The sequence below is a fragment of the Ischnura elegans genome, chromosome 10, assembly GCF_921293095.1.
Source record: "Ischnura elegans chromosome 10, ioIscEleg1.1, whole genome shotgun sequence".
Lineage (NCBI taxonomy): Eukaryota > Metazoa > Arthropoda > Insecta > Odonata > Coenagrionidae > Ischnura > Ischnura elegans.
The window spans coordinates 97,392,775-97,461,331 of NC_060255.1; the positions used below are offsets into that span (position 1 = coordinate 97,392,775).

At 38.5% G+C, this 68,557-nt stretch overlaps 1 protein-coding gene across 1 annotated transcript; it reads right to left on the reverse strand.

Annotated features, from left to right (window-relative positions):
- Nucleotides 1-1,520: 1,520 nt before the first annotated feature.
- Nucleotides 1,521-42,375, reverse strand: LOC124166923. Its single transcript, XM_046544637.1, has 15 exons — nucleotides 42,097-42,375; nucleotides 38,037-38,113; nucleotides 35,571-35,683; nucleotides 30,916-31,084; nucleotides 29,818-29,903; nucleotides 22,358-24,210; nucleotides 21,710-21,849; nucleotides 15,975-16,101; nucleotides 14,173-14,313; nucleotides 13,543-13,719; nucleotides 13,186-13,288; nucleotides 12,254-12,429; nucleotides 9,469-9,677; nucleotides 7,241-7,371; nucleotides 1,521-3,065 (listed from the first exon to the last, which is right to left on the reverse strand). Exons 2-15 carry the CDS (start codon nucleotides 38,066-38,068, stop codon nucleotides 1,717-1,719), a joined length of 4,806 nt encoding a protein of 1,601 aa, XP_046400593.1. The 5' UTR covers nucleotides 38,069-38,113; nucleotides 42,097-42,375; the 3' UTR covers nucleotides 1,521-1,716.
- Nucleotides 42,376-68,557: the final 26,182 nt, after the last annotated feature.

The window sequence follows — 68,557 nt, forward strand, 5'->3', positions numbered from 1 at the left end:
GGTAATAACTGGGGGGGGGAGGGGCAAGCCATGGTCTAGGGTTGAGGGGGGAAGCCAAGTGTGATATTTTAGCATGGAAAAGACGAATGAAACCAACATTTTAAGAAAATTATAACAGTGCTTTATTAGTTTATGAGATTATTTCCTTGAAAAAATAGTTTTATTTTAGTTACTTATCTTATACTAATACATGTAATTTTTCGTTGCTTGGAGAAAATTTGTTGAATACTTTCATTTCAATTCAGTACTTATTTTGCATAAAGACTTTTGCTTCTAGGGGGGGCAGCTGCCCCTCGCTGGGTACGCCCATGTTTACATATGACATTCTTAATCAATGTATTTAATACGATCGCTTCTTGCTTAATCTTGGTTTATGTAACTTTTTGCACACATTCAAGGCTATAAGATGCCTTAGTTCATTGCAAAAATATATTTTTTATGTCTATAATCATTTTGCGTACCCAATATCTTCACTTTTCAGCGGATTAGCGTTAAAATATCTTAAGTGCATATACTGTGTATCCTCTGCATTCCCAACCGTGATGTCACGCTCCCTCATCCCCCTCACTTCCCCACCTTATGACGTTTGCCACAGCGTTCCGGCCCAATGGCGGGTCTAGTTGCTTATATGGTCTAAGAGTTATTATGTTTTCCACGCATAATAGAATTTTCTTCAGATTTCTCTAAATTGGGGTAAGTTTGGTCCAATCTAATAAAAGAATACTAATCAAGTTCTAAACCATTAGTTGGAGGAAAGATACTCCAACCAAAATATGTATCTCTTAGTATATTGTTTTCAAGTTTTCCTTGATTTTAACTTGTAAATTTATTTTAGTAGGGTAAAAGTGAAAAAAACAAGGTTTCTGGTAGGTAAAATCATATTACCGTATTTATCTGAATATAGTCCCCCCCCCCCTAATTTTGAGGCTTCAGTTTCAGGAAAAGTTAAAAAAATGCGTTTGAATATTGCCCCCCCCCCTTTCCTTTTACCTTGGGCATTTTTAGAAAAAAGGGGGGAATATATTCAGACATATACGGTATGTACATATATTGCAATGAGTCGATGTATATTTATATAACCAGTTAATGCTCTAAATTCCTTCCATTGGACCTAAAATCCAAACTGGGTACATAATTCATGTGTGAAGCCAGTTCTGCTACCTGTCGACTGATGCAAGACCTAAGTTGATAACTCAATGCAAATCCTCTTTATCTTTTATCTCCAATCAAGAAAATTAATGGCATCTGAGCCTTAGAGAGACTATTAAATGTTAATCATTCAAGAGCTAATTTTTTTGCACATCCTTATGCAACCCTAAATTTGAAGAGGCTGAAATTGTGAAAGATAAGGCCAAAACCTTCAACTTCAGATTCGATTGCTCAATTTTTATTTGCTCATCTCCCTCACCTTTCTTAATACCACCACAAATTTTATATAAGTATTTAATTTTCAAGTGCCTAAGCCTTTGAACCACTCATTGAACTGGGATTTATAAATAATTGAAAAAGGCACAATAATGTACATGACTTGCACTTTTAATAATAACTGAACTCCTGGTCATTGGTACACAGTACTAATATTATTACATATTTTACTTTGATTGCACATAGCCAGTAATCACAACTGCAAATAGCAGGAACTAAAAATAAAATTCTTAAAAAAATGTATAAAAAGCTGCCATACCATCAATATTCTTAGAGGTGAGCCATAATTATTTAAGCATCACCATTATTTAAAGCAGTTGTGCCCTTTGAATTACGTGACTTCAGCAGGAAAGGTTTGAATCCACTGCTTTGACTTTGGCAGATATGTGTTTGAGATTTAGGTTCAACAACACCTGGTGCTGAATCTTCATGGGTTTCTGAACTCTGAGCAGCTGAATGCTGATCTTTGTTGATCATATCAGTCAACCCACTCGCCTGGCCAGGTTTCCCTCTTTGATCGAAAGGTGAACTCAAGATTTCAATATCGTCCCCACCACAGGTGCTGTTTTGGTTGTCACTGTGTGCAGTAGACTTCTCAATTTCTTGCGGTGTTGAAGAATTCCTATTAATGTCATTGACAGCCTTAAGAACAAACTGAGTGACCTTGTCAATTTCAGGCTTGGAATATGATTTTGCCCCTCCACCCCCCTCTGGGAATGGCATTTGTAGCTGAACTACATTTAAAGTTGTTGATTTAAATAGCCCAGGTATGGATGTATCAGTGGGTAAATCCAGAGACCCACAATTGGATGGCTGTTTTCCTCTCGTGATGGAGTTTAAAATGTTTTCCGTGACACTTAGAGGTGGATTCGCTTCCTCTATCTCACTTAAATCTTTCATCGATGAAGTACTGCTTCCCACAGAACGATTCCTGTTAGTTTTGTCATGTGATTCCCGATTTTGACATAAGGCCATTTGGCTCTTGCCTGCTTTAGTGTTACATTGTTTGTCAGCTATCTTCTTTCTTACTAAATCAGTCAATAATTCTGGTTTATTGCTATGTATGAAAGAATCTACATCCTCTTTTTTTATCTTAATTTTGAAGGATTTCAGTTTCCTGTTCTTGAATTTCTGATACAAAGTTTTTAATTTATCTTGCGAGTCTTTGGAAGACTCACCAATGAGTACAACTGGTTCAATTTTAACGTTTTGTCCTGGGGGAACACCAACCATTGTTTGATTTTTCTGAGTTGTGAAGGAATCCAGTTTTGCATAAGTTTTTACAATGCCAGAGCTATTTTTGGTTATTGAGGAATAATGAGATGTATCTGGTATGCCCAAGGAGGGTTGACGTGCCACGGCAGCGGCTTCATTCTGGATAGCAGCATACCCATGCCAAATGGATTCTTCAACTTCCAAATGCCTTGGCTGATCATCATCCGAGTCATCGTCAGCCCAAAGGGATATGTCCCACTTCATATCCTCCTTGTTCAAATTGCTGCTTCCCAACAGCGCTCTCTCCTCCATTTCTGAGATTATTTCCTTCCGAGAGGGTTGGGTCTCCTCTTCCTGCATCAGGCTTCCTGCTTTTGATTTTGCCTTGCGAGACAGGGAAGGTCTTAAAGGAAGGAGTTGCCGCCCTGAAGTAGAAATAATGACATTATTAATCAAAGGAATTGTCAGAAGTAGGATGCTTGGATGGATTACTCGTGTGAAGCAGATAACAGGAAAATAATCATTCATCAGAATTTGGATTCAAAAGGGAGCGTTCAAGTATGTTTTAAGCACTGATAGTGGTGTGAGGGAGGTCATGAGTTTACGTACATTGGGGGTGGTCAAAAATAGCCAAAAAGCTCCTTAATTATAAAGTAATATTTTTCAAGGGGGAAGGAGAGGTAAAACCCTAAATTCTCAAGCATAATGCAGCATAATAAATTTTTTTATATTATTTAATGAGCATTATATATTAGGTAAACGAGTGCACATTAGTTCAATTGTATTAGGCTCAACTAACGTATATGTCTGAATATAGTCCCCCCTTTTTTTCCAAAAATGCCCATGTTAAAAGTAAAGGGGGGGACTACATATAATGAAATGCATTTTTTTAACTTTTCCCGAAACTGAAGCCTCAAAATTAGGGGGGGGGGGACTATATTCAGAGGGGGACTGTATTCGGAGAAATACGGTATATGGAAGTTAACACTCAAAAATGAAAAGGAGACTTGATTGATTTCCACTACTTAATTTCGTCAATACGACATGTTTCGAACCATAGAGGTCATTATCAAGTACAAAAATTGAATGGTAAGCAAACATATATATACTCTTTGAAGGGGACATATATATACTATTTGAAGGGGATATTTATATATACTCCCCTTCAAAGAGTATCTATATGTTTGCTTACCATTCAATTTTTGTACTTGATAATGACCTCTATGGTTCGAAACATGTCGTACGGGCAAAATAAATTAGTGGAAATCAACGAAGTCTCCTTTTCATTTTCGAGTGCACATTATACAGTGAAACCTGCCTTTAGCGGAACCTGAGTTAAGCGGAAACCTGTCTTGTCCGGAAAATTTTGTTGGTCCTGGCGGTCACATAGGGTTTTACGTGCATTGGTGCCCTCTGTTAAACGGAAACTGTCAAACGCGGAAACGGAATCGATTCTCGGGCACGTGTTTCTTGGTTAAGCGGAATTAAAAAATAATCCATGGACAATTTTTGCCGTAAGGAAATAAAATCCTAAAATGTTTTGTAAAGCCCTCCATAGAAAATAATCCAACGGAACCAGCTAAATGTGTCGTACGTTCACTATGCTCTACGTCATTATTGACTGATATCATGTCGCAGGAGGGACTCAGGACAATATTGCATCAACCTTGACCAAAACACTTCCGCGTCTCCCTAAACCTAGTGCTAATTCTCTTCCAGTGCCTCATGTCCATCGTCCCTAGTGTAAAGTGCAGTTTCGTTTCACGTACATTTTATCAAATGCTCCACAAAAATCTCCACCCCTCTTCCCTCCCGCCACCTCCTTTCTTAACCACTCCGCCAACCAATGCTTGCACACTTACCTCCCCTCCAACTCGTAGAACCCTCTCTCTACATGCTCAATCATTTTGTGCACCCTTACTCGCAACTGAGTAAGAAGGAATCTTTCTCCAACGTGCTGCCGACAGCGTAAGAATACAACGCAGAATGCTAAGAATAAAGGGAACTCTGATTGATTTCCGCCATGCCACGAAACGTATTAACGCTGAAAAATAAACTGGACTTGATTGAGTGCTTTGAACGAGAAAAGCTCTCCGTGAAGTAGATACAAGAGAAGTTTAAGTGCGGAAAGATTCAAGTTTACGAAGCAATTAAGAAGAAGGACGAAATTAAGAGACTTTGAAAGAGGTAGGTTCTAAGAAACATATTTCTTCTTTTCCCATGCCACAATAGTTTTCAAAACGACACACCATAAAATAATTGTTGTTTGCGTCGATTATTTTAGGCCTTAGTTTAAATTCAAAGAGGAAAACACCTCTCTGCGAATATGAAGAAATAAACGAATTAGTTTGGGAATGGTTTGTGCGAGCAAGATTGTCCATTCCATTGTTCCATTGTCAGGTCCAATAGTCCAAGAAAAAGCCCAGGAATTAGCAATTTCTTTGGGAAAATTGGATTTTAAGGCCTCCAATGGATGGCTAGACAGCTTCAGAGCAAGACGCAATGTTGTTTGGAGCAGTGTTGTTGGCGAGTCAAATGACGTTGATATGGAAACCGTAGAGTGGAAATGTATGGTTCAAGTAAAAATTAAAGACTATCAACCATGCGATATCTACAACGGGGATGAAACCGGAATGTATTTTAGGACTCTGCTGTCTAAAACATTGTGCGTAAAAGGAGAAAACTGCAAGGGTTTGTATGCATTTCCGGGTTCTATTTCTAGAAATTAGGGTAAAAATTCTAACAATGATGTCATATTTACACTTATTCTTTATTCTGTAGGAGGGAAGCACTCAAAGGAGCGCTTGACCATTTTCATTTGTGGGAATATGGCAGGGGAGCTTCTAAAGCCTCTTGTCATCGGGAAATCAGCTCTACCACGATGCTTCAAAAACGTTGAAATTGAGAAGCTACCGGCCAAATGGATACATAGTAAAAAGGCATGGAACACGGCATCAATCATGGAAGAGTGGCTTAAAAGTTTCAATGCCGAAATGAAGAGGAAAAATAAGAAAGTCATACTTTTCCTTGACAATGCTACCTGTCACCCTAAAATTCACCTTGCGAATGTGGAGCTAGCCTGGTTTCCGGTAAACACAACAAGCATTATTCAGCCAATGGATCAGGGAGTAATTAGATCGCTGAAGGCACAATATTGGAAGTGCATGATGCGATCATTATTAGCTGCTGCAGATACTGCGAATTCAGTATCGGAGGTGATAAAAAAATATTAGTGCTGGATGCCATTAATTGGATTAATTTGGCAATGAAAGATATTAAACAATGTTTCGCCAAAGCTGGAATTCTGCCAGAACTGATCCCCGAGAAAGGTAAGGAAAATAATTTATATCCTAATGTATCACCAATGTAAATGCATATTTACGCATTTACAGGATTATATATATTGCTATTTTAGAGCCAATGGTGGATCAAAGCGAATTGCAGCAAGTAATAGGCATTGACATGAATGCTGAGACATTTGTGGATTTCGACAACGATCTCCTCACGAGCGATGAAGATGGTTCCTTAATAGCCAATAATAAAGAAGACGAAAGCTGTGACACCGACGAAGTGACCAAAATATGTGAAGAAAATAAAAAATCGTATAGAGAAATGTTGGTTTCATTAAAAGAATTAGAAGAATGCAATCTCAACAATGGTAACACTGATTTGTATAACATCTTACATGGGGCCATTGGCAACGTAGAAAATTGTATTCTACAGGAAAAAAAGGAAAGACAGACAAAAATGACTGATTACTTCAAATAAAAAAATTAAAAATAATGCGATGCTGTTCCTTTATTATTTCGTCTACGTGTAGAATTTGAGTCAAACCAACCTTTTAAGGAACGATTGCAATAGACGTGATATGACTTTCGCGGTCTTTTTTGAATTGTCAGACCCTGAGTTAAGCGGAATACTGTCTTATCCGGAAAAAAGTGAAGGTCCCGAGAGATTCCGCTTAAGACAGGTTTCACTGTACATATAAATTACTAGGTGGGTACTATATGGGAAATATCTTTGATCATTCTGATATAAAATATGATGATATTGATAGAGAATTTCATTGGTTCCAGGGATACGAATGTCAGTGTTCAAGGTTTTGTGGGTGTCCTGCTCTTAATATACTAGTCCGATTTATATTTCAAATTTTTGAGACATGTGGTTGACAGCATAAGGTTGATCTGCGCATCATTCATGGCTGCGCATTATAGTTGAGAATTCACACAAGGGCGTGCCCGGGATCAAACTAGGGGGTTGTTCAATTTGGCCATGTTCAAGGGGGCCAATGGTTGTTCAAGTTTTAGGTAAGATTCAAGCATGGAAAAGGTGAATGAAATTAACATTTTAAGGAAGCTGTAACAGCTCTTTAGTAGTTTTTAAAATTATTTGCTAGAAAAAAATATTATTTTCCTTAAAGACATTAGTGATTTTTGCTCCTAGGTGCAGCTTCCCCCTCCTGCCCCTCGCTGAACGCCCATGAATTTACAGTAAACGTGTTAGCTATTAGCATTAATATGTATAATTTTAATATGACTGGCTAGGGTTTTGGCATTCCCTTCCAGTAATTTTTTGGAGGTCAAGGGTGGCAGAAACGTACCGCACTTAATGTGTGCTGGGCCTTCAAAGTTGTCATCTTGTTGATCTTTTCTCTTCATTTGAAGTCTCTTTTCATTCCTCCTCCTCCGATATTTTTTATCTGAAGCTACAGCCTTTTCTATCACACAAAATCTGTGAATATAAAACATTGACATGCATTGGCATGGAATATTTCCTTAACAGAAACACAATAGTTAAAGAACTTGATTTATGATGCTGTGACAGGTTAAGTAATTGCATACAATGGAAAGTTTAAAAACAAATATATCATCATCACCACCGCTGGTCAACAACCCAAAGATTGGTTTGGCATAGCTCTCCCTTTTCACACTTATGTACCTATGTATTTCTTCTCTTTCACCTCCTTCTTTACCTGTTCCATATATTTAGTTCGAGCGTTTAAATATAACGTAATACATACCAATAGGAAACTTTTCTAGATATTAGCTAACTTGTAATCATGGTCAAAATTAGCACTTTTTTAGAAAAGGAGAATAGGGAACCGAACTATGCAAGTTTCAGCAAATATTTTTAACAAAAAAATGAGAATCTTAAACTAGTCAGTTACACGCATCAATTCTCTTGGCAAAAAAAATTCCCTGGATTGGAAGTGGAACCATGGATCTTTGGCTTGCCAGTGTCACTCTGCATACACTATCTAGGTTGTTACCCAGCTAGCACAGATTTGAACTTATCCTTTGAGAAATCAGATATTGTGGGGATAAGCTTATCCTCCACGTTTATTATCCCTTTTTTCCACGATTTCAAGCGTTTGGGGAGGGGTTGTCACTCGAGAGATGTCTCTGGCATATTTGATGCTATGTGGGATACTGCAGTATAATAGAATGCAATGACAAAATATAATGCATTGAATCTTTCCTCATCGAAAGCCAATTTATGTTATCACATTATTTTCATGTAGTTCTCATGATTCTTGCGTGGCAGCGCAGCGATTGTACACAAAACAGCTGCCACCTAACAGTAATTATATGTAAGGATAGGTTTATCTCCAAAAATGCGGACATTCATCTCCAATAGGGTAGTTTCCTTCATCAAAGAAAACGAAAGGCGTTGATTGCGATTCTTTACCCACCATTAGTGTATTCATAATATAAAAATTATTTGGTTTCAGAAATCCCAGTTCAGACGAATGGCCACGGTCAATTTTATCCTCATTTGAAAAAGGCCAGATTGGCGACCATGCGATGCCACTCCACGTGACGTCACAGGGACCTAGTTTCTATATGAGAAGATAGGAGTTATACATCGTCTGAGGTTACCAATGCATGCATGAGGCTTAGAGCTCAGGGAAACATGTCTTAATAATCACCTATTAAAACTGCCTATGGTAGGAAAGTTTCCTTCGTTTGATAAGGTATTAATAATCCTTATTTAAGCCAAGCGCTACCAGCTAGCAGGGTACTCTGCTACCTGCTAGCATCCTGCGTCGTATCAGCGCTCAAAAGCCTCTCCCCAAGGTCACCTCACTTGCGTTAGCGGGAACCAGAACGACGTCACACGGAATTTTCCCAGCATTCATACTTAGCCGTCGCGTTTTCGTGCGCTTGAAAATTTTCACTTTTCATTTAATCGCAAAAATAGATATCGTCATTTAAAAATCTAAAAGCATGAAATACGCACTCCAGGAGTAATAATCTTTCGATTTAGGCAATAAAAAATATCAATTTATCAAAAATCCACCCTATTTATCCCCTAATACAGCGTGGATTCTTCATACTTTATCTCTGCATCCAGATTGGTTTCGTCACGGGATATATGTATAATATACTCGTATTTGGGGATAAGGCAAAATCTGTGCAACATAGTTGGGTATTATATCTCTGGATATTTTAAATTTAAATTGGCATTAAAGTTAGAAACTTTTGGGATAATTCTCCACAACATTGTATGGGTGGCCCCAATGTTTCATAGCATGTAGAAATATGATTGTAAATTAGTCCTAAATGAATTCCACTAATTTGAAGTATGTACTGCGGTCATTATGAGCGCTTTGGTCATGACCTATGCTTAAACAATTGGTTCTAGTCTCCCATGGATTAAAAAATCCTCTGTGATTTAGTTACTATGTGGCCAATCACTAGAACCGCTGAGGTGGTCTACTTGTTTACTTGGATTTTAGTGTCCTATAAAATATGAAAATGTAATGGTACATATTGTTAAATTTCATATAATCCTTTTGCTGCAGTTGAACTCAGGATACATTCTTACCCGTCTTTATTGAATTCATTCCATTCCATGTATAGCTTCACTAATGCAACATCTCGAGTCTTAAGCAACAAAGTTTCCTTGCAGCTCACAGTTTTTGCTAAAGACTTCAACTTTACTGCTAGCAATAATTGTTCATTTCTTGAGTCAATATTTTCTTTGGAGGATGGCAACTCAACTGATGGATCATTCTCCTCTTGTTTAATAGCTTCCTAGAGAAAAGGGTTGAAAAATTCTTTTAAATATGGAAATGACTATTTAATGCTTTGTCTATTCCTAAGTACTATGATGCATGCACCTATTAGAGTTGTTTCCCACGCACACGTTCCCCTGATACCTATTTTAATAGCCAAATCCACAGTAATTTTTGAAAGAAAAAATCTAATGACCATAAAAGTATACATTTATAATATCACCCCAAGAAATTTCAGGAAAATCTTCCTGCTATGGACTAAGCTATGTAATAACTTATGTTAAATTTCAAATGGATTAATAAATTACACTTTGGAATACTTGAAATCCAACAACTAACCAATATGTATCACTGTTGAGCATAGTATGTACTCAAAATATTTAACTACCCTTTTGCAAAAATAGTCCAAATTAGATATTCTAAGTGACAAATACATAATAATAATAGATTTCTTGGTGCCAACAAATTTTCAACATATTTATAGGTCCAGTCAAAAATATAAAAGGCATGGCACATTGGAAGTCAACATTGGAAGCAATTTGGTTTATTGCAGGAGCGTAGTATACTGAATTATAATGATGACGACAAAACTAATAATAATTATAAGTCTTATAATATTGACCTTAATGATAGCCTAAAATAGCATGTGGAAAAAGTGGTACAGGGCAGGTAAACAAATGAAGGTATGATCAAATAATGGGTTGTAAATTCAGATTACGGTAAAAACTCATTAATAGGTAACTCATTTCCTGGTTGGTAAAAGAAACACACTCTAGTATTGATCCACACTTTCATTAAATAACTACAAATCATAATAACACTCAGGTTTCAACTGTCAAAGAACAGAATAGAACACACAAAAATTTTGACACACCACTTAACTTTGTTCGTATTGTCAAAATTTTTGTGTATTCTATTTTATATATATCTCCACTACCGAAAAGAGAGCACTGAGCAATCTGAGAAAAAATTCTGATATTGTCATTACTTCCTCAGACAAAGGATCTACTATTGTTGTGCTCGACTCCACCGACTATCTAACCGAAGTCCAAAGACAACTCTCTGACACCTCTTCCTACACACCTACCTCGCATGATCTCAACCCTGCCTTTCACCGAAACATCCAATCCTTTTTAAAAAGGAAAGCACCAAAAGAGGGCCTTTCCAGTGGTGACATTTCCTTATTATCTCCACCTCATCTGCGAACCCCTCACTTCTACATTCTACTAAAATTCACAAGACCAACAATTCTGGTCGCCCAATCGTCTCCTCTTTAAATTCCCCCACAGAACGAATCTCTTCCTTTGTTGATCATTACCTTCAGCCTCTTGTACACTCCCTTCCATCCTACATTAAATATACATACGATTTCCTCAATTGCCTCCATTCTACCTCTCTCCCTGTTGATAAAGACATCATTATGGCCACCATCGACGTGACCTCATTATACACTTCTACTTCATGTAGAAGGCCTTGCCTCCCTTCGACACTTTCTTGACAATCAACCTACACCTCAGATACCCAGCACTGACTTTTTAGTCGATCTCTCTCGCCTAATCCTCACTAAAAACGCCTTCTCCTTCAACGATAAACATTATCTGCAGATCAAGTTTCATAGTTTCTGACGTCGCTCAGTGGTTTTGAAGCATTCGTGGAATCCACTTCCCTGAATACATGATCTTGCAGCCAAGTATGCGTGGTTTTCGGAAACCAAGTATGTATGACACTGAGAAAGAGGAATGCAAGTACAATCACGTTTTCGCAGCTAAAAAGATCGCGGTCGGGAAAAGAAAGCTCTTAATGATTCCAGAAAGCAATCTAAAATAACAGACAATGGGCATAAATAATATTTATTCGTGTAAGAGACAGAAACAGCAGACTCTACTTCCGTTCCCATCCTTTCCAAGCCCCCCCCCCACCCATCACCTACACTCTCCTTCCTATTCCTTCCCGAGTCATGAGTTTCTGTCTCTGCGAAGAGTCAGGTCTCGCTTCCTGTGGCCATTCTCCATCCTCCCGTGGGAAACTGCAGAGCTGGGTGAAAGACAGAGACGATGGCTGAGGATGGGGAAGGGGGAGGAGGGTCAGCAGAGGGGGCCGCTGGGAGACGGACGTCGCGGAGTGAGACATGTGACGGCGAATAATGTAAACGGGTGAATAAAGTCATCTCTGCGGAGTCTATGAGTTTCTTTCCAAAAATCCCTGCCAATTGATTAACCACACCCCTTCGAGCATCTTACAATCGTTTGATTTATATGAATTATGAATATAAAATGATATTCAAGTGAAATTTTGGATTATTTGTGTTTTCCGATTATTCATGCCGACTCTCCCCATCATTAGCCCGGATAATCCGGAGTATGCTGTGAATCTAGTTATGCTCTTGACTGCTGGAATCCTCTTTTTTTACTTCTGCAACATCTCTGTTGGAAGTAACATTTTTCCAGGAAGACTAAGATAAATTTTTTGAACTCCTCATATCCGTCAAAAGGTTTTTACATTTTACATCATATCAGGCTTCTTTGCTAAGAATACTCTTACAATATGTATACATCAATGACATTATGTATAAATGTATATGATAATTACATGTACCTGATCTATTATTTCCTCTTTAATTACTACTTTGGAGCCAAGTTTTTTCTCTGCTTCAAGGAGCTCATCTTCTTCAAATGGTGAACTAATGGTTGCCAAAAGTGCATTAAGTTTCTCTGCATTGTCAGCCGCCAGGGAAAATGTTTTATCCATCAGTAAATTCATGTTGCTTAGTCCTAAATGTTAGAAAATTGGTGTTAAACACACTTTTGGATTCTATGCCATACTAATGATAAAAGTGCAGCATAATTTTGTGTTTAAAAATAATAATGGTACATTCTCTCGCAAGTAACTTGAGTGAAGTACCCTTCAAACTATATTGCCCTGCACCAATCCACTGTCTGAACCCCAAAGAAGAAATAAAAGTACCATATGATTTTTTGGGAAATAGTGATGAAACAAAATGTTTAGGACATGGATTTTATAGGTTGCATTAGGCTAATTAATCTATTGCAAAAAAAGTTTTCTAATTAGTTAAATTAGTGGCAATGTGCTTGGATCATTTGAGATAAGCTCCAATCGAATACCTTACTCCACTACTGGCCAAGTCCTTGGTTAAATACAGGAATCAGATTCCAACTATTCATGCAAACTTCCAAATTAACAAATTTTGTAACAAAAGATTTCTCAATTTTTCCTTTATATGCATTTTTACAAAGTTCTTATGGACAAGAAGTCAGAATCTTCATTTAATCACTGTTTTAAATATTGGCTTTCATAAGTTGAATGGTTATTGTTTGTTATTATAACTTTCTGTGAATAAATGTTACTTTTGTATTACCTTCTGAATAAGTGGAAATTGAACGAAAAGCAACAATCTCAAAATCAGCCCACTCAGAGATTAATTACAAAGTGTCATTTAGGCACCATTATTGACTAATCAATGAAAAGAGTACTTTACTAATGTATTACCAAAATTATTAAAATTTTACCTTTTTCTTCTTTTGGTTTGTCATTTTCATCAATTGCCTTACCAGCAGAGCTTGCCAGATCCTGGGGAAGACCAATTGACTCAGTCTCTAAAAATGGTTCTTCCTGCAATAAGTTATTAATCTTTTTAATTTCAGCTATATCTAGATTTTCTTGATATAAGTACTAATGATTCACAATTCAGGAAAAATTAACTTGTGTTCATCAAGAAATTTTAAAAATCAGGCTCAAAAATTATGATTATTGTTAGATCTCCAAAATATTTTTCGTTGTAATTGAAAGTATAACTGTGTATGTTGTATATTAAGTATGTACAATACACCACTTATTCAAGTTTTACGGACAATTTTATTTTCTACCTGTACAAATGTAGAGGACTTATTGGTACGGTATACTCGTAAATTTCCGAAGCAATCTCGTAGAAAAATTGGTATGTAGAGATACTTTTGGCCTTGAATATCTTCACCCAGCCACATTCCTTCACGACCACCTCTTGTCGATGATATCAATGCACTTTGAATCCTTTTGCTCACATGCTGTTGAAATAGGATGAATCAAAAAAGAGATAGATAAACAGGACAGATTCTTCCATTTCAAAGGTAAAATAATCCTTATGTCCTTATATACGTATGAAAATATTTAAGCGACCCATTGTGTAATCATAAGTCTAATATTTTGTAGAATTCCAGACTTTTTCAAGAGTTTCTAACACGAAAAATTTTAAATTTCAGACTTATAAGGGAAGGCTTGTGGTTTGATTTGTAGTCCATAAGAATGCCTTTTGAAAGTTTTCGAAGTTTAATGAAGAAGGATGAGGGAATTTGACCCCAAAAAGTATGGGTAACTCATTTTTTTAGGGTAACATAAAATTCTCACCTTATGGTAAGTAAAGATATTCATTTTTAACTTATCAAGTTGTATGAATTTTCGTAATAATAGCATATTTTAATCATGCACACTTTTAATGAAAAGGTATGTATATGGTTTACCAATAAATGATCACATAGGCCCTTCAGTATCATGACTCGCTCATGAATTGGTAATAGGTGGAAAGGCTTTAAGGTGAGAGGATTTCTCTTGTTGCCAAGAATATACCAAAATATGGGCTCCAATCCTAGAAGATCTTGAACCTGAAATGTTATTGATGATGATAAAGTTAAATCCAATATTATTCAATGTAAATGAATAAGCTTATTAAAATGCATAGATAGATAATAGCAATAATAGAAAAATGTGCAAATTAGGCTTCTTGATGCATGCTTAAGCAAAAAAATTGTTTTTTTTTTTCTGGAGGTAGTGCATGTTATTAGATAATAGTGGAATGAAAAGACACAATTTTCAATGAGCCAAAATTAATAAAAATAATGTTTATTAAGGGTGTAAGCCCATTACAAAATACAATTATCATTGCTATAGAACGATATTGATCAAAATTGAAAAGCAACTTTGGCAAATCTAACCAAGGTTTCAATGATACTGCATCAGGGTGTAGTCAGACGTGATATTACTTTGAATTGTGATACATACATCGATATTTTAATTGTGTAAAAAAAACCCTAGGTTGGGCAGAATCACAGAACACACTAAAAAAAAAAAAAAACACACAGTAAGTACTAAATTTTCGGTGGCATATTACCACCTTCCTCAGAGTTAGGTAGGAGACTTGATATTGTGTTCACCTCCTTTTCATTTCAAAGTATAAAAACTAATTCTTTTAAGGTTAAACACAAAGAAGAAGAAACTATGAGTTTTTATATTTGAAGTGATGGCAGCAGCCATGTATCCTTGAATAGTTGTACTACATAATCATTAAAGTAACTTGTAGGATAAAAAAGAAACAAAGAAATCTTTAGCCTTATGAAAAAATGTTACTGTAGAATCCTGATAACATTGGACCACAGTTTAAGTTGAAAACTTAGTAGAACAGAAAACTTTTTATGAGGGAAAGATGGTAAAACTACTGGGTCCCCAGCTATTGCCATTTGAACTCGAAAGACCCCATATTCTTAACAGAGAAACCATTCTATCAACAGTATTAGATCTACCTGCAGCACTGGATCTATCACAGTTCTGAAATAATCAATAGATTAAGGGATGTGCAGCAGTAAGTGGGTCACGATATCACAAGATGAAATGATTTCAATGAGAACTTTTAAGTACTTTCTAACCTATTATGTACTAAGAGGGTAGAAAAAAGTTAGAGCTATGCACTTCAAAAGATATTAGGCTTAATAAAAATCAAAATATAAATATGTGAAAACCCTCCAAGACTTTTCATGTGGGTAGAATTTAAAAGAAATAATTATGTTGTTTTGGTATTGATAGTTAGACTTCTTAGCCAGGAGAACTTATTAAGGGGGAACATATTTTCCATGAAAAAATAGCATATGTACAACTAATGGGCTTTAATTAGTGGTATAAAAATCTAACTTCTCAGGTAGGAAATTTTCTTATTTGGGAATTTCTCATCTAGTATCTACTGTATTTGCCAAGGATGGATGGTTGCCTAACCTCTGTACAATGTAGTATTATCAGATGGAGAGTTAAATTGTACATGCTATTGCTCTACTACACTACAATAAAAACTTAGGAGAAATTCAAGGTTGCAGGCAAAAATATTGTTATTCCTGCTAGGTTTAAGTGAGAACTAAATCAAAACGGAAAAGTTATGAATGAAAATCCAGATTGGTTTCCAGTTAGAAATCCTCAGAGTATTGCTACATTACTTCTTATAATGATAACTGAGGAGGAAAAAAACTTGTCTACTGAATGTTTACTTATCAAACTTAACCTTTGTGCTATCCTTTAGTCTTTTGTAGATTAGGAACCAGAAAGAAAGCCTGGCTGTAAGCTTCCGATTCCACTGCAGGTATGGAAGCGGATAGCATGTTTTTGTTTCTTTACTGCTAGGAGCACCACTGAAAGGGAAAATAACCATTAATGTCTTCACATGTATTTTACATTCAACAATAAAGTGTAAAGTTTAAATAAGCATACAAATTAAAGGCACAGTCTGTATCATTTGAATTCTTATTTTGCGGTCCAGTGTCAATGACAGGTATAAGAATTGAATGAGAGGTTGAGGGTCGGGTTGCCTCGTCAGAATTGAAAATACCCATGTGAAAGAAGAATAGTGAGATAGAAGAAAGAGTGCAAAATATATGAAATTAGAGATGGGTCGTTTCCGGTACTCGGTTCTCGGTACTGCCGGTTCTTGCCTGTGGAACCGGTATCAAGAACGGATTGTATGAAGTAAGTACTTTGGAACCAGCTTGGAACAGTGGCAAGGATTTGAATTTAGGGCCCAAAGCAGAAATGTTCTGCAGTGCATTCAAGTCCAAAAAATAAAAAAAAAGATTAAAAATGCATATATTACTTTCCGATCACATTTATTTTCATTATCTCCAAATTTTAATTCAGTTACCATCAACGTTCCTTGTTATCTTTTCCTTTTTACATGAAGCTGAGCATTCAAAATAGAATATTCGCAAGGGGATTGAAAAAAATGAGAACACGTTGGAGCATGCATTGCTGTATTGCCTAGTTCAAGAATTACCAAACTCGACTTGACTCGATACTCGACTTGAGGTCAAAAAGCACGACTCGCACATCCCCAATCACGAGATTTGGCTCGACCCCTCCCTCTTATCCCACGTGAGATTGTTCAAAATGCATATTTTCAGTGCGAATATGTTAATCTATGATTCATTGAGTTGGATGAATTTTTTAAATTATTTTTATCTAAGATTATATCCTATTCACTTTATGTCTGCTGGTGAGCTTTCGTGAGAGCCTGAACACTCTCGAAGGGCTTCACTGATGAGTGATGGGGTAGGATTAATACCGAGAGATAGAGAGAGAGGAGGATCGAACTTAATGTTGCCAAATGTACATTGCCACCCAACTTTGTCACTGTAAACGTGTGAGTCGTATGTGGCCATAGGTACCTCGGTCCCCGCGGCAAGACAATATACTTACTCATTAGGAAGTTATTGAGGATAATCCTCTCATAAAAGACCATGACACTGAATGAGGCACCGCTGGTGAAAGGCATACCTACTTAGTCATATGCAAGGAGAACACGTGAATTTGGCAACACTGCTCATGGAGCAGATTCACAATGTTCACTCGACGGAAGTCTGAGAGCAACTGACTGAGGCCACGCCTACTGTGTGCTGATTGGCCAAGGGAAAGTCACATATGGAGAAACTTTCCCTCCCCTCACCTCCACTTGCTTTAGCCACACCAGCTCACCCGCAGGGATAAAATGACCGGAGAATAGTTAAAACTAGTATTTAAGACTACTAAGATCATAGTCAAGAATCACAGTGGTGCGGTAATAAATTACACCATACTTGTCACGACCCTCCCTATCCCCCACGTGAGATTGGGTGATAACCGGCTTGACCCCCTCCCCAACGTAAATGCCCCATGTAATTAAGAATGCTCCCTTGTCTGCATTACAAGTTACACATAGGCCATACTGTTCCAACTAGCAGTAGTGATAACATAAATGGGTCATTCCACGTAAATTCAATGCAAAAATTACTCCAGTAACTTCAAAATTTAGTGACCCTTGTAAGATATAAAAATAGCAGTTTGTAAAGTTTTACAGCAAATTAAGGAAGAAAATTTACAATGCACCAAAGTCGGTAAATTTTGTAAAATTGGAATCCAAAAGGATTTTGAAAAGGTTCCATTTGCCCAATCTGCTCTTCGTAGAGGTATTGGTGGAATATTTTTCCCTTTTGCACTGGACGTCGGTTGGAGCTGACAGGCATTTTCATATGCAGAACACTGACGTCAGGTATAGCTATCGCAAATTTTTCAAAGACCAGATGTTGGCTCAGGGCAATGCAAGGGAAGGGAAGTGACCACTGATGTAGCAATAGGATAGTTTCCTTCATCAAAGAAAACGAAAGGCATTGATTGCGATTCCTTACCAACCATTAGAGTAGTATAAAAATTATTTGGTTTTAGAAATACCGGTTTAGACGAATGGCAATGGTCAATTTTATCCTCATTTGAAAAAGATTGGTGCCCATGCGATGCCACTCCACGTGACGCCACAGGGACGTAGTTTCTATATGAGTAGATAGGAGTTTTACATTGTCTGAGATTACCAATGCATGCATGAGGCACAGAGCTCATGGAAACATGTCTTAATAATCACCTATTAAAACTGCCTATGGTAGGAAAGTTTCCTTTGTTTGATAAGGTATTAATAATCCTTATTTAAGCCAAGCGCTACCAGCTAGCAAGGTACTCTGCTACCTGCTAGCATCCTGCGTCGAATCAGCACTCAAAAGCCTCTCCCCAAGGTCACCTCACTTGCAGCAGCGGGAACCAGAACGACGTCACATGGAGTTTCCCCAGCATTCATACTTAGCCATCGCGTTTTCACGCTCTTGAAAATTTTCACTTTTCATTTAATCACGAAAAATGATATCGTCATTTAAAAATCAAGAAGCGCGAAATACGTACTCCAGGAGTAATAATCTTTCGATTTAGGCAATAAAAAAATAATAGGAAGCCACCCTATTGTCAGATGCATTCAGGCTCGGCCTGAGACCCAGCTTAGCGAGTCCTTATGGCCACCAACTAAGCCTGACCCTCCCACTCATTTATGACCATCCTCACCACAGGAATCCGCTGCAAAGTGGTTATATTGTCAATAGTTTTTTTCGATGATATATTTTGTTGCGTACTAAAATTTTTTTTATACTGTGAAATGCATTCTTCGTATTGTTCTGTAAATGAGCAATTTTTAAACGAAATTTTAGCATTAAAAATAACGAACTTCTGGACTTATAACCTTAATATGTACCTTGTTTTTACTAACTTTGTTGTTATTAATGCTAGAAACCTGTTTAAAATTCCACAGTGCTTAAAAAAAAGCAACTAATTCTTTAAGAAGAGAAAATTATTGAAAACCAAGTACAATGTTTGAATGAAAAATATACTGGTAACGCAAGTAAGTTGACCGTGGATTCGTGCTAAGATAGGGTTAGAGGGCCTAGCCCAGTGGCCAGCATGAGGGACAGGCACCCAGTTGAGTTATCTGAGGGACGGAAATACCACAATACCTCCACCCCAAAACTAAGCTCCGTGCAGAGAGGTTTGAAATATTCTCATGCTACTCCTAGCACGGAAAACGTTTTCCAGTTGCAGGGGCTGACAGGAATGGGTTAACATGTCCATTTCTTAAGGTAAACTGCTATTCTTCAATAGGGTGGTTTCCTATTATTTTTTAATCGCCTAAATCGAAAGATTATTACTCCTGGAGTACGTATTTCATGCTTTCAGATTTTTTAATAACGATATCTATTTTTAGAGATTAAATGAAAAGCGAAAATTTTCAAGCGTGCGAAAACGTGACGGCTAAGCATGAATGCTGGGAAAACTCCGTGTGACTTCATTCTGCTTCCTGCTGTTGGCGTGTGAGGTGACCTTGGGGCGAGGCTGTGAGCGCTGATACGATACAGGCTGCTAGCAGGTAGCAGAGTACCCTGCTAGCAGATAGCGCTTGACTTAAATATGGATTATTAAGACCCTATCAATGGAAGGAAACTTTCCGACCTTAGGCAGTTTTAATAGGTGATTATTAAGGCATGTTTCCCTGAGCTCTGTTCCTCATGCATGCATTGGTAATCTCAGACGATGTAAAACTCCAATCTACTCGTACAGAAACTAGGTCCCTGTGACGTCATGTGGAGTGGCATCGCATGTGCGCCAATCTGGCCTTTTTCTAATGAGGATAAAATTGACCATTGCCATTCGTCTAAACCGGTATTTCTAAAACCACATAATTTTTATATTATGAATACACTAATGGTGGGTAACGAATCGCAATCAATGCCTTTCGTTTTCTTTGATGAAGGAAACTACCCTATTGGTAATGTAGTTAAAGCGTTGAAATATACATTTTTGAAAAGGGAATAAATGTAACTTAAAAATTGCTGTGCAACAACAAGGCCTGTTTGGAATAAAATGAACTCTTTTACTGCCAGCCATTTCAGGTGGGATGTACGAAGACTGCCAAGGATATTTTCCGGAATTAGCAACATTTCAGATTTAAAAAATTTTCAACTACTTAATTTTATTTAGTACGTCTAGATTTTTTCCCAATTCTTAAGATATATTTACATCTTATAACCATAGATAGATTATGGGGGTTTACATAAATTACAGCCGTTGAAAAGGCCACAACCATGAAAAAAAGTGAAATAATTTGGGCCGATAAATCGGCCCCTGGCAGCTTCTGCTCAATCAGCGAGGGAGGGCCGATATATCGACCCTGTGGCAGTAAAAGAGTTAAAACCCTATATAGTTTATTTTTTTCCCCTTCAATAAAAAAATAATGTTTATAGCCCTCATGTGTATGGGGAAATATTTACAGATTTAACCCATTTATGCCAAAGTTTTAAATTTTGTCTTGTTGTTACATTCATCAGATGTTGGCCATCTGTAGCCATGCTATTTAAGCAGAGCTATGCACCCTAAATGCTTAATGATTTTGATTATTTTAATACCTTAGATAATTATAGAACCTATTAAAAGATTATTACTTAAAGGTAAGACATATATTACTCATAATCAGGGGAGAATTAAGGGGGGAGAGGTCACAGGGGTGACAAGTCCGCTTCCCCCCCCCCCAAATTTTATCAAATTTCTTTTTTTTTATAAGTTTAATTGGTTTTGTATCATCAAATGTATACCATTGTTCAATTTAATCTGTTTTTAAGAATAAAAATGGAATTTTAGACTCCAAAATGCATTAAAAAATTCACATTTAAAAAAGTTTACATGGGAGAACTCCCTTCTCTCCTATATTCGCCAGTATTTTGGAGATTCCATACTCCTAGCGCCCAGGTTATGACCCAAATTTGATGCTGAATCAGCCTCTGCTCATCATTACATAAAAATATTGATGAAGATAAGTATCTTCTCACATTAAAAAAAACTAGTATTAAAAAACTCAATAGATACTATGCATTGGCAAAGTGACTAACTCTACTAATTTTCTTCATTAAAAACCTATATCTCTACCATAGAGATACGTGAGTAAGTACATATTCCACTTGAATTTATCTGAATGTAATAGTACCCTTAACTCCCAAGGATAATGCGCAGGTCAATCTTTGGCTGTTATCCACATTTTCTAAAGATTTCAAGAATAGCACACACTAATATATTACACGCTGGACAACCTCAGAATCTTGGCTCCTGAAATTCATACTCAAGGAATCAATGACATTCACAAGAAGTATCATAGTTTTACTGATCTAATCCGTGAATGCGTATAGATATTTTTTATGTAGTACTCGCATAGTAATTCTTATGCATAATGGCCAGTCATACACCCACCTTATGTACAACATCAAATGGCTTTTTTAAAAATTTGAAAAATATGCAACCCTATAGAACGCACACCTTTTACTTGAGAATTTAGGGTACATAAAACAGTAATGTTGTAAAGACACCCAAAAATGAAAAACTAGGCATAAATGGGTTAATTTCACTAACCTTAGAAGGGCAGTTACCACTGTTGCCATTAGACACGATGCATGTGGAATGATTAGAGAGAGCTCAAACTCAAAGTGAGTGAAAAAGGGAAGACGCAGAGCTTTTTGGCATGCGTGAAGGAAGCAACTTATTTCTGGAATCTGTGGATTCAAGAAATAATATCATATAAGGCTGGAAGTAGTAGAAGTCTTTAAACTTACTTGCGATATTTTCTTTGCACATATTTCTAATCAAAATTTCAACTTTTTTGGCTTTTACAGTTACTTATATGAAAGTGAATCTATTTTTTACTCATCTTTGCATGCTGGTGATTCAAATCTGCATTTTCAGCAGATAAATTTTCTGTGCATATGTATCACAAAGTGCAATTTGTTCAATGTTAACAATTTTTTTAGTCTCATTGCTAACATTGATATGAAAGGGTAAAAGCAGCATATTTTTGTATTTACGTACTAATGATTATCTTATATCAAGCTTTTACTTAGTGCCATTAATTGTTCCTGGTCTCACATAAACAAATCCATAGTGTATTAACTTGGAAAAGGTCCTGAACGTTTGGTCCAAATGAGTGTGGTCAAAAAAAACCAATTGTTCACTTGGTTTTTCGTATATATGCACCCATGAATATAGTATAACATACATACTCACCTCTGGTATGTGTGTCAGGTCTTCCAAAGTGGTGTCTGCAGGTGCCAATTCATTGGTCAGCCATTCTTCTGCTTCTCTTATTACACTGTCATCAATTGCCATATTTATGCTTTCACTGGGATGTGACTCTTCACATGGAATCATCATATTACCTTCCTCAGTTAAAATGCTGCAGTTACTATTACTTGCTGGGCTTTCCTCTGCTTGAACTGCAACCTGTGGTTTCTTTGCAGTGTTGGAATTTTTTTTTGCATTTTTTGCTGAATTCTTTAAATATGATAGTGTCATACTCTTTCCGCATGAAGACTTTCTTCTTTTACAATTTGATTGGTCCGCTTCTTCAGGACTTTTCTGCAAAGGTAATTTGGGCAGTAACTGCCTATTATCAGGGATAACTTCATCAACAATCACTTTTTCTACAGTTACTTCTGGATCTTCAGGATGTACTTGATCCAATAACCTTAGAAGCTTCCTGGAGATAGTCTTGTATGTATGTTTTGTGACAACTTTCACAACTTTTAGTTCTTCATCATCTTCTTTTTCATCAATTAATCTATTATGGTGTAGCAATTGTATTTCTTCAATGGAATTGTTCATGTTTGGACCATCATCTCTTTGCTTTGAAGATTGGCTCGACTTTTTTGTGGTAATATTTTCTTGGCTTTCTTCGCTTGTCTGAAGGTTGTTGCCTATGCTTTTCAGGACTGCCTCTCTAAGTCTGCATTCAACAGACTCCTCTTGTGGATTCTTGCCATTCCTTGTTGTGGATACTTGGTTATCGTCATTGTCTTGCACTGAAGTTTCCTCTTCTTGTATACCCATGAGCTGGTTTCCTTTCTGCTGAAATTTGGATGATCGTTTTTTCCGTGGTAATTCTTTTGTTATTTCTACTTCCATTGCTTCACCATCCACAACCTGAGGAGTATCCATTGGCATTGTTTGTTGCATTTCCAGCACAGCGTCTTCCACCTCTACCTCTTCAAGTGGACTTACCATGAAGGCATCATTCACTGACTCCGCCCCAGTTAAACTGGTTACTATCTCTTCAAGAGTAATTGGGCCCCTTTGTTTTCTAGGTGTGCTTGTTCTTAAAGTTCTAGTGGTGGTGGGTAGACATGTGTTTCTACTGCTGGATTCACTCGTCTCCTGATTGCTTTGAGTGTTCGATGCAGTGGGCAGCTTTGTGGGAGGCTTCTTTTTGCCGATTAGGTTCTGAAGGCGTTGACCAATGCGAGAGCCAGTGACTCGTTTCTGTTTGATTTTAGGCTCTCCCTCAACCGTGGAACTAGACTCATCTCTTATTGAACTGTCTTTGGTTGCCCTCAATTCATCATCGGTTTCCTCATTGTTTTCTGTCATTGGTAGTTTTTTTCTCTTGCCAAGTTTAATTTTTTCGGGCCCTTTAGCTGAAGATAATTCCTTGTTTTGACTCACATCTCTTGCTAAGGTCGGTAATTGTCTTAAATGTGGTGCTCGTCTTAGTTTAGTAATATCTTCAGAGGAGCAGTTTTGAGATTTTTCTGTTCCTGCATCTTTTGTCTTAGTTGCCACCGTCTGTGAACTAATTTTTATTGACATATTAGGTTTTCTTCGTGATGTTCTTAAACTTTTGACCATTGATGGAGTTTCTTTATTTATATCGACATTATCCTCTGAAACCTTTTGCTTGTTACCGGATATTTTACTGATTAAGGTACTTATGGCAATCATTTCATTTGTTTTTGGTTCACTGGTGGCAACTTTCTTTTTAATGTCTGCTGTGGTAGAGTATTTTGTTTTCCTTTGTTGTTTGTCTTGCTCCTCAAAAACAGCATTTATGAGGGTTGATTGGATAGAAAAATATCGTTGATCCACTGCAAACAGAAAAAGAAATATATGTATAATTACAAATGATGATTAGTAATTACATTATTTAGGGAAGATGTTGTATGATTTTAAAAGGGTATTTCTCACTTCCTGCTATTCAAACGTAGTAACAATAATTTGAAACTTGAGGATTTTTAAACTTCTTTCAGCTATCACTTGATTGGAAATCATCTTCATTGAAAATACAGTAGAAGATCAATAATCCTTAAATATAAATAACAAAATGATCTAAAGAACAGAGGATTTTCCAGAGTTTTTCAAAATTTCTATTTTTTGAAGTTGCATAGCCAAAAATACGGCTATCGAGGTGGCTTAATTGCAGTCTCGGAGCCTGGTTGTCTCCACGATTATCCCATGAGAGCTAGTCGACTAACTTGCCGTTTTCTTCTGCAATATATTTCATAACGTGACTTGTTCTTGCTAGATGCGGTAATTTCACACAAGAGAATTCACAGCAGCAACGTGCCATATCTATTCCTTGAACTTTACGGGCCTACTTAAGAGAGGAATGGTGGTGGGTTGAAATTCACATTATGAGCGTCATGCACCCAAAATTGCACAAAATCTACCACAGGACATCTGCAGTTTAATGAAAAAAGTGACGGACATGAATGACAATTGTTTATTTTCCTACTGAAAATACAATCAGGGGCGCAGCTAAGAATTAAGGCTGGGGGGGTTTTAGGCACAACTAATACTTAGGTGTGTGGGGTATTGCATACCCGCCAGGGTAAGCAGGATTTGCGGGGCCCACAGTGGGCTGAAATCGAAAAAAGCTGGCCAAAAATCAAAATATCGACTTTTTCATTTCGAACCAGGAATAATATATTATCGTTTTAGAAGGTCCAGGGCGTGTAAAACTGAAGTTGATTTTCTGTCAAAATTTTTTGTTTAATTTTTATAGCTCGCCAAAAATCAATAAAAATCTATGAAATCGTGCGTGCGTGTAAAAGTTCAACGTTTGTTCCCCATGCAATGGAAAACAGTCAATAATTCGGAATTTTTGAGCATATTTATTGATAGTCCCACTCTTTTAGTTAATTAAGAGCGAACTTTTGTTTAAGTCAATTGTTATTTATTAACTTTATGATTTGTTAAAAATATCACTCTTTTTCGTTAATTTTTTACCTAATGCTAGGATAAAAGTAGTTACCGCCGCTTGCCGCTCCTAAGATATTTACACCAGGAGTTAGATTGAAGTCTATATTATGAGTCGGAAAAGAAAAATCTTGCTCCAACTTGCTCCCCTTTGATTTTTTCGTGTTAAAGCAAAATGATGTCGGGCGGTTGTCGTGCCCCGTGACCCGCAATACACGGCGTATGCTCTCGGGAACTTAGGATGACATGCGTCGTAGTCCGTTTGAGAGACTGGATTTTCCCTTAGTTGTGAGTGCATTGTACTAAACTACTTGTTTTTTGCTGTTATTTATGGTTTGTACCCTCTTCTGACGATTATACCCCTGGGTCTTTCCGCTGGATCCGCGTGCGGACGGCAATAAACCTAACGGTTCGCGCGCTCTCCAAGCCCTTTGTCCTCGGCGGCTACCCCTATGCACCCAGATTTGTTCTTTTACTATGAACACGTCCAAGTGTTTCCATTATACAAATTAGGTTTTCCCAAAACATGCAGGCTATGCGATTAGCACGCTCATTTCTAGCCGAGTACTAGTCTCACTTCAGTATTTCTTGCTGAAGTGTGTGCAGAGGACGTTTACAGTTTAGCTCCCCAGTTATGGATACACCATTAGTGACTCGCTGAGATTTACATAGTTTGATATTGGTAAAAAGAAGGGGGACCATCAAGCAGAAGAAATCGTTAGTACCGGAGTTTTTACACTAAAAACTTTTTTGGGAGGAGATGAGAAATTAAAAACTTAGCTTGCGGCCCTCATTCAAAAATTGTTTTTCATCAATACTTTCGAAAGTGGGATGCGTGCACCAGAGTGAATAGTAGATTTCTGAAGTTGAATCCTATTTGGTTAAAACAGCCAATAACACTTCCTGACGCTGTGTTAAAATATCTCCCATGTTCGTCTCCTTCAGGTGAATGCTAATGTTTACGGATAAATGATAATATGTACTGCACGCATTTACAACTGCGCGTGTATTTCTTACCTTGTTGCCTTAGTTCGTGAATTGTAATTATTTCGTAATTTATCGTTGTTTTAGGTTAAACTGAAAGCACTCCTCGTGGAAGACCGTCACAGCATTTCGACACTGCAGGTGGAAGGTCTAAACCTAGAAAAGTGGTAAAACTGCGATGTTCTACTTTACTGGAGGAATCAAGTGTAGCAACTTCCATGGAATTCGCGAAAAACACACCAGACAAGTTTCTATAATTGCCACAAACTATGACCTTTTCCATAGACTTCGGCTTACGTCAGATCCTTTCATTCTTGTTTTGCGTGGATTCCCCGTAAAGTAAAAAAAATACCAGAGGAGATGAAAAATATTCTGTTGAATAGCGAAAATATTTTAGAATATGAGGAGTTTTTATCCTCTGGCTCAGAATAGAATTTCATGTGGCACACCTTTGTTTTGAGAAATTTTCAATACAAATATTTGTGAATGGTTTTCATTTTTTGTATTTCTCTTCAATGACCAAAATTTCAGATTTAAAAGACTCAATAGCAATTTTCAATCATCACATATCTTATGAGAAGTTACTGGATAGCCTAAACATAGTTGAATATGGAAGAATTTCTGTTTTTCCCTTGATATTCCCATATCAAAATTTCGACTTGCCCCTGGTAACTACGGTTCCCGCATGACTTTCCCCTATTTTTAAATTTTACTGCCCTCGTAAACAATGTTCTGGACTAAATCATCCTAAATAAGTTTCATTGTGTTTATGCAATAACAGATTCGAAAAAGTTTTACTCATTTAGCAATACTTAAGACTACAGCGATTTTTGGCCAGCTTTTTTCGATTTCAGCCCACTGTGGGGCCCCACCTCCATAAAAATTTTAAGATTAATGGTTCAAAATGGTGAGTTTTACGACTTTCTGAGGGATATTTGATTAATTGTAACACTTCTATTCGTAATTAGATTAATTCTATAAGTAATCCTAATCCAACTACGTAAAATGGATTAAATATAAATATGTATTTGTCTGAGCTCTGGGGGGGTTTTATCCCCCAAAACCTTCCCCTTGCTGCGCCATTGAATACAATTGCCTACTTTTTCATTCATTGAGCTCCAACCATCATGAACTGGAATTCTATCGACGACTTTATCAACATGGACTCATTTTGCAGCAGTGAGAATCAACATTTTGTTTAAAACATGATTCTTTAGATGCTGTTTTCTTCAGTGAAAGCACTTTTCTGATCAGAAGTTCGTTTTTCTTTTTGAAAATTCAGGAGTGAAATAGCCATTTGCTTTAAGCAAGGCAGCCTTGCAGTAGTTTTAACATCGGATATGTCATTCCCTTTTCTCAAACATTTTTAACTCTTCTTGATGACGTGGAATTCAAGCCTGGGATTGAGAGAGTTCCACAAGAGGAGTGAAATGCCACCCTGCATTACGTCTTGGAGTTGGTCGTTAGGCGGGTGATCCCAGCTACGAAGCCTGAAGGACCTCTCGCCATGTGAGTTTTGCGGACTAGTCGAAGATTGTTGATGAAGTTAATGCCTAATAATTTTTTCCAAAATGCGTATGTCTCACACATACAAGATTAGCTGCGACTACTAATACTAAATTAATGAGTTAACATTCACAATCTGTTATTATTTATGGTAACCTATTTAAAGTTGAATTACCTACAATCGTAGGATTTGATAATAGGGTGGTTTCCTATTATTTTTTTGTTGCCTAAATCAAAGGATATTACTCCTGAAGTACCAATTTCACGCTCTTAGATTTTCAAATGACAATATCTATTTTTCGCGATCAAACGAAAAGTGAAAATTTTCAAACCTGCGATAACGCGACGGCTAAGTATGAATGCCGGGAAAACGCCGTGTGACGTCATTCTGGTTCCCGCTGTCAGCGTGTGAGGTGACCTTGGGGCGAGGCTTTGAGCACTGATACGACGCAGGCTGCTAGCAGGTAGCGCTTGGCTTAAATAAGGATTATTAATACCCTATCAAACGAAGGAAACTTTCTGAACTTAGGTAATTTTAATGGGTGATTATTAAGACATGTTCCCCTGAGCTCTGTGCCTCACGCATGCATTGGTAATCTCAGATGATGTAAATCTCCTATCTACTCGTGTAGAAACTAGGTCCCTGAGACGTCATGTAGAGTGGAATCGCATGGGTGCCAATCTGGCCTTTTTCAAATGAGGTTAAAATTGACCATTGCCATTCATCTAAACTGGGATTTCTAAAACCAAGTAATTTGTATATTATGAGTACACTAATGGTGGGTACGGAATTGCAATCAATGCATTTTGTTTTCCTTGTAAAGGAAACTACCCTATTAGCAATGATAAGTTTTTGTAATTAGTCATGAAAATGACATGGAATTTTTGACTGGTGCTCGTTGAAAAGTATGGAGGGGCAAAATATTGATGTTCCAGTTGAATAATAAAATATTGGAGCCATTTTCCTCCCATTTACAGGTGGCCTCATCAACATTACTATGACGACTTATCCACCTTCTCAATTCACAAACGAAGAACTTTTTCAAATGTTTTGAATCTATTTTTAATAATAATTTTTAAAATTCAATTAGGTTTTTCTCATTACTTAATCCTTTATTCAGCAATGCATCATTGCCGCTGATGCCTACCCATGTTCCGAAAAAATATTTTCCTCATTTCAGTGTTGCCTACAACCTGGTAACTGATCTACTCCCCGGAAAATATGTATTTTTAGATCTGGAATGCATCTGGTCCAGAGCATTCTGGATTATCGATCTTCCACTGAATATTCAAAAGCTACAATCAATATTGGGTGTGGTTTTACTTGGCATAATGGCAGGTGCCTTTAGTTGTAACAATAAGTTAACTGTCAAATATAATAAAAATATTATAGGGTTTGCTAAAAAAATTTAAGTAAAAGTATATTTTTTTAACTGATGGTAATCGCTCAATTGAGCTCAGTGGCGGATACAGATGGGGCACGTGCCCCAAAAATTGCAGAATCACAATTATAACTTTAATATTTCATAAGATTGCATTGTCTTGTATATGCGTGTAATAAATTTAACTAAAATTTTCTTAAACTCTTCATTTGTCTTGATTATTTTTTATTAGGATAAAAGTAAAGGTAAGTCAAGATATCTTTTACACCCCCCTCCCCCTTAAGATTTTTCTGTATCCACTACTGATTGAGCTTCTGGATTATCAGAGCAGAGAGCAGAATTTAGAACTGACTCCATTGTTTGCTCCGGTTGTTTTGACCTTTTTGAAATCATCCTATTAAGTTGATTATACTGTCACTGTCGAACAGAATTTCTCTATAGATATCATTACAAGGATAATGGTTTGAGTAACCCAATCACAAATTGACGGAAGTGGCTGACTTTCCACGTAATCCTTATTTGCTTAGTTCTTCAAATGGATGAATATGAAGGCTAGCTACGCAATGAGACCAACATGGAGTGGCAATGCAATCATAAAAGGCACACATCTGGTAAGAGCCTTACTTCGCCGTTTCATGGCCAGTCTAGTTGATTTTGGCTTTCCTTTTGCCTTCTTCTGATTGTTAGTTTTGAATTTATTCTTCATGGACCTGAAAATGAAAGGAGAAATCAGTAATTATTTCTGTTCCAGAAGAAATTATGCAGCTCTCCCAGCTTTTTCCTTTAAATTTGTGCTAAACGCAACTGACATTAGGATAAAAAATATTTAATCATCAAAATCTATGTTAAAAATGATTATGCTCTTCCACCATGAATGATTTCTCTTCTCCCACATAAATTTCAAATTATGGTCGTTGAACCTTACAGCCTGCACAGTGTGGAATTAAGTCCATACCATGCCTGGTGACCCATATTACCCCTCATTATTCTCTATCCGTAAATGACTCTTAACAGACATAGATGAAGTTTAGAGTTTTAAAATTCAAGGAATCAAGCGAGATGGAGTGGAACTGGTTCATAATGAAAGATGATTTGCAATTTTCCACAAAAATAAATTTAATCCGACCTGAGTTTCGATGTTACTACATCATTTTCAAGGTACAAATGGTGGTAAGTGCAGTTAATTTATGCATATTTAGGAGGCGGGAGTGGGAGAACTGAGGGGAGAGAGAGGAGAAATCGGATGGAAAATCCTCAACGAGGTGGCTGCACTGGGTAGAAGTGGAAAGGGTACACCATTCACTGATGGCCCTCAGAAACAACACCCGAAGATAAGAAGACTGCCACGTGTATTTAAATGCTTTCGTTTCTATGTCCAAAGTTTGTTAACCCTGGAAAAAACCCTTTAATTTCCACCCTTTTTACCTCTCTCATAATCAAGAACTGGAGGAACCGAAAGCCAAAGAATGGAACCAGACCATGCATCATTATGATCACATGCTGCATTAACATTTCAGATAATGTATGAAGGAGTATCTCTTAAGAAAGTGGTGGGGCGATTAGAAAAAATGCTAATGTTAGAATCATGCAAGCTACAAAGATAAATAATCATGAATAGTGCATAGATCAAAGTGAAGTAACAGAGCCTAACTTTGACAAAATTATGGGTATCTCATCATAATTAATTATTCCATGAAATATAAAAAGGAAAGTTTCTCTCACCTCGGTAACTTCTGTATTTCATACTGTAGAATTTGCTCATGCAGTAAAATTCTACATAATGCTGTGAAATAAGGTCCCATGCTTCGAAGACAGTCCACTAAGATAGTCTTAATTTTTTCTATAACATCAACTAGTTTTTCATATTTCCCTATGATGAAATCTTGTTTAACTGCAAGAAAAAAAGGTATGCCTTTAATTGGAACACACACATCTTTAATTATATTTTCATGGTTGCCAGGAATGAACCCAAAGAATCCTTAATGGTATAGTGAACTGTAATGTAAGGTATGCAGTAAATAATTGCATGAAGATATTCATCTTCTTTTATCAACATATAACATACACCTGTTAGGTAGTTAACTCTTGGTGCACTGCAAAGTGACGTTGCTAATTATGGAGGCCAAAAGAGGTAGTCTAAAGTAGCCTCTAGAGCGGGGAAAAATTCATTTTAATAGCATTTTGATACAAAACTCGAATTACTCAAGTAAGTTGTACTTTCAGCACAAAATACTATCATAATTTCAAAATAAGTATGTACACTCTGGAAATACAATCTCCCTTTGCTCCATGAAATTAAAATTTTTCAAAGCCACAAATTAATATATATGTTCTAAAATTAAGCTCCTTTCAGTAACTGATTTGTGGAAGTTGATTTATGCCATTATACTTTGCCATTTTGTTATTATAACTCAGTATTTTAAGTAAAGGGTCAAGGAGGTTAAGATGGTGAAAGGTGTCCCAGATATTTTGAAAAAGAAAAAAATATACAATTATAGTGCATCCAAAATTATATGTTTTCCCAAAGTTTCAGGTCTCAAAAATGGAAAATTACCCCCAAAAAAATTAAACACGATATTTAGTTTTTTAACCATATCTCCATATATCCATATAGTTTTTATTTATGTAAAACCGTTTTCTTGATTTTAAAGTTGTAACACCTAATTTTGAGTGGTTTGTTTTGGTTGTTGGTGTGACGAAATAAAAGCAATAATAAGCAGCAGAGGTGGAGTGAGGTAATTGTTGGGATTGTTGACGGCGCGGGAAGGAGATGAAATGAGGGGAGTCGGATTGTGATAGTTTTGGCGGACGGGTGTTCCCTCGCTCCCGAGTATGTATTATTTAAAGTGAAATAAAATGTTTGAAAGTAACGTGAAAACGAAGTGAAATTAATTGAAACGTTACATTTTGGCGCCGCAACGTGTAACGGCACGACTTCTCGTGAGGATCGAGACCACGGAACGCCTGAGGAACGAGTCGCGTCGTAGAGAGCGGGAATTCAAGATGGCGGGAGTGAAAAAATTTTACCAACTGAAAAAGGTGGATTTACAAAGTTTGTTGAGGGATCGGGGATCGACGACCCAAGGGGCGAAATTTGAGCTGCAGGAGCGTTTAAAGCCACTTTTGATAAAAGAAGGGGTAGACATAGAGACACATGAGTTTGAGATGGAGACGCAGGACCAAGGATACAGTGACCTACGGGTGCTACTAAGACAGATGCTAGAAGACCAGGAGAGGCGAGATAGTCAGTTAAAGGCAGAACTGGAGAGGCAGGATAGCAAACAAGAAGAAAGGGACAAAAAGTTGGAGGAGACAATGAAGAGCATCAACGAAGGGTTAGCGGCGTTTCAGCGAGAATGTGAGGGGAGAAAGGAAAAACAAGCGGAGGAAGTGCCCGGGAAGATGGCGGACGAGATAGGACAAGAATCCACCACAAAGGCAGCTGGGCTAGATGAGGAAGCAGTCCAATGCATCGTGCGTGAGAAAGACACGAGACCCAGCGTCACAATGGCATCCGCGGTACAGTTGAAGGTCCCGACGTTCGATGGGAGGCATACATCAGGACCCCGTGAGGAGAGTGCGTGGAGGACGTCGGGAGGCGCGTTCCAGCACAACCAGCAGCACGGATGGGACTCGAGGAAGTCGCAGCAGCAGGAGTGGCAGGCGTCGAGCCAGCAGAGAGAGGGACGACGAGACATAGACTTTCTCGGCGATGGATACTTTCACCGGCCGGGCGAGAGATCAGCTGATCAGCGGCCTGCACTAAACAATGTAGCGGAGGCGCGCCAACCGGAGCGACAGCACCTTGTCAATTCCATGATGGCGGAAGGAAGCAGTCACATAACCGAGCTTGGATCGGCGGGAGAAGGTGACTCTGAGAGGATCGCGAGAATATTTAGGATACGTGAAGGTAACGTAAGAAGGGACGAAGGTCGGGTGGAGAGAAGAAGGAGGAAGGAGAAAAGGAGGAGAGTAAAATTTAAAATGGGGCAATTAGATAGGTGGCGAGAGTGGTTACACCCTGGAGAGACGGTGGAAGGGTGATGTGACAGGAGAAAAGTGAGGGTAAATACATGTGTAATAATTTGATATGGGTGATTGCAGGAGTGTTTGTTGATTGTTTATTAAGTGCATGGTTGGTATTTATATGCTTGGAATGAATGATGACAGTGATGAATGAATGAGTAAAGTGAACGGAGAAGGGGAGTGATAAGTAAGAGAAGTGTGACAGATGGAATAATGAAATGCCGGTATGTGAAGTGGAGTGAACTGTGTTTGTGTGATGGAAAGGGGGAAGTTCAAAACTGAAGGCGTTGGGGCCGCGCCTGTAACCCATAATACTTTGTTTTTGAAGGCTTTGAAAAAGAAAATTGCATGTCATTCCATTTTCTTTTCCAATGGGGCAAATGTAACACCTAATTTTGAGTGGTTTGTTTTGGTTGTTGGTGTGACGAAATAAAAGCAATAATAAGCAGCAGAGGTGGAGTGAGGTAATTGTTGGGATTGTTGACGGCGCGGGAAGGAGATGAAATGAGGGGAGTCGGATTGTGATAGTTTTGGCGGACGGGTGTTCCCTCGCTCCCGAGTATGTATTATTTAAAGTGAAATAAAATGTTTGAAAGTAACGTGAAAACGAAGTGAAATTAATTGAAACGTTACAAAGTGAATATACTATTACGTTCCACCATATTGATTTTTTTCATAATTTTTTTGGCCAAAAACTAAACTTCTACATAAGTTTAAAATTTTCAAAATTAAATTAAATTTTTTTGGAAACAATAGACTAACCAAAAAAATACATATACGTTGTTACCCCTACCTTGAAGTATATTCCTAATTTTTTTCAGATTCTTAAAATTGGTGGAAAGCGGTCAAAAACACGAATAACTGCTTTCGGCGCAAGGCCCAAAATACTTGTGGCATCCCATGATTCGCACATTTTCAGTGACTCACAAGGATGGCTAAGTACATTTGGCAATATTAAGTTTGCTTTAGCTTTCTCTCTCTCGGCACTACCCCTCCCCAGCAGCAAAGCCCTCCGAGAGTGTCCGGGCTCTCACGAAAGCTCACCCACAAACATAAGTGAACAGATTATAGTAGTCTCTTGAGCTGATATATTGGGGGGTAGTCAGTTGCACAGCAAGGGGTAAAAATCCCTCCAGAACTCAAGAGAAATTTTTAAGTTTAATCCATTTCACTTAATTGGATTGATATTACTTATATAACAGTGTAAATATTAATAAGATATCCCTAAGAAGGCCATAAAACTCACCATTTTGAACCATTTATCTGAAAACTTTTCTAAGGGAGGGCCCCCGGACCTCCCGCTTATCCTGGTAGCCATTCCACACCCACAGACACCCCAGTGTTTTGCGCCTGAAACCAAGCCTTTATTCCAAGCTGTGCTCTTGAAGGTAGTCGCCCCCCCCCCCCCTCATTGGTACCTGTAAAAGTGCCTGATGTGGAATGTTTCTTGCACCCCAAGCTTTATTTGTCTTTTTATAAGTTAACTCACTCAATGACTTGGAAATAATTTGCAGTAGCAAGTAAATCGGAAATACATAATACAGCAGTTTGTTGCCTTGGGGGAGGAGGGGTAAAATAACAATTGAAAATGGTCATGCAGTTTATTCTTAAGCCCTAAATGTAACTAAGCACTATTCTTGACATGATTGTATGAGTTTTTGTAATACATATTTCTAACCCTGCCACGTGTACGGCGGTGAAATATACAAGAATTGCCATGAGAAAAAATTCCCGAGGCTCATAGCACTAGGTGTTAGGCCCTCGTGGTCCATATTCTGAATTTGAACAAATTTTCCCATTAACACGTAGTGCCATGAGCCTCGGTACAATTGGTATGGGAATTAATGAACCTGGGTAGCGTAGTGGTCTGTGCATTGGCCCGGAAAGCCAAAGGTTTTTGGTTCGATTCCCGGTCCAGAGGAATTTTTTTTTCTCATGGCAATCCTTGTACATGATTGTACGAGTTTAACCAGAGTTGTAAATAGGGTATATATACGGTCGGTTATACGGTTGAGTCAGTCCCATAGTTCTTATGGTCAATCCTTTTCTCCACCCAGCGTTCCCGGTTCAACTCAGATAGGTGGCGGACCCATGTGCCAGCTACTGTCGGTCGAGTCGGTCCCATACAGTTTTAATGGTTAGTTCTTCCCCCTACCCCAACACTCGTGGACCCACATGGGCCCTCCAGGTACCTGAGTCGGTCCCATAGTTTTTTTGGTCGGTCCTTTCCTTTCCCCGGCACTGGTGGCTCACAGACCGACTCAGGTAGCTAGCGGGCCCGTGCGCCACCCTATGGTATACAGACTATATATGAAATGCTAAAAGTAATGAATTTAAGTATGAAGACTTACTATCCACCAGCCAACTTGGAGTAAGTACTGTCTCATCAAAGTTTACTTCAGAAATTCCACATGGTGGGGCCATGTTGATCTGGGAGTAGCTTCTGATCAATTCATTGATTATCCTATAAAGAGGAGAAATCGTTATGAAAAACAAAATCATGCATGATTTTCTTTAAAATCTCAATTACTTTCGCAGCATGCACTCCAGAGATCAAATGTGCCATGAGCAAATAGTTTTTATAGACCACACTATGAGCTTAATTGGTTTTCATGTTTTGTATTGAATCACTTTTTCATTTGTCATTTTATCTGGGTCAAATCTTGCAACTCATTGTCAATTTTATCTCATTTTCCAATGAAATCAAGCTGAAGTTTTCAGGATAACTCAGAACAAGTTGACAATAAAATATTCTAACACTTTTATTATACATGGAACTGTACCTCAATTTTTGTTCAGAATTAAAAATTAAAAATGGAGATTAGTTAAAAAAAATGGCTAACAAAATCCAATGACACTGCAATCATTAAAAAGAGGTAGCCTGTATGTCACATTTAAATTTCTGCTTCAATTGTCAAAAGACTAAATTATCGCATTAATACAGAACTACAATGTACAGTTGTTCACTCTAGTTCCGAAAATAAGAAATTGATCAACTGCACCATTATATCTAAATCTAAAAAGAAGAAAATAATAATGCAATAAAAGAATGTTTTTTTATTAAAAAACAATTTTTTTCTCATGAATTAAAAAGAATAAAATAAATTTTCATAAGCCTGACAGAGACTCTAAATAAACTGCTTTACATACAACACAAACATTTGGTGCATGTTCCCCTACAACTACATTTTAATTGATGTTGTGAATAAATTGAGTGTTTTAATGGAAAATGCACCCAATGATGAATGTAAAGCAATTTATGTAGAGACTCTCTCAGGCTCATAGAAAATTTTCTTTATAATGAATCTCATTTTTTTAGTTTGCAAGTGTTTTTATAATTTATCATCGTAATATTATTACTACTGACATTCATTCTTTGTGGAGTAAATTCAATTTTATTTTCTTCTACAGCTATTGTTAGAAGTAAATCAGGTGTTTTAATAAGCAAGGACTACCATTGGGCTGTATATTGTAGTATAGCTGAGTATGGCAACTAGCAAACCATGTGTTGCTACCCAGTGCGACTGTGTTTGTCCTTCAAAAAAATTTCCACATATTGTAAGTAGAAATTTCAACACAATTTTCCATGATAATTCATCCTTTCCTTTGACGCCTCACCAATTCCACTTTTCAAGTAATTACTCTACTATTTAGATGCACTGTTCTCTTGCATATCACCTTGTGTCGATTGTATGGTTAAAACATTTTGAAAGAATTATTTCTGTAAACTTCTCATCCCCTTTCTTCACCAACTTGCATTATTCAATCTATACATAATACTGTATCTAGGTAAAATACAAAAAAAGCCCAATAAGAGACTCATAAAATAACATGACCATCAACTACCTACATATTTTATCATCAAGGATGGCTTTTAAAATATTACTGTGATTGCATTTCAAAAAAACTATACTTTAACATATATTGAATGCAAAGTTACTACCTCCATTATTTTGAAAATGACAAAGTATTTCTATCAATTTAAGCCTGATATATAAGCTGTTTTACATCCTGAGAGGGAATGTTAGGCAAGGTGGTATCCAAAATGTGTCCTCTCAAGCAATTGAATTCCACCAGCATATTTAATAGTTTTCAGTAATCTTATGCTCCCATTAATGAGATAATAGTTTCAAATGCATAATGCTCTAGTACACTTAATCATTATTTAACAAAAAATCTTTGAAAAATACTGGAACTGGCTGATCCCTGCTCAAGTGTTGCTTGGAGAGCAATTCAGGCACAGCTCTATGTCCGTCAGATAATGCATTAAGCTGTGGCCTCATTGATGCATTTCTTTAAGAACAGGCTATTCCCATCACCAAGTGTCTTTCCACCCTTCATTCTCGACCAATTGGTACCCATGATCCAAGCAGTCAGTTGCAACGTAAACCCAAATGAAGAACGTCTTTATTTTCCTGCACCCTGATATTTTATAGGCTTCCCTTCAAAGTTTCCATGATATTTTTAATCCAATAAATAATTTAGCAAATAAAAGCTCATCTCCTATCAATGTATACACTAAAAAATGGTTAGGACACATATTCCACAAAGAAGTAAGGTTACCCTCCCTAAGCATGTATATGAAACAAAATTCACTGACTCTTGATCTACTTTGCGGTATTCCATTACAAGTTTTCCTGGATTTCACACAATTACTTACACCACTTATTTTTTACAGAGCGCAACCCGGGTTTCAATGAATTATCATCATCTTCAAGTGCAAATCATAATTGAATTAATCATAAATGAAATCCAGGAAAACTCAAGTATATGAACATTGATCAGTACTTAACGTGGAGATTAATTCATTAACTTACCTCAAACATAGTGTTTTTTCTTTCTTATCCATTTTGAATGTAGATTCTGGATTGAATGTGAAGAAGTGTTTAGGATCCTGAAAGAAAAGATGTCCGTATTTCTCACCGATTAATAATTAGTGGTGTAATTTGATCCACTACAGGATGCTAAAGCATAATGAGTTAGGCAATTATTTGTAGTTCACTTCAGGCATAGGATTGAGATTTTTTTGAGGGACTGGGTACTTCCTGTCTTTCCAAATGACAGTTGGTTGGATATCTACGAAAATTCCTCGAAATTTTCTTATTTGCTGCAAATCTTGCTTCAAAATCCTTCAATTAGTTACTAGTGAAGAAGTGGAGACTGGGGCACTGCTATGACCATGGGGCAATTTTAATTTTACAATTTTTATTAATTTGGCAGATTTTTCAACTTTTAACTATTTAATGAGAATTTACCAAATTCTTGGTATGCATAATCTTCATAAACCCCCAGTCATTTACTGACAATGAGTAGAAAAGGAGTTTTACTGCAACACAAAAGTTTTTCAATTGCATAATTATTAAATATTTTTAAATGGCTACGTATGAACTAATTAATATTAGTACACAAGAAGTCATTCTACAAAGAAATTTTATTTCCTGGAAACCTATTCGAAAAAAGGGTAACATCTTCAGAAGTGGCCCAGCTATGGGGGGGGGGGGGGGAACATGCCCTGCTCAAACCAATTATTTTTGGCAGTAAAATATTAACCCATAAAAAAGATTTATGCTCCACCATTAAGTTTTAGCAAAATAGCTCCCCGATGATCCTTAAATTATGTAATTTTAAGTACTGTAGATTCCGTTTAATGGGTCCACCGGTTACTTGGGGCAGCCGCTTAATTGGGGCAGGTCTTGAAGAACAGAACCCAATAGAGGAATATCCCAGAGTATTCTCCGCTTATTTGGTACAGCATGCCGCTTTATTGGGCCATGAGTCGGCGACATAGACTCTATATTAGTGACGAAATTAAAATTTTTTGTTTTCAGAGTACTATTTCTTTTAAAAATTTTCCTCCTTTGATTTACTCATATTATTTACAAATGTTCCTATTCTAGCCCTTTTTTGAAAGCTCGTGTTGTTATACTATCCACAAGAGAATAGGACTTAAAGACATTTATTTGTCGTCGCCCGAGGCTGTGAAAAATATTTTTAACTAAATTGAAATAATTCTTAAAAATGATAAAAATTCAACTAAACTCGCTGATTTATTAACCCTTAGGCTGCGGGAACGTTTTTAAACGTTCTGCATGGTGAGTGCGGGAAAAACGTTTTTCTACGTTTGACCAGATTTTCTTCACACGGGCAGCCTTTCCTTAAGATTTTATTGCCATCCTTTCCGTGGTTGCTTGAACTCGGCCCAACCTAGTGGCAGAGAGCACAAAGGCGTCTTTCGAGGACTGGGCACCCTCACCACGGGGAGCGCAACCCAGATTATCCCTTCTCCGAGAGAGAGAGGTCTCTTTGCTCTCCGCCGCACATTCACGAAGAAAACAATTCCAATGAATCCTTGCATTTCCTAGGAATTTTTTAATCTTGTCATTGTCCATTAGCTGGGGAAACTTATTTGAAAGCATTGGTTATTCTTTCTTATACTTTTGGTGGTGGGTCTGTCGCACCTGCGTAATTACCAAGGACATTTCTTTCCTTTGAGTATTATATTCTCGTTCTGGATTTCCCACCGAATGGGTTTCCCTTCGAATATCCTGTCTTTTCCACATGCTCTATTGATCTTTGCTCAGTTTTTCCAGAGTTTCGGTGGTGTACGTTTGCTCCTAATCAAGTACCTACTGGAGTGACTACATTTTGTGAATCTCTTCATTTATTTTCACTATGGATAGTGAAAATTTGCCATCTCAGCCAAAAAGGAGAAAGGTTTCTCTCGAGGATGAAGTTCTCAATATTTTATTCGACTCTGATTGTGAGAGTGAGGACGGAAATTTTTCTGTACCTGATTGTGAGGGCAGAAAAAACCCCCAGAGAGCATGTTTCGTGTGTAATAATACCGAAAAAAGGGATCAAAAGAGAAAAGACACGTGTTTTTGGTGCAGAGACTGTCAGAAAGCTGTTTTAGAGATTAACATTCAAATATTGATTTCTAAGTGCCAAAAATACAATAATTTCTGAAAAGAATGCCTATTATAACCTTTATTATCCATTACCTCTACCTACCACATCTAAATGCTCCCCAAAGTTCAAAGGCTGAAGTATGGTTGTAATATTGAGGAATATGGTTAAAAATCAATGGATTTTATTACTGTTTGATATCAAATCGCTCATAAAAATGTCATGATGGCCAAATTTGAGGAAAAAAATTCATTTACATTCAATTTAGAAAAAGTAACGTTCAAATATTTTAATTTCAATTATGATTCTTAGAAAGGGGTCAATTGTATTCATGGTCTGTCGTCATGGGGTAGGGTGGGTAGTCCCGGATTATGAGGGTCCACTACCTGCTAGACACACGCCCGGGGTCGACGGAAAAATATCTTCCCCTTTCCCGCACACAGTGGAAGAAAAATTTTGACGCTCCCGCAGCTAAAGGGTTAATGAAAGTAATAGTTTAATAAACTTACGTTGCATTAAAAACATTCTTTCTACCATTTCAAAGTTTTTTATGCCCATATATGAGAGAGTTCGCCTAATTGGGGCAAAGTGCACAAGTCCCGATATGTCCCAATTAACCAGAATCTACCCCCCCCCCCCCCCCCCGACCCTGGGGTTGTACTCCCCCAACACTTCCTCCTGGCTACATCCCTGATCTTCAGGTTCATGATAGATCACACCCAATGCAGTCAGCAAGTGGCCATTTTTCAAAAAACATAATTAAACTGCTTAATTTTGAAACAATTTTTCACGGCACACTGTCAGTATTAATCAGAGATGGCAAAATGCCATTGGATAGTAGAGCAGTTTCATTACCATATAGCAGAGGTGCATAAAAATAAGGGAAGCCGAAGGGGGCCAGCCCCCCCAGAAATCGATAAAATAAAGAGAGAAGATAAGTTAGATAAAGTGATAAGTAAAGAATAAGAAAGAAATAGATAAAGCATTAAGCCTAGTCTGAATTAGTTTCATCAATCATGAAAGAGGGCGTGGTCATCACATACAATGATACTGTCACTAATTTTTAGGTATCCGTATGTGTTTAAGTACAAAATATCATATTGTGGCCGTATTTGAAAAGATTCAACCTGATCTTATTTTTATCATTGCCCCTTACTAATATTAAACCGTCATCTTAAGTTATTGTTAAGTACCACTACCCGGAGTACTACGGGGGTCTGACTCACCCCCTCCCCCGGAAATGAGGATCCATTTACACCACTGCCCTATACGATATTTCCGTCTGCTTAAAAAAATACAGCAAACGTAAAAAACAGCAATAATCTCATTACGTAGGAGCTATAACTTCGATTACGTACCTATTGTCAACAAATGCAACTACAATTTATTTACGCGCACACCATTACCATAAAAACTAGGAAAATACGCTTTTCCTCGCTATGGAATAACTTTTAGTTCGATAGGATGACTTGAGCGTACAAAGGATAGTTTCGTCTGGAAGGTAAGTATATCACCAAAATATAGCAGCCGTCCAAATACGGTCACGTGCTCTCCGAAGACCCTGGTACTAACGCCACTATTCTGGCCTGGAATATCTGAAATGGCAATTACATCAACCTATCCACTCCACAATCCTAAGCATTGAATAACTTACGATTGCAGAGATCGGGGCCAGCACACCATTGCTTAGCCGTAGTGCCGGCTCGTAGGCACCACCACGACGACCCCAAGATGAATTGTGTGTTGCATATATTACTACCATGCTGACAATGTGATATGATAAAGTCAACCCATCTCAACCGTGCGAATGATGCTCAAATAATCCTAGACCTAGCCACAAACTCTAATGACACTCACCTCTGCCCTCAAGATATCACAAACCACAGCTCCGTCAACTGTCACTTAACAAATTGCTGAAGCTTTCTCTGAAAATATACGATAATATTAGATGGAAATATGATAATAGTGTACCTTTTCTGTCGTTTTCCTCTAAGATAGCCGAAGAATCCAGTCGTCGTGAGTACTGCTTTGAAATCCGTCTTCCTTATACAATCGCCCGAGTCTTCTCGTGTCTGACGTTGGGTGCGGTAGGTCCCGCTGGTGTCGCTGTTTTTGGCCGTTGGTGTGACGACGTGAGAAATGGTTGTGGCTTCAGAGGTGAGGCTTGAACTGCAACAATGTTCCATTCTGTCGAGAGGGGGGAGGGGGGCAGAAACTGTATCCTATAGCAGCCAGCGCATGGGATGTTCTTCTTAGGAACATGACTCCAGGCATGGTGTCAGATGTCTCGGAAGAAGTCTTGGCATTTCGTGGAGGACTGCATACATAGTATCGTATTGACTCCTCCCCTCTGCGCCGCAGCGTGTCTAGAAGCATGGTTCCTTTCTTCATGTGTGAGGAAGCGGGTGATAATCAGTTACTATTTCAATGCATGATTTTTAATGAAACTGAAATGCCCTTTGGTTTAAGCGTGTTTATAATTTTTTGTAGTGGTGGATTTGCGTTCTCATTCCGATTAATTGATAGTTTGACTCATTGCTTATGTCGTGCGGGCGTCTATTTATTACTTGAGGTGGTATAACGGTTTTTCCCCCTTCCCCTTGGTGAGATATCGCGACATTTGGTTGACCCCCTCCCTCTATTCCAGTGGCGCCGACTCCATGGGGCCTAAGAGGGCCTGAACCCCCTCAAAAAGTCGTAATGGGTGTGAGGAAAATGTGTCAGGCTTGTCGATTTTCCCCGGAGTGTCCAGATATTGATATTCGAGTTATCAGGGTTCTATTGTTGATCATATGACTCTTATAAAATGCTTAAAAAACTTAAAACTCACTACTTATAAAAATTCCCGGGGCAAGATCCCCGGTATGGGCCCCCCCAATATTTTTTGTAAGTCGGCATCCCTGCTCTATTCTGACGTGAAATTGTTCGGAATGCGTATTTTCAGGGTGAATATGTTAATCTATGCTTCATTGCGTTCGATTTATATATCCTTTATTATTTATTTTTTTCTCTATTCATACCAGTTTTCTCGCAATTTTACCCTGTATCCTGCGGAACGAAATTACGTGATACTTGTCAGGACCCAGAGGTAAGTGCAACAACAAGGAATATGCCTAGGGGGGATGGCATGGCCTCCGGCAGGCAAAATCTGGTCAAATTAATGGAAAATGATATGCCTGGAAATACGTTTAACATCATTTTGGCACTAAAAATTTAACTTTAAGCAGATGTAGCTATTATAAGTCAAATTATCTAAAGACAACAATTTTAAATATTTTTTTTTATTCTCTGAGGCTTTTGGGGGGGATATATTTTGGTCATACTTTCCAGACGAAACTATCCTTTGTATGCTCAAGTCATCCTATTGAACCAAAAGTCATTTCATAGCGAAGAAAAGCGTGTTTTCATAGTATTTATGGTAACAGTTTGCGCGTGAATAAATTGTAGAAGCATTCGTTGTCAATAGGTACGTCATCGAAGTTGTAGCTCCCAGGTAATGAGAATCCCCTCATCCCCCCCCCCCCTTGGCAACGCCACTGCCTTGACCGCCCCCCCCCCTCTCCCCCACGTGATATTGGGTGAGATTTGGCTTATAAAGAGCCTTAACGGCTCACGTAATTAATGTATGCTCCCTTATCTTATCCAATGAATTTACTGGGGCCGTAGGGTACGTCTGGGAGTTTAAACACCTCTCCCACAACCCTGCCTCCCCGAAATGTCTCAAACATACGGTCTTGAGGGTACACCCTCAAAATTAACCCCCATACTAAATAGCAGAAACGTAGCTAGGATTTTGAAATTCGGGGGGTGCCGGAGATTTCGTGGCCCTTGTGATCGGGGTGCATGGAAAACAACAACCCAGGGCAAAGGGAGGTCCGGAGGTCCTACCCCGGAAAATGTTGGGATTTTCAATGTTGAAAACCTGATTTTTTAGGACGCAAAAATAGAAATTTTTTATGAGTATATATTAAAAATAAAGTATATCATATTTATACAATGGAGTAATAAAGGCTGAAGATAGGGTTGTTACCCGGTAACCCCTACCCTAGGGTGTTGCTTATTTTTTTTATTTTTTCTCGGTTTTTTATTTCTTCCTCTTAAAATATGCTATGGGGTGCAGAATGGATATCCTAAAAAATTCAGCTTAATTATTTAACATTTAGAGGCCGCTCAAAGAGCATAAATGCAATAACATTAAATTTTCCGGATTTTTTAAAGTAGCATCATTTTCAGGGGTAAGGCACAATTTTTGCAGGTTCAAAGGACCGAAATTCGCTCCATTTTAACGTCCGCTCAACAGTTTTCCAGGAATACTTTTCCACGAGCTACAGCCGCGCGTCACACCGCTGACGGCGAGCTGGTCTACCCCCTCGCTCCCAGCTACGCCACTGCCTAGAGGTGAATCTCATTGAAAATGTTTTCTGGTTGCGGCCGTGGAATTTAATTACCATTGCCTTACGAATTGCCCAAATAAATTTCTTGGTCCGCCTAGATTTAGTACCATTGTCGAGGTTAATGTACTACCTGAAGAGCAAGATTCTTCATTTCCAATAGAATTAAGTTTCCACCACCACAGGTTTTTCTTACACCAGGGGTGACTCAGGGCCGGAACTCGGAGTTTTATCAGAGGGGGCAAAGATCAGTTTGCCGCCCCCCCTCGCTTCCTCGAATCACTAAAATGTGATACATCCGTAAGCTAAATTTGAGATGCGGTATATGAAATTTTATTGTTTGCTATTAAGAAGTTTTATTAATATGATTGTTTAATAATTTAAAATATATGGTTATTGTTGAATAATTTCATTAGAAAATAAAATAAATAAACTTAATTAAACCTTAATAATTTACTAAAGTTAAACACTTTTTAAAAAATTCCGCCCCTGATATCTGCCGCCCGGGGTTCGTGTCCCGCATGCCCCATCCCAGTTCCGGGCATGGGAAGACCATCCTCCTCAATCTTTACGGCTCCCTCCTCTAATAAAATCTGATATTTCTTACTACCTGTGATCTTAACTAAAGATGGAAGCATCCTTGAATCGGAAATGAGCATCTACATAAGGTAATAGGGTGGTTTCCTATTTTTTTTTTTTTTGCTTAAATCGAAAGATTATTACTCCTGGAGTACGTATTTCACGCTCTTAGATTTTTAAATGACGATATCTATTTTTCGCGATTAAATAAAAAGTGAAAAATTTCAAGCGCGCGAAAACACGACGGCAAAGTATGAATGCTGGGAAAACCCCGTGTGACGTCGTTCTGGTTCCCGCTGCCGCAAAAGAGGTGACCTTGGGGCGAGGCTTTGAGCGCTGATACGACACAGGATGCTAGCAGGTAGCAGAGTACCCTGCTAGCTGCTAGTGCTTGACTTAAATAAGGATTATTAATACCTTATCAAACGAAGAAAACTTTCCGACCTTAGCCAGTTTTAATAGGTGATTATTGAGAGACGTTTCCCTGAGCTCTGTGCCTCATGCATGCATTGGTAATCTCAGACGATGTAAATCTCCTATCTACTCGTATAGAAACTAGGTCCCTGTGACGTCACGTAGAGTGGATCGCATGGGCGCCAATCTGGCCTTTTTCAAATGAGTTTAAAATTGGCAATAACGAATTTGCTTCAGCGAATACAACGCCCTTAAGGGTGGAAAGAGTTCCGATTCTCTCTTCAAATGTGCCGTCGCATGCGATTATTGTCCCACGCCACTGGTCAGTGGTTTATCCGAAGATTTTTCCTATTATCATTTCCAAACCCAAGCGTAACAGTTTAGGTCCTGAGCATGTAAAGATGTTAAAAAAACAACTTGAAAGCTATAAACATTATTTTAAATTTATAAAAATATTAAAATTGTATGAAAATCTAAAAAGCATTCCTTCGATTGTACGTTCCCAGAATAAACTTGAATAATTACTTCGTTTAAGAGCAGGAATTTGAAAATGCATTTGGATCCGAAAATATCCGGCTCCGAAAATAAAGGATCCGATCCGGATCCGAAAAAAATCCTGGATCCGTCCATCCCTAGTTAAGACCAGTATTTAAGATCACCATGATCGTAGTCTAGAATCACAGTTCACACAGCACAAAAAATTGCGTCATAATTGGCTGGACCCCCCCTCTCCCCCACGTGAGATTGGGTGCGAATCGTCTTGGCCATAGAGGTCTTAACCTCCTCCCTCCCCTCAACGCCATAAGTAATCAGTAGATGCACCCTAATCGAAGTCAGTCGACGTCAGAAAAAGTCTGCGACTTTTTTCTTCACATGTAGCTTTTTTGTTGGGATTATAGTAATATATCATATAGTTTAGATTTTGGTTCATGCCTTTTTTCTCTTTTAAGTTGTTAGCAGCGGGTGACTGACCTCATTCGTTCTCACTAATGTGTAGTTTTAATTTATTTTATTTTTGTTCCTCATCTATCATACACGTAGGCAGACATGCCTCATTATTCAGCCGTAGTCGTTGTCCAAAATGCCTATATATTTCTTTCACTCGGATTTCCAATTATGTGGTGATGTAAGATCATTAATGGCGAAACTATGGCAATTGCCTAAAAATGCCAATTTTAGCTGTGAATGTATTTTTCTGCTGATATCGCCTATTTAAGTTCTTAAAAAGGAAGTATTCCTCTCAGAGTCCCCAAACATTTCTTTATTGTGGAGCTAATACATTGTTTCAGTCACTTTCAAACATTAAATTTTAAATAATGTCATTAGGTACGCATAAGTTTGAATGCTCCCAATGTATTTTTTAATTGTAAGCGTAGGAAACAAATATCACTTATAATGTACTTTGACTCGTGGCAGTTGGTCCCAAAGTCAACCCGAACCACTGGCATCACATCACTTATATTTTCACTACAGGAGATCACTTTTCATGACATGAAATCTATAGATTCGGCTTCAACTTAGTGAAAATTCATGATGAATGAATATAAACACACTTCGTACGACGCCTAAGCGACAAAACGCGTTTTACAGAGTTTACGCGAAATTTACATGACATTCTTTTCATGATATGGCTATTTCGAATATCGCGCACGGTGACTCGTGAAGCATTTGACCTTAGTGATCCAGGGAATATTCCCCGTGAAAACGCCATGATGTTGTAACTTGTGACCGATATTTTTCTCTAGTAGCGCCAATTTTCTCCTCGAATAAGTGAGAAGTCATATGATCACATGATGGCCTCTTCATATTGTTATTCAAAATTGTTGCCTTTTCTGAAACTGCAGTACCGATGGATTTTATATGTCGTTTTTCTCCGCGTACAAAACAAGGGACCATAATATCTGCGATAGTTTAGCTCTAGGATAGCTTGACTCGGACTAGATAAAATAGGCTCTGCATGTACGGTCAATAACTTACCATATATGTAAATACTAACCGTCTGCATTTTTTTGCGTGTGCACACATGCATGAATCACGATAATCGCTAAATTTTCGTGATTCATGCATGTTATTACTAACAGTAGTTTTATTTGTATAATAGCCTGTCCGTGCCCTTGGCACTCCCCTAGTTTCTAGTCTGAGCGCGTGTCGTTGCCCTGTGTGCTTAGCCTGTGTCCAGCAAGCGAGCGCGTTTCCCATTATGGCTACGATGAGTGCTGCATGCCTGGTGTGGAATCACCCCTTGCCACACACCATGGTGGTGACTTGCAGCGAGGGGGGGCTTTGAGGGTTAAACCCCCCCCCCCCCCCGCAGAGCTCAGAGAAGATTTTAATTTTAATCCATTTTACTTAATTGTATTGATATTACTAATAGAATAGTGTAAGGATTAACATAATATCCCTCAGAAAGCCGTAAAACTCACCATTTTGGACCATTTATCTTAAAATTCCGCTTCATTTAAATTTATTAATCTCGCACCTACCGCTTATCCAGGTGGGTATTCCATACCCCCACACACCCCGTTTTAGTTGCACCTAAACCTCCCTAGCCTTAATTCCTAGCTGCGCCCCTGTTGCACGGTACCTCGTAGATGTTGATATATCCATTCCCTCTTCCAAAGCAATTATGAAAATTACTGTGGGAGGTACATTTGATGGAGGGGTACGTTGGAGACCATATCTCATAAAAATTTCGGGGGTTGTGAGCACCCTCTCCCCCCGCTGGCTGCAGCCTTGCCCCCGTGTTAACTTTCCCCCCATGGCATATTCCTTTGAACTCCATGGGTAGGGTACCTGCTTAACCCTGCGTAGGGTGCGGTCTGGGATTCTTAAAACCGGGGTGCGGTGAGCCTGACGGGCACATGACGGAAAAAAATCCCTTAAACGCCGTATTAAGTTAAACAGTGGCGCCCACTCCATGGGGCCTGAGGGGACCCGAGCCCCCTCGAAAATTCGTTATGGGTGCGAGGAAAAAATTTGTCAGGCTTGTCGATTTTCCCAGCAGTAACCAGATATCAAGATTCGAGTGATCAGGGTTCTAATGTTGATCACACGACTCTTCTAAAATGCTTAAAAAACTTTAAACTCACTACTTATAAAATTTGCCGGGGAAAGATCGCCGGTTTGGGCTCCCCAATATTTTTTGTAAGTCGGCATCCCATGAAGCTAAAGCATAAAATTTTCCAATCATCTGCAATGTAGAAAATAAGGGAATTTTTTTATTCTCTTGGTATTTTTATGTAAAAATCAAAGCAAGTAAAAATTAAAAAAAAACTCAGTCTGCTTCGGCCCTTTGATGGGAGGTGCTGCAGAAAAACCTGTGCCTGTCGGATCGGCCGCGCCCTACGCAGGGTTGAATAATAATAATAATAATATGGAATGCAAGCGGAAGCTGTGTTCCTCTCATCATAAGGTAATACCTACGTTCCAATAGTAATTTTATTGATTATAAGAGCATTTTGAAGGCTGGCAGTTAATCTCCATGTTTTTACCACTTTTTATAATCATATCATTAATTTATTTCAGGTTGTTAGGTATACCTCAATTATTGAGGGATCATTGTTCGTGTGTTAATCTTCTCTTTTGATGTGCTTTCTCCAGGCCAAACACCAGTTAGCCGGGATCGTTAGAGTAAGCAGGTTTGATAGGGATTCGATGAAAATATATCGTGAACTAATAGTTTAAGTATCAGAATTATCCAAATGTTTAATGGATTTGATATTTTCTCGGCGAAATACTGCGATGAATCTCTTCCGACCGTATCCAATTATTACTAACCGCAAAACGTAAACTCTCGGAAAAAATGTATTGAAGTACTCCGGGCGCCCTAGTTTATCCTGGACAGTGGTGTTAATGATTTCAGAGTCATTGCAAGCAAAACCATGGACTTATTACTCGAGGATGGCTATGGAAGAAGCTCATTGAGAGTGAATGCTCATAACTAGGCATGGTGGGATCGGATACCTCGGATCCAAGTATCCGCGGATATTGCCCTTCATCGGATACATCGGATCCAAAGTCGCGGAAGACATCGGATCTGGATCCAAAATTTTATATGATAGCTTCAGTGAATGTAACGCCCCATAAGGGTGGAAAGAGGTCCGATTCTATCTTCGAATGCGCCGTCGCATGCGATTCTTGTCATGAACCGTTTTGTTTGAAAGCTCTCGCAGAGGTTACGTAGGAGAATTTCAGCCGTGGAAAATAAAAAAGGCAAAATACGACTGGCACGTAGTGTGACTCTTCCCAAGAGATTGAACAATCATCGGGGGAATCTCAGCGTCAGGAATTTGAAAATGCATTTGGATCCGAAATTATCCGATCCGAAAGATCCGGCTCCGAAAAACAAGGATACGATCGGTATCCGGATCCGAAAAAAATCCTGGATCCGTCCATCCCTACTCATAACTGCTGTGAACATGAATATGGGCTGACGTGAATAACAAGATGTGATTTTTCACCCCCCCCCCCACCAGCCCCCTCGTTGAGATGACGGGAGTATTGGCTCTACACCCGACGCCTATCTAGAGATGGAAAAATCGATTTCGATTGAAATAGAAAATCGAGTTTTAATATTCAAATATTGAGTTGATCGAGCCTTGATGATCGAGTTTCGATCCAAACTCAAATTATCATTGCCACTTCGATTTTCATTTGTCTCAGCATTTGCAAACTTTTACCGCTAAAAATTCAAGCATTTGCTGGAGGCAGATTTTTTTGAATTTTCTTCTAGGCTCAAATGAGTATTTAGATTTTTTTAGAATGAATACAAACATGTTTTTGTGCATTCCCTATTTGTTCTAAAATGAACCGTCGACTTTTCCGAAAGATCGATCTTTTGGTTCAGATTTCGATTTTTGTTGAAAGGTCGATATTTTCATTTCAATCAAAAATTGATTTAAACCGAAATTTTTTCATCACTACTCCCATTCTACGTGAGAGTTTTCAAAAACCCCTATTTGGTTAATCAGTAATGAATTCCGTTGGTTATATTGAAAACATAATTCCCAATTCTTTTCTCAATAATTCTTCAATATTTACACCGCTTTACAACCAGTACCCCACAACAAAAAATAAGGTGGAAGTTACTAGGTTTATATGTTTCCTTTTGAGATCTCACATTATTTAAGCCTGTTTTAGCCATCCTGGTGAACCAAGTTCACCACACCAAGACAATTAACAAAACAATAGACAGGGCCGGCCTTAGGGCGGGGCGACCGCCCCGGGCCGCGCGCTTTGGGGGGGGCCCGCGTTCGTGAAAAAAAATTAAAATATACGATAGTTTTGAAAACGCAATTTCAACTATTACTGTATTGTTAAGTCCGTGCTAGACAAAAAATAATATTACGAAAAAGGAATAATAATGCAGTAATTTTTATTGTGCAATTGCGTTTATCAGTACAGTACTGTGTCGTGTGAGTGATAACAACGAGTGAGAGAACTTGATATGAGTGAGAGCGGGCGCTTTTGAATTTTATGAATAAATATAATCATAAATTTTATTTGTATTTTACTATTTTGAACTCAACTGCGTGATGGTATCATAACGGCGTAATTACGAGGTCTGAATTTGGGAGGGGAACACATACTTAGCCAGAGAGTGGTAGGGATTCAAAATGCTCGAGTTTGTATACGGGGTATAGAGTTTAATATTTTAAGTGAAGGGCCCCGCACTGAAGGTTCACCCCTAGCCCCGCACCTGCTAGGGCCGGCCCTGACAATAGATGTTATGCGCATCTGTTTGCTCTGTGTGCAGTGTGTTGTTTGTGATAGCGGAAATTTAAATACTAAATTGAAAACATCGAAAAATTCGCAATTTTATCAGAAGGGCTTAATTAATTTTTTTATAGATTTTATAATATTTTGTCTTTTTTTCTTGTTCTTTTATAAATTTATTTTTTCTCGTTGCAAGCAGGGATTTTTAGTATTTTGATATTTTTTTATTCTTTCATTAAGCTATATATATATATTATATATATACTACTTCATTCATTCACACGACGCCACATTTTCCTGTATCTCGAATTTGAAAAAAATTCGGCTTTTTCTATGCGTATTTTTAAATTCGAGGCACAGGCAAAAAGCTGAAAAATGTGATAGGTAAACACAAATATAACGGCAGTTTTTAACGAGAAATACGTCACGATAACAGGAAAATAATCGGCAGTCGGTCCGATTTGATAACGTATGTCCTAGTGATTCTGCGTTCACTATTACATTACATTTTAGTATCCAGAAGTAACCACAGCGTACTTAAGAACTGAAGCACCATAATGAAATTACTCTAATTAATGGACCTCAAGTGGGCAACAATACTCCATCACTATGGAGAAGCTTAATTTTAGAATTCCCATAACATAGTAGCTGTCCCCTCAGAAAATAATTTTTGTCGATCAAGGAATTATTATTAATCTGATTGAAAATATCCTTTAGAACGAGATCAGTTTGTTGGTGATTTCTTATGTCAACAAAAGACAAGGGCAATTTATGTAACACACAAGAATATGGAACAGCTGATTGCATATGAGAGTTTGAAGGCTAGCCTCGTGACTGAGTCTTTTACTCGAGAAGGATTACCATGGTTACCGGTAGGATCGGTGTTTATATCCCTAATTTTTCGCCTTCATTGTTTGGGGGCGGCGTGGTCTTGGTTCTGCGGCCCAGTGGGTGTCGGAGGAATTCGGGCTGGTGGGAGTTCCCTGAAGTCTTCCGGCACCCCCGTGGACGCGCTCCAGGGAATTCACAACTCGTGGAACCACGTCGTCCTCACCCCTTTCATTCCTTATTTCATTTTCATATCTTATCATTGAAACCAAATGAAGACTTCGTCGATACGGAGGTCACCAGATCGAGCCCCACTGACAACGTTTTTTTTGTTTCCCCCCCCCCCCCCACCTTTTTCTCATTAAAATATTAATGAAAATTCATGGTATACAAGTATATTTTAAAATGAAACTTAAAAACAGTGTTTATCGCAAATTTTTATTCGAGATCATGGCTGGTGCGATGGCCAACTTATGAATACGATTTTGTACTTCAGTGGCACTAACATCTTAGCCATTTAGGTATTCATCGGACAAATAGTTGCACCACAATACCTTAGCATTTTTTATCAAGCCATAGAAAACATGAAGTAAACTACAAAAGAAAATATTTAATTTAAAAAAATATTTTTAGGGTGCAATTAATTTAATACGAGTAGATAACCACGATTAATTTCAGAAGCAGGGAATATTGAATAGTGAAAGGAAAAAACAGAACACGAGGTTACAATATAGTAAAACTTCACACTTTTTCCCATAGAATAAGAATGTTCACTTGCAAATAACTAACCCTACGCCCAGTGGCGACTAATTTTACATGAAACAAGTAATAATTTTTCCCCATTTTCTTTTGTCCGTCCTTAATCATTTTCTGTTCTCTCCTGCCCTGAATATCATCACATTTTTCTCTACAATCGTGGAGATAGCTTTTTTTTAGTTACGACAGTCCACTTCTACGTTAGACAATGAACTCACAGAAATAAGGATCTAAATTGTCAAGTGGCTAAAATAAGAATCATCGCCTGTTTATATTATGCTTGGAAAATATACAATTAAACCTAATTACATATTGACCCTCATCCAGAGTGTCCTCATCGCAACAGTGGCGGTATTGGCTTCCATCACCCTCTAAAACACGATGTAGTCCTCACTTATTTCCTCATCTCTAGTTTTCCAGTGGTAATTTGATAGTGGCGCAAAAAAGGGTTGTCAGGGTTATAACACGATCGTATAGGAAAAGCCACTCATTTCCTCTATTCAAAAAATTAGATGTCCTCCCACTAAGGCATTTATTCATTTATAAAGTCCTTAGAATATTCTATAACCGTAGTGGTGAAAAGGCCCGACCACAAAACTATGACATTAGAGCTTGGAGAAACTTCCATATACCTAGGCCGACGACTGAAATTTATCGACAGTCATACAATTACTTAGGGCCTAAATTGTTTAGCATGTTGCCGAGTAATGTAGCAAACTCGGAAAAAAGATGGGGATTTGCATCCGCTGTAAAAAAAATGGCTTATGAGGTGTGAGGAAGTAGAGTTTCTACTAAGAAAGGTGGGTTAAAAAGTTTACAATAAAAGGTATATTGTATATTCTATGTATGTAATTATGCGTTTATATAAGAAAAATAAGAAAAATAGTTATCCTTGTCCAAATATTTGAAATACCTTTTGTAATAATGAATGCAATCGGCAATAGAACAAATAACTGAATACAAAGAAATTTTACTTGTCATGTGTGCTAGCACCAGACCTATGTAAAAAGTTTAAGATGGTAGCCCCAAAACTACTCAAAGGGGTACCTATATATTCCAAAATTATTAAAGTATGTTCTAAAATGTAATATTTGATTGTAAATGGAATAAATTATATATTATTATTATTATTATTAAAATTTGTGGAATAACAATGAAACAACCGCATGTGAATTTTCACCTGCTCCCAACTTGTAATATTCGCGTTACTTGCTATTCTATCTCACTATTCGGAGTCAAACAAATTGATTTTTCTACAAAACGACTGATAATCAACCAATTTCTCTCAGTTATTATTACAGTATTCTACCGATTAAGGTAGGTTTCCATGGAGTATTAAAGAAGTAATCTGGGAGCCTTCCTTTCCTTCCATCGCTGCCTTCTTCAATTCACTGTAAGGCCTACTCCCTTTCAATCTATCTAAAAATCCTATTCTTTTCCTTCCCCTCCCTCGTTTCCCTAACATTCTACCCTCCAACACCATTTTCAACATCCCCTCCCCGCAAGGCACTAACTCCATCCATGCCTTCTGTCTCCTCCGTATCTTATCTAAAAGCTGCCTCTCCTCGCCAAGCATATACAGCACTTCGTCGTTCCTTTTCCTCTCCGTCCATTTTACCTTCTCCATTCTTCTCCATACCCATACCTCGAATGCCTCCATCTTCTCTCGTCTTCTTTCCTCAATGTCCACGTTTCCGCACCGTAGAGCGCTACACTCCAGATCAAACTCTTCACTAACCTTTTCTTTAAACTCTTACATAGCGATCCTCTCAGAAGCTCCTTCCTGTTCATGAACGCCTCCTTTGCTAATGCAATTCTCTTCCTAATATCCTAACTACTGTATCCGTTTTCCTCTAACGTATTGCCTAAATAGTTGAACTGCTCAACCTGCTCAAGTTTTTCACCCCCCACCTTTATCTTAAGCATCACATTCCTCGCTCGTGATGCTTTACAAAACCGCATATCCTTGGTCATCTTGTGATGAATCCTCATCCCATACTCCTTGCAACGCTCGTCTAACGCATCCACTAGAGCTTGAAGCCCCCTCGCTGACTGGCTAATCAACGCCTGATCGTCCGCGAATCTCACTGATTTGAACATCATTTCTCCCACTTTTACCCCAGCTTCTAACTCATCCCACGCTTCCCTTACCATCTCTTCAGCGTACATGTTAAAGAGCATCGGCGATAGAGGACAGACCTGTTGTAAATCTGTGGCTTTGCAGGTTGGTAGTTCCCAACGAGTCGAAGTTTGTAAATCATCAACCTGAAATTTAAAAAAGGAGCAAAGACCATCCACAAGATGAGTTGTAGTTTTAAATTTTAAGTCGGTCATTCACAACCTCCTCCATCCCAATGACATTAGGGTAGTTTCCTTCATCAAAGAAAACGAAAGGCATTGATTGCGATTCGTTACCCACCATTAGTGTATTCATAATATACAAATTATTTGGTTTTAGAAATACCGGTTTAGACGAATGGGAATGGTCAATTTTATCCTCATTTGAAAAAGGCCAGATTGGCTCCCATGCGATTCCACTCCACGTGACGTCACAGGGACCTAGTTTCTATACGAGTAGATAGGAATTTTACATCGTCTGAGATTAACAATGCATGAGGCACAGAGCTCAGGGAAACATGTCTTAATAATCATCTATTAAAACTGGCTAAGGTCGGAAAGTTTTCTTCGTTTGATAAGGTATTAATAATCCCTATTTAATCCAAGCGATACCAGCTAGCAGGGCATTCTGCTACCTGCTAGCATCCTGTGTCGTATCAGCGCTCAAAGCCTCGCCCCAAGGTCACCTCACTTGCGGCAGCGTGAACCAGAACGACGTCACACGGAGATTTCCTGGCATTCATACTTAGCCGTCGCGTTTTCGTGCGCTTGAAAATTTTCACTTTTCATTTAATCGCTAAAAATAGATATCGTCATTTAAAAATCAAAAAGCGTGAAATACGTACTCCAGGAGTAATAATCTTTCGATTTAGGCAATAAAAAAATAATAGGAAACCACCTTATTCCTCGGCCATTCTCTGGGACCATGAACAATGTCTATAGGACTAAATATTATTTATATTAATAACAACCTTGTCTTTATTCGTTAGGCGGAATTAGGATTTTTAACTCCTCTCTTACATTCCACCCAATTGACATGCACATGCATTCAAGTTCCGAGAGGTGAAAAACCCACCAAGGCGGAATTCGAACCTGGTACCTCTAGGTTAGTGGGCGAGAACTCTATCCGCCGTCGCAATGAAAAATACTTTGAGAACACGTAAGATTGCTTAAGTTCGTCCAATCTCCTTGTCACAGGTCGTCTACAACCCATTTGTTTAAATAGTGTTTCGTCTGCGTTTTAAATCTGTTCAACTATTATGGCTCTTCCGCCGAGAGTCCGATGACCCCTTGTTGGGAACCGTTGAGTAAGACCCCAGGGAGGATTAAGGCCATTGATTTGAGGAAAGAGGGGGGCGGTTCGTTAATTTCCTGGCGTCTTGGTGGTATGCAATTCCTCTCAGCGATAATTCGTCTGAGGTGTCAATTTATCCGTCTTCCAGTTACTACCGCGTCGGTTCTTAGTAATTAATTTTTTTTCTTCTTATCTTAAGTTTCTTTAATGAATGCTTAAATAGTTTTTGGAGTATAAGTCAAATGTATATAATGCAAAAAAGTTGTAGTCAACGTTTCAGTTTATTTAAAAGTATCACCAGGGCTACGAATGAAAAACATGAGAACAATATAAAATACTATGATATAGAATATTTTTAAATAAATAAATGTTACGATAGTTTTTTTACAATAATATAAATTAAAAAATATATGTATAAATAAAAACAGAATACACAAAAAAATTTATCATACCTTTGCTTTGCACATATTTATTGATATAACGTTACTAAGCTATTAACAAACCTAGTTTCCAATAATTTTGATTAATTAAATTAAAATAAATTTTACTAAGGTTTTCAATGCCTGTTTTTTACTAAAAATGTTAATTGATTTAGACACGTGAACCATTTCTTAGTAATGACAACAGTTATGCTGGCACTACAACCATCGACCATCCTCTTAAACCTGAAGACGATGGTCGACTGTAACTGAAGACACTGACAGTTGAGTTAGCAAAACTGTTATCGTCACCAGTATCGGTAAGTAATCGAATAAAAGTATTCGGATTACTTTTAATAATTATCTTGACAGTAATTTGTACTTTTAACGATTACGATTTTGCGAAATCATCTATATTATTTCTACTGTTTATATACCTTTTTCTCAACTTATACGCAAACAAACTCTACAAATGAGGTACCAAAATGCACAGAATTTATCAGAGAACATGCGACGGCATATATTACTTCCTAAATATAGCTATTGTTTCCTAAAATTGGTTTTTAAATAATAAAAAAAACAAAAAAAACGGTAAATATTCCTGACGTTAACGGCGCACAAACTGATACAATAGTTCATTTGCAACAATATCTTGCATTCTTTAAATAACTTTTATCAAAATGCGACTGATTCCACATTCAAGTCTCCTGTTGATACGTAAGTATGAGTCATCATGTGCGTTTAACAGAGGATAGTGTAATTACTTCCAATGTTGTGTTTAAAGAGGTCCTCTGACCTCAATTTGTACATGAACATTCCAATTAAATTTGTGCATAAGACCCTGCCTTTTTTTTCTACATTTTAAAATTAGAAACGCGCCCATCCCTCTGTGGACCTGCATTGAAAAGAGCGGGGGAAGACCGCTGGGAGCGGGCGCAGCACGCTCGTTTAATTTTTATTTGTAATTTACTCCTCACGGTGAAACAGGAATCGTTACTTTCGTTGTATTCGTAACTTGCTCGTAATCGACGATTACTTTACTGATTTACTACCCAGGCCTACAGATAACTTCGAGTTCCTCAGTACCATATTGCTATTATTTGGGTTCAGTCACTCTTGTGTTGTAGTCTACTCATGATGGTGCAAAATATGTCACCCGTTGTGTTGTTACACCAGTCTTAATTGTATGTATCGCAAGTGAAAATGCTATTAGCAATTTCTATGACTCCATTATTCCACATTTTTACTGCGATATTCGAGATTTACCAGGTTTTCACTAGAATGGACATTCTGACAAGAATAAATTATAACTTTAACTGTAATTTTGTAGATTAATTTTAAAAATCAGTAATTTGTGCTCATAATCAGTGGCGCAGCGAGGGGGGAGGGGTTTTGGGGGATAAACCCCCGACCCCCCGAGATTAGAGAAATTTTTAAGTTAAATCTATTTAACTTAATTGGATTAATATTACTTGCAGAATAGTGTGAAGATTAATAAAATATCCCTCAGAAGGCCATAAAACACACAATTTTTAACCATTTACCTTAATTTTTATCTGGGGAGGTCCCCTGTACCTTCCGCTTCCCCTGGCGGGTAGACCACACCCCAGGAACCCTCAGTATTAGTTGCGCCTAACAGGGGCATCCAGGAATTAAGGCTTGGGGGGGTTTAGGTGCAACTAATACCGGGGTGTGTGGTATGGAATATCCACTAGGATAAGCGTTAGGTGCGAGATTTATAAATTGCAGAATTTTAAGATAAACGGATCAAAATGGTGAGTTTTACGGATTTCTGAGGGATATTTTATTAATCCTTACACTATTCTATTAGTAATATCAATCCAATTAAGTAAAATGGATTAAACTTAAATGTTTCTCTGAGCTCTGAGGGGTGAACGTCCGCAGAGGGCGCGCGGTGCGCCGTTGTGAGTCGGAACATCTCCACTATTATGCCGTGCAATCGCCACACTCTGAAACTGAATTTCAACGCATTTTTCTGGTTGCTGCACGCATCACATTTAAGGCTCTGAGACAAAAAATAAATGTAGATATCAAAATATTCGACGTGTATATTTAAAGGCTCTAATTCTAAAGATCCTCTCAATTTTCTTACAAAGCATGATGATAATACGCTCATCAATGCTTTAGTTATTGATGCAAATGTGTTAACTTGTTACTTTCCGTTCCTCTAACCTGTTGAAATCACCGTGCGGCAGGGGCGCAGCAAGGAATTAAGGCTGGGGGGGGGGGGGCTTTAGGTGCAGCTAATACCGGAGTGTGTGGGGGTATTGAATACCCACCAGGATAAGCGGTAGGTGCGAGATTATTAAATTGCGGAATTTTAAGATTAATGGTTCAAAATGGTGACTTTTACAGCTTTCTGAGGGATATTTTATTAATCCTTCCACTATTCTATTAGTAATATCAATCCAATTAAGTAATATGGATTAAACTTAAATATTTCTCGGAGCTCTGTGGATACCTCTGAGTTTTAACCCCCAAAACCCCCCCTCGCTGCGCCACTGGCGCTTAAAACCCCCCTAGTCTTAATTCCTAGATGCGCCCCTGCTTATAATTGATTACTCTTTGTAGGAAGTAACTGTAATTGAGCCCAGTTACTTTATCTCATTGTCAGTACTTTTACCAGCAGAGGTCGTCACATAGCAACCGACCCGGTAGTAACCGGGAGATGGATATACTCGAATCTCAGCTCCGCGGAAACATTCGCAAACGCATCCGAGGTCTGATATGCTTACACAAGTGGCTATATGAGATTCGTAAATTGTTTTAGTCATTGTTTGTTTAGTTTATGAAATTAAAAGATTCCTCGGAGAGCCACCGAGAAATGATTATAATTTTTCAAAATTTTCCCGAAATTCCGGAGGTATCCACAGAATTACTCCGCCATTCGTTAAGGGATGGTTTACACAGTCGAAACTGCATATTTGCCTTTAATTTTCGCGCATTTCAAACGAACAAATGTAAACAGAACTGAATATCTTGGTGATTCATCATTTTGAAATCGAGGTGTCATCCAAATAACTCCAATCAGCAGAGTTAAGTGTTTACGTGGTTCAGAAAAATGCTATTTACTTAACTCTCGGTACTTTTTTTCTTTCAGGGTGCTCTTACTCTCGAGTTTCATTTATTTTGATGCAACGCTGCTTTTTATTTCATCCTGCGCACTTGGGTGCATGAAATGTAGTTTACATCTTGGAGTAATTGCGTCATCTTCCATCTTTCTCTGGTATATTTTGCGAGATCATCTCCGGAAATATTTGTATGCCTCAGATAATGTTGTGTTAGTAAGAAGTTGAGCTTGAGTGGTTTAAGATTGGGGGGAATCGTCATTTGAAGTAAATAATTATTTGCTGAAGTGCTGGATAGCCATTTTGAGGAAATAGTTATTTGCTTCCAACAGCAAATAATTATTTCCTCCTCGAATTGACGTTGCCTTGAGAGTTGATTTAAAGCTAATGCACGTTAGTTATTATACCGCGATCGTTTCAATTGAGGAATATCAATACCATCCCCATATCATTCCAGCAGAAAACTGTTCGGATGACTTTTTACGCTCTCTTGCCACAGGGGCGTATATTAAAGGGAGTCGGTATTCCCGCCCCCCCTCCGAAATGGGGAAAGTGTGAATTCGTTTTACACGGGGCACGTAATTGCACAATCTGACGTGTGTAGTGTGTACGAAGGCGCAGTCGAAAATGCGTCGCGTAAAGCGGTGAATTATTCAAACGCATGCGAAAATGCATAGATGCGAGATGGCAGAATAGCCCCTGATCCATAGGCGGATCCAGGGGGGGGGGGGGCACGGGGGCACGTGCCCCCCCCCCCCCCAGACCCTAAAGGCCTGTTTACACGATACATTAACACGTACGAGTTAATGTACGTTTGCGTGAATGTTTGAGTGAAATTTTGGTGGACCGGAACGGAACATGTACGAATGCATGAACCAACCAAGAACAGGTTTTATTTTCTGTGCATGCACAAGTTGGGTGGTTACACGGTGCATTTTGGCGTTCATTTTCGCATTCATAAATTCAGACATTAACCCGTACGTGTTAAGGTACCGTGTGAACAGGCCTTTAAAATATGCATGATTTTTAATACGGTCCCATTATCATTGCGTTCGTTTTGTATTATGAAATATCCTTGTGCCCCCCCCAGAACAAAATCCTGGATACGGTTTTGCTTGTGCCCCCTCCAGAAAGAAATCCTGGATCCGCCCCTGCCCTGATCTGAAGAAAGATTTCGTGCTTTCCCGGCAAATAGGCTTAGTGAAGAGTTCTCGGGATCGCCACCGGGTCAGGAACTCCATATCTGCCGACGTTTCGATATCCGACTCAGTCATCTTCCTCAGGGCTGTGAGTTTCGAGTGATTTCAATTCAATTCAAAAAGGTTTATTTCCATACTGCAAGTTTTGCATGAATATTTACATAGTGAGGTAGAGTATTATAATACATATCTACATCTACATAATACCCTGCGAGCCACCTCTAGGGTGTTTGGCAGGGGGTGATCAATCACCAGTATACCGTAGGTCCCCATTTTAGGAATACTTTCCTCTTCGGGGCATGTCATAATTTGTTATTATTCATACAGTGTTTGTGAGCATGTGGCAGATATGGCAAGAATAAAAAATCTGGAACTCTTTTCCTCCGGGATGGCTATTGGTCCGACATTTGTCCGAGACGTGAGGGAAACCGACAAAACCCCACGTAGACCGCCGTGTAATATTGGTGTTGTTGCTGGTGATGATGATGTTCTCGCGGTGCTGTTGGTCGCTATCATCTCGGTGTCCTTGGTTTCCTGGTGCGTCCGGTATTGGAGTAATGGCTGTAGTGCTGCAATGTCAGAGTGTGAATAAATATACAATATAGTACAACCTTAAAATTAGCACAAGTTTCTCATAATATTTACAACCAACAATGTTTGTCATTAGGATATTTATACATCTATTCACATATTTATATAAATATTCACTTATTTACTGAGCAGAAGTTGCAATACGTCATATGAGAGAGTTTCTTCGTCATCTGCGCATCAACCTGTGCTCAAAATATCCAAAAGGTTAGGCGAAACCATCACGCCAGCCAATCAGAGCGTGCCGCTGACGACAGCCAATCGGCAGTCACCTGACCAGCAGAGTGACTGTATATAAGCAGCGAAGCTAGCTTTCTTTAAATTTCTCACTCGACACTCACAGCCCTGAGGACGATGGCATCGAACATCGAAAGGATCGAAACGTCGGCAGTTATGTAGTTCCTGACCCGGTGCCCAGTGAGAAATGGGTGGTGGAATCCACGTGGAACCCACGTGGAGAATTAACGTGGATACCACGTGTTTTTGGTCGTGGAATCAACGTGGAACCCACGTGGAAATTTGGTGGAAAAATTAAAACAGCAGTTGGTGCTGTCCTAAAACCATTAAAACCTCAACCACTCTATATCTAAACCTTCTATATATGTGTCTACGATTTTTCATGTGCTCTCATGGCTGCCTTTCCACGAATTATATAAAAAGAGAATGTGCGATACATTTTCACATAACTAGCGTGGTTTCAGGATGATAAATGACGCAATGTCACCAGAGAGTTAAGTTCCACAAATTAGAAATTCTGTTTAACATTTTATGATAATCACCAAAAATCCACTTGAAATCAACGTGGATTCCACGTGGGTCCAACCACTCAATATCCACCACCACCAAATATCCACCACTCAACGTGGATTCCACGTGGATTCCACCACCCATTTCTCACTGGGTGGCGACCCCGAGAACTCTTCACTTAGCCCCTGATTTGATTCCCAGCTCGCAATCTCAAAATGTTTCCAGTGGTAACCTGCGCAATGACTTTCCCCGCGTAATACGGCCTTTAAAGCTGTCTACTGCCCGCCGCTTAGAGCTATCGTAGTACTATTCATCCGTCCCCTGGTCCGTACTTCCTTATTTATTTAATTTTATTTTCATTTTAAATATAAAACACCATAGTGAGTCCTAATATAAAATTTAAAAGAAATTGCCTAATACGATCTTGCCTCTCTCCCCAAAGATGTTATCTATAGACGCTACTGTTTTACGCACCCATAATTAGCAATGATTTTTGGTATTTTCCAAATAGTTGAAACGAATTAATCTCAAAACTTAATACCCTAATCACGGCTTCACTTAGATTGGGTGTTAAGGCTTGATTACACGGCCATGGGCGCACCCAACGAGGGGCAAGGGGGGCAGCTGCCCATCCCCCCACCCCCCCCAGAGGCAAAAATCTTAAAAGTCTTTAAGCAAAATCAGTACTGAATTGAAACGTAAGTATTCCACAAATTTTCTTTGAACCCACGAAAAATGAACTATATCAGTATAAGATATGTAACTAAAATAAAAATATTTTTTCAAGGAAATGATCTCACAAATCCCATGGGTTGCCGCCCCCTAGACCATGGCCCCCCAATACCATGGCTTGCCCCCTCCTAGACCATGGCTTGCCCCCCTTGTTATGATCCTGAGTACGCCCTTGTACACGGCACATTTACACGTACGAAATAATATGTGATTGAATGCAGGGGCGCAGCTAGAAATCAAGGCTAGGGGAGGTTTCAACCGCAACTAATACTGGGGTGTGGTATACCCGCTAGGGTAATCGGGAGGTGCGTGGGCCCTATGCCAGAACAAAATTAAGGTAAATGGTTCAAAATGTTGTTTTACGGCCTTCTGAGGGATATTTTGTTAATACTACCACTATTCTATTAGCAATATTAATCCAATTAAGTAAAATAGATTTAACTTAACAATTTCTCTGAGCTCTGGGGGGGATTTTATCCCTCGCTGCGCTACTGATTGCATGAACGATTTGGGTGGGCCGGAACGGAACAAGTACAAATGCACGAATCAAATTAGAACTGATTCGATTTTCTGTTATTACATTCGCACAAGTTGAGTGGTTGCATGTTGCATTTTGGCGTTCAATAGGGGCCGTTCAACCTGGTCGGTTGGTCGGCGATCGCCGAGGGCCCCGAGCTAAGGGGCCTCCTCAACGCTCGCGTCTATGGTGAAGAGTATATGAAAAGTGTAATAAAAAATATTCCGATTATTTGAACCAAGTTTTTTTTTGCTGTTATAAAATTCTACGTTTTCATTAGTTGCTTTATTAACAATATACTCAGTGTAATGAGATTATATGAAAAAATAAATGATATAAAGGTGTCAGAAGATAAGAGAGAATGTGATACTTTTTGAAAGGGTTATTCGAAAAAGTTATTTTAGAGTTTATTTTTTAGATTTCACTGCTACGAACGAATTACCTAAATTGTAGAAAATAGAACCATAAAGCATTGTTAAATTTTATAAGCTGTGAAATTCTTACTTTTCATTTTACATTATTTTTACGAAATTGCTACTTTTTAATTAATTTTTAACCGGTTTTTAAGAGCCAGAAAAGCGTAAAATCCATTTCCGAGTATGCAATTTCTTAAAATTTTACGGGGGGTGGGGAGACTCTCCGAATCCCCCGGTAAGGGGGGCACCGTTATTAACCCCAGCCGTGGACCCCCAATCACCCAAACCGCTCTTGGTGTTCATACTCGCGTTTATACATTGTAGACATTAACTTATACGATCTTACGCAACGTGTAAACGGGTCTTTGTTGAGTGCTCAGAGTGGAATATGTTGTCGCATAATCATGCCGTCTTCAATGAGTAATGTTGATTTATAAGAATTTTCTTAAGTTCATGTGTTTTTTTGATAAGAAATCATCTGTTAATCTCCCAAAGAATTTTAATGTACACCTGGTGTCTTTGGCTATCATCTGCACTCACTTGCGCTTCCAGTCTTCTCCGTTAATCTTTAATTCTCTTTTTTGTGGTAGGGCATGAAGGAATGAACTCCCCCCAGGTCAAACCTTTCCCCGCGGATGCCTTGATGCGTGCGCACTTCTGAATATTAACGTAAGCCTTTAATGTGCTCTCTTTCCAAAAGGCCTCGTTGGTTTTGTTGCCATTTTACCGTAGCTGGGAGGAAAGTGACCGGTTTTCCTCGTTCCTGGCTGAAGGTCACCGCTCGCATGAATGCAGCCACTAAATTAACCTTGCGTTCGCTCCTCAATGGGAAAACTCAATGGCCGAAAGACTTCCTCGTTATCTGGGCTGCCGGTGAGTCGCTCTGGTCGTTCCGTTCTTAAAGTCCGTTCTCGAAACTATTCCAAAACTGACAGCATATCAAAAATGTTTTGAATTGTCTCTCATTCGCATAGGGAGGAGAAATTAGTCTCAATGCCGCTGCAATGTATGCTTGCTCAAAATTAGAGGCGATATTAGTCTCAAGTAAACCTTATTTGAATGTGATCCAGAGTGAATTCCCCTCTTACTTCCCATTCTCGATAGTACCATTTTTAGGCACCATTAAGCGGGGAGAATGTTTACTATTAACGCTTTGAGTGCCAACCTGTTTTCCAGGTACTATGCTAAAAGTGCCGAGGCATTTTTGCTGATTTTGCAGTAGCTTAGAAAAAAAAGGTCTCAAAAACAACGAAAGGGATATATTTAAAAACTTTAAGGTATCTTTATTATATGTGGTTTCACCTTTTTAATGTATTATTTGACGATTTTTTTGTAATATGAGTTATTTTTTTATAATTAAAAGAAAATAGTTAATGTTAAAATAAAATTAATACTGACTATTGAATTATTAGTGAACTATCAGCAATTAAGAGAGACATAGCAGGCACTCTAAGGGTTAATAATGATTAATAATAAGAATTGATAATACAAAGAGAAGAATTACATCGCTATGAAAAGGATGGAGGATATAAGAGAGGAATGGAGAGTTACGTCAAACCAATCTTAGGATTGTTGACTAATTATAATGATAATTAAAAGGCCAATGCGATTTCTCGGTCGATTACATTTGTTTCAATTATCTGCGTTATTTGGTATTTAGATGATGCAGTTATTGGTATTTTACCGTGAAATCAGGTCGCTCTACCGTCATTGACGCGAATGTTGACTTTTATTAAACAATACGCGATGGTAGACAACACATCTCTGGCAGTTCACGAGTGGAGAATCCTGTGTTGTAATATTTATGATCCATACCTATCCATCCACCTCTTTCATCCAGAGAATTTGACTGGCTACGGTTTTGCTTGTTGCTTTATTTTGAATGCTAACGGCACCCAAAGAAGCTGGGAGGACCCAGTTCAACAGCCCCTCTTTTATCAGTATGGTATTTGGATTATGTAAATAGTATAATAAAAAGATAGTAAATTTCAAATTATAAGGATACATGAATGCTCCTTACTAAAATAACGGATCAATCATTTTTTGAGAGAACGATATTTGAAGGAGGCGATCGTTAGCCGAGGTCAATTAGCCGCAAGAGGAAAGGGTGGAGAGAAACCCGGCGTCGGCATTAGCCTGCTCTTAACGAAAGGCGCCAAGGGGACCACGGCTTCACGTCCCATCCTACGGACGGAGTTGCGCTTGAAATGTCCTCCACACAACATTCAAGCAGGGATCGGGCAGTCTCTGAAAATTCTCTGCCATTGCCGGGATTTGAACCCGAGCCCACGGGGTGGGAAGCCAACACTCTAGCCACCATACCAACAATTGAGGCATCACAAATACCGCTTTCAAAAACCTTACCTTCTTCGCTTTCACCGCGATATATCCTAAAAGGGGGCAGCACATATAGATAAACAAAATAGCTGCCAAATACAAAAAAACATATTGAATCTTGTACAATCTTTACATGTTTCTCACCCTATTAGTTCATTTCACCTTCAGCAACTGCCGCCAACACCTGAGCTCGAAGGCTTCTAGACTTTTCTGGTCCACTTCTACGATTTTCCCTTATTTTTTATCTGTCGAGTGTCACTGTTCTCACGAATGTTTTCAGATGCTAAGCCCAAGTCTCCCTTATAATGCTCTTGGAGCAGAGGAGTGGTGATGGAAAAATCGATTCCGATTAAAATCGTAAATCTAGTTTTAATTGTAAAAAATCGAGGAAATCGATATCAAGGCATGATCTTCGAGTTTCGGTACAAGCTCGATTTTTCAGCTTCGGTCTTGATCATTTCGTTTGATCTCATTTAATCAAGTTTAATCCATTTTATTTAATTTGATTTATAATACTAATATAATGGTGTAAGGTTAATAAAATACCCCTCATAAAGCCGTAAAACTCGCCATTTTGAACCATTTATTTTAAAAATTCCAAGAGACGAGAGCGACGGGGTGTGCTGCCCGTCGCAGATAATTGTAAAACTCATAACCAACCTAAGTCATTAAACTCTCTGTGATTGATTCGCGTGAATTTCAATTCTTTGGTGCCCTAAACCCGATTCCGGGAGACGCAGCCACTCGAGTCTCCCTCCTTGATCGTGGCGATCACGACATAGGAAATTAATTGGTTTTATTAATCTCGCACCTACCGCTTATCCTGTTGGGTATTCCATACCCCCACACACCCGGTATTAGTTGCACCTAAACCCCCCCAGCCTTAATTCCTAGCTGCGCCCCTGCCACCGGCCTCTGATCATCCGTCCATGCCAAAAACTTTGCTCAAAGGCCGGTAAAATTAAAAAGGCACGCCCTGAAAAAATCAAGGAAGCCTCTTCTTCAGTTGACCTTTCTTAAAAATTTTAGTGATGCCGAATGATTACAAGCCATGATTCCATAAGTGAAATTTGCGTGCATTTGTAACTTTTCACGACTTATAATTCAAACAGGTACGTATATTCTAAGCAGATTTTTTCTACTTCTCAAATGTGTATTTTGAGTGTTTATCGATTGAATATAATTAACATGTTTACAAGAAGTGCCATGAGAAAAAAATTCCCCTGGACCGGGAACCGAACCACGGACGTTTGGCTTTCCGGGCCACTGAGCTGACCGCTACGCTATCGTCGATTTTTTTTCGTCAAATCGATTTTTTATCCAAATTTTGTTTTTTAATCGATTTTTTCATTCGGATTGAAAGTCGAATGCTCTAAAAATGGATTTTCCATCATTATGCCTCGTTCACACTACGATTGTCCGAGCGATCGTCCCAACGATAGTTGACCGATCTAGCCGTGTGAATGCATGTCCTGACAATAGTTCACGTAGTTCCGAACGTTGCCACTTAACGATGTTTAGGCGCTGGGAGACCGGAAGAGGAAGCGACAAGAGAAAGACGAAAAGCTCGTGTAGCTCTCTTCGCTCTACTTTTTTCATATATTTGTCTTAGGAAGGAAGAATTTGGACGGAGGAAAAATTATTCGGTAAATACGCGTTGGACACAGTAATATCTTGACCCTGCATACATCAATAGCTTTGCTAACCAACAATTTCCCGTTCGATTTAGATGTCAACACTAAAAGGCAGCACAGGTTTTAACCATCATCGTGTGAATGCACGATAGTTATGACAATCGCTGGAACAATCGTAATGTGAATGAGGCATCTGATTCATTCAAAACACTGGGAATTCCAAGACGAATGAGGAGATCTTCCTTAACACATGATCTAGTGGGTGACAGGAATTCGATATGATGTCGTAGTTCAACCGATCGTGATAAACCTGGATTTTTAAGAGCGGCATTTTAGCCATGAACGCCGTCTTAGCTTGAGTTAAATGGCACTCTGTGCCTGGTTTGCTCGTTTCCCCTGGGTCTAGTGTTTACAGACAAAGTAACACCGGGAATATCGCGTTTCCTTAGGAGTGAGTGACTTGTTTTCCCCTTTCATTACGATGTAAATATTTCTTTCGTACGAGTTTTCCTGGGAAGGCGGGAGGAAGTGTGAGCTAAGAGGAGGGGAATACGCGGAAAGGCACGCTTGCTGTTGAGGGGGAAACCCGAAGAAAAACGCAAGTTGACCTTCTGCAGTTACGACTCAGTTCATTCCCCTTTCCTTACCTGATCAGAGGG

What these genes read in the sequence shown, in the direction of transcription:
- LOC124166923 (XM_046544637.1), bottom strand. Translation starts at nt 38,068, where the DNA reads ATGGATAAGAAAGAAAAAACACTATGTTTGAG. An exon ending in TCCAAGTTGGCTGGTGGATA is followed by an intron (nt 31,085 to 35,570) that starts GTAAGTCTTCAT and finishes TTTTTCTTGCAG; the next exon opens with TTAAACAAGATTTCATCATA. An exon ending in AAGAGGAAATAATAGATCAG is followed by an intron (nt 9,678 to 12,253) that starts GTACATGTAATT and finishes CCTTTTCTCTAG; the next exon opens with GAAGCTATTAAACAAGAGGA.